General features: G+C 31.1%; 2 protein-coding genes across 14 annotated transcripts; one reads left to right on the top strand and one right to left on the bottom strand.

The window, feature by feature from the left end:
• Window positions 1-3,200: 3,200 nt before the first annotated feature.
• On the top strand, window positions 3,201-9,805 carry LOC133335039 (electron transfer flavoprotein-ubiquinone oxidoreductase, mitochondrial). The gene is made up of 6 exons (XM_061543330.1): window positions 3,201-3,261; window positions 6,963-7,076; window positions 7,149-7,833; window positions 8,700-9,061; window positions 9,115-9,202; window positions 9,261-9,805. Exons 1-6 carry the CDS (start codon window positions 3,234-3,236, stop codon window positions 9,796-9,798), a joined length of 1,815 nt encoding a protein of 604 aa, XP_061399314.1. The 5' UTR covers window positions 3,201-3,233; the 3' UTR covers window positions 9,799-9,805.
• Window positions 9,806-26,203: 16,398 nt separating this feature from the next.
• On the bottom strand, window positions 26,204-42,239 carry LOC133335040 (myocyte-specific enhancer factor 2). 13 transcript variants are annotated; one of them, XM_061543331.1, is made up of 9 exons: window positions 42,163-42,239; window positions 41,694-41,897; window positions 38,118-38,454; window positions 35,456-35,554; window positions 32,030-32,163; window positions 31,806-31,960; window positions 31,226-31,740; window positions 30,861-30,929; window positions 26,204-26,399 (listed from the first exon to the last, which is right to left on the bottom strand). In XM_061543331.1, exons 1-9 carry the CDS (start codon window positions 42,214-42,216, stop codon window positions 26,239-26,241), a joined length of 1,728 nt encoding a protein of 575 aa, XP_061399315.1. In that variant the 5' UTR covers window positions 42,217-42,239; the 3' UTR covers window positions 26,204-26,238. The 13 variants fall into 13 exon arrangements, with proteins under 13 accessions (XP_061399315.1, XP_061399316.1, XP_061399317.1 ...); XM_061543332.1 differs by having other exon boundaries at window positions 38,136-38,454; XM_061543333.1 differs by having other exon boundaries at window positions 38,118-38,433.
• Between the last annotated feature and the right edge of the window lie 29,850 nt (window positions 42,240-72,089).

Raw genomic sequence — 72,089 nt, 5'->3', positions numbered from 1 at the left:
CAACTGAGGCGTGGATTTATTAAAGAATATTTTTCAAGGGCCAACTGAGGCGTGGATTTATTAAAGAATATTTTTCAAGGGCCAACTGAGGCGTGGATTTATTAAAGAATATTTTTCAAGGGCCAACTGAGGCGTGGATTTATTAAAGAATATTTTTCAAGGGCCAACTGAGGCGTGGATTTATTAAAGAATATTTTTCAAGGGCCAACTGAGGCGTGGATTTATTAAAGAATATTTTTCAAGGGCCAACTGAGGCGTGGATTTATTAAAGAATATTTTTCAAGGGCCAACTGAGGCGTGGATTTATTAAAGAATATTTTTCAAGGGCCAACTGAGGCGTGGATTTATTAAAGAATATTTTTCAAGGGCCAACTGAGGCGTGGATTTATTAAAGAATATTTTTCAAGGGCCAACTGAGGCGTGGATTTATTAAAGAATATTTTTCAAGGGCCAACTGAGGCGTGGATTTATTAAAGAATATTTTTCAAGGGCCAACTGAGGCGTGGATTTATTAAAGAATATTTTTCAAGGGCCAACTGAGGCGTGGATTTATTAAAGAATATTTTTCAAGGGCCAACTGAGGCGTGGATTTATTAAAGAATATTTTTCAAGGGCCAACTGAGGCGTGGATTTATTAAAGAATATTTTTCAAGGGCCAACTGAGGCGTGGATTTATTAAAGAATATTTTTCAAGGGCCAACTGAGGCGTGGATTTATTAAAGAATATTTTTCAAGGGCCAACTGAGGCGTGGATTTATTAAAGAATATTTTTCAAGGGCCAACTGAGGCGTGGATTTATTAAAGAATATTTTTCAAGGGCCAACTGAGGCGTGGATTTATTAAAGAATATTTTTCAAGGGCCAACTGAGGCGTGGATTTATTAAAGAATATTTTTCAAGGGCCAACTGAGGCGTGGATTTATTAAAGAATATTTTTCAAGGGCCAACTGAGGCGTGGATTTATTAAAGAATATTTTTCAAGGGCCAACTGAGGCGTGGATTTATTAAAGAATATTTTTCAAGGGCCAACTGAGGCGTGGATTTATTAAAGAATATTTTTCAAGGGCCAACTGAGGCAACTGAGGCGTGGATTTATTAAAGAATATTTTTCAAGGGCCAACTGAGGCGTGGATTTATTAAAGAATATTTTTCAAGGGCCAACTGAGGCGTGGATTTATTAAAGAATATTTTTCAAGGGCCAACTGAGGCGTGGATTTATTAAAGAATATTTTTCAAGGGCCAACTGAGGCGTGGATTTATTAAAGAATATTTTTCAAGGGCCAACTGAGGCGTGGATTTATTAAAGAATATTTTTCAAGGGCCAACTGAGGCGTGGATTTATTAAAGAATATTTTTCAAGGGCCAACTGAGGCGTGGATTTATTAAAGAATATTTTTCAAGGGCCAACTGAGGCGTGGATTTATTAAAGAATATTTTTCAAGGGCCAACTGAGGCGTGGATTTATTAAAGAATATTTTTCAAGGGCCAACTGAGGCGTGGATTTATTAAAGAATATTTTTCAAGGGCCAACTGAGGCGTGGATTTATTAAAGAATATTTTTCAAGGGCCAACTGAGGCGTGGATTTATTAAAGAATATTTTTCAAGGGCCAACTGAGGCGTGGATTTATTAAAGAATATTTTTCAAGGGCCAACTGAGGCGTGGATTTATTAAAGAATATTTTTCAAGGGCCAACTGAGGCGTGGATTTATTAAAGAATATTTTTCAAGGGCCAACTGAGGCGTGGATTTATTAAAGAATATTTTTCAAGGGCCAACTGAGGCGTGGATTTATTAAAGAATATTTTTCAAGGGCCAACTGAGGCGTGGATTTATTAAAGAATATTTTTCAAGGGCCAACTGAGGCGTGGATTTATTAAAGAATATTTTTCAAGGGCCAACTGAGGCGTGGATTTATTAAAGAATATTTTTCAAGGGCCAACTGAGGCGTGGATTTATTAAAGAATATTTTTCAAGGGCCAACTGAGGCGTGGATTTATTAAAGAATATTTTTCAAGGGCCAACTGAGGCGTGGATTATTTTCAAGGGCCAACTGAGGCGTGGATTTATTAAAGAATATTTTTCAAGGGCCAACTGAGGCGTGGATTTATTAAAGAATATTTTTCAAGGGCCAACTGAGGCGTGGATTTATTAAAGAATATTTTTCAAGGGCCAACTGAGGCGTGGATTTATTAAAGAATATTTTTCAAGGGCCAACTGAGGCGTGGATTTATTAAAGAATATTTTTCAAGGGCCAACTGAGGCGTGGATTTATTAAAGAATATTTTTCAAGGGCCAACTGAGGCGTGGATTTATTAAAGAATATTTTTCAAGGGCCAACTGAGGCGTGGATTTATTAAAGAATATTTTTCAAGGGCCAACTGAGGCGTGGATTTTTTTAAAGAATATTTTTCAAGGGCCAACTGAGGCGTGGATTTATTAAAGAATATTTTTCAAGGGCCAACTGAGGCGTGGATTTATTAATGAATATTTTTCAAGGGCCAACTGAGGCGTGGATTTATTAATGAATATTTTTCAAGGAAAAAAACAACAACAAATACAATTTGTTGTTGTTCATCGAGAATCATTTGTTAACGTGTCGAATTGTTATAAATAAATTCTCATTATTTGTGCAAATTCTAATAAAAGTAAGACAATGTAAATAAAGATGTAAACAAAGAACATGTAATAGCTAGCTGGGGAAGAAGGGGAAGACAATTGTAACAAATAGAAGAGGAAAACAATCAACAGTCTAAAGTTCAATTATCTCTTTTTCGTTTGCCAATCATTTATTATTAATTTTTTTATTGTTTTTTTATTTTCTTAATGGGAGAGCAGCCATCGGCAATTGTTCATGTGTGTCCGTTTGTGTGCGTCGCATTTGAAAGTACGCAACGTTTAGTTTATCTCAGAACGGTACGGTGGCGGACTCTTTTTGCAGGCTCGAGCAGAGCAAAGTCGGTCAGTCGCCAGTCAGTGTAGCGTAGAGTGGGCGAGAGAAAGAACAAATATTCGTGTTTAAATTGTAACTTAATTTATTTCTATTATTATTACTTTTTATTTAATATTGTTAATTGTGCATTCAAAGAAGGTGCTTTTGTTGTTGTTGCTAAACTATTTGTTACACTTTCTCCCACACCACAGTTTTTATATTTTGTATGTGCTAAAGTGCCTTCGAAGGAAGATCAATTGATTTGTTGCTGGCGATATTCCTAGACTCTAAGTAGCCCCTCAAGATGTCGGCTCTGTTAAAATTGGCCAGAGGTAAGTAGTGGCGGATCATTGAGTGGAAAATTTTATCAGTTTTATAATTTATGCATGTTTTTTTTATTATTGTATTGCCCCGCTTTTGCGACACTACATTCTTCATATGTTGTCGTCCGGCATTACATAATAATTTAATTAAAAAAAATCTTAAAAATATTAGAAAAAATAATAGACACCAAAAATGATTGATAATAGAAAAACAACACAACGAATGTGCTAAGTGAAGTGTAGGCGTGTGCTCGCCGTTTTTTGTTTTGCAAATGAAAAAAAAACTATTTTTATATTTAATTCAATAAATGCAAATTTATTGATTCTCTCTCTTATCATTCGGCCAAACATTCAATTAGCACAAGTTAAAAGATGTTTTAGCAAGTGATTGAGTTTGGGCAAACAATCTACAAATTGGATGCACGTTTCCAGTATGCCAATGGATAGTGTTTGTGGAGTCAGGTTGCCCTAGAAAATTTATTGATATTGTCTGCAAAATAAAATATTTATATTATCTAATATGAAACAAATACTGCAATTGAAAACAGGGGTTATCTTGATAGGTGCTGGTCGTGCGAACAAACAATTTCTACAGCTGTGTGGATTCCAAAGGTCTGTGGATAGTTAAAAAAGTATAATTCATAAATGAAGCCTTTTTAAAATTTAAACTTAGATTTCCTAATTAATTTTTGTTTCTCCTTTTAGAATTATAAGAAAAAAGTGTCTGTCCCGACAACATACCTATGTTCGTTCCGTTGTTATCTACATATTGTATAACCAAACAACTGGATCGGTTTCAAAGAAGGTTTATATTCTCTCGAAGAAATGTTTCTCATACAATATGTTTGATCCCAAAAATTACCCAAATATTTTGGAGAGGTTCGCATCCTCAACTTCATAAATCAAGGAATCTGTTGTATACAATTAGCTTGATTGAGAGCAAAAAAACGTCTCATATTTTAGATTGATCTAGACGTCTTCAATGTGTCGTCTCGTTGGCCTACACTATTGCTTTCAAATACAAAAACAACAAAACATAAGCGCCAGCGTGTTTTGTAGTATAACCGTATGATTTTTATATTTTTATATTTTTTTATATTAAGCTTATAGCTCAAGATATATCAAAATGTAAATCAATTTCCAGTAGCCAACAAACATAAACCCATATCCCACTTCACATTTGCAAGGATCAATAATTATTAGGATTTTTAAATGATATTTTTTTTCAAAATTGAATCTTGACCTTTAAAGATTATTTGATTGTTTTTTTTTAAGAACCAACAAAAACCCTTATATTTTTATAGCAGATCCTCAAAGGCATATTTTCTTAAGGGAACCCACCTCATTTTCGGTTTCAAAAATTCGATTTTTATTTATTATGAACCTATTCTCAAGAATGTCTACTTAAAATAACAAGTTATTATGTCTACTTAAAATATCTTGAAGTATATCTTCAAGGTTTACTTAAAAGCTTAACAGGGAGGCGAATTCGAAGTCTTCGTTGACTGTCAAATGTGTTATTTGAAAAATGAATCATGGTACAATTATACAAAGTTACTGAGTAAATAAACCAAAAAGTATGTTGATGATATAGACGATTTATTGTCAGCATAAAACTTTAAACACTTTTTTTATGGAAACAGTGTTCTTACGAGTAGCGGGCACCATAACTCAAAAACCATTAACTCAATCGGTTCGGAATTGTAACAAGTTATTATGTACCTACATAGCTATCGTATAAACTAGGATAAACCCAATGGGTAAAAATCTTTCTATATACCAGTTTGTTTTTTTTTTTCTAAAAAAAAAGAATTTTGCTATGTCCGCCATTTTGATAATTTTCAAGCGAAGTCAATAATTCTAGTTCATATCGGATACAGATATGTAGTCTTTCTAAAATACATCCATAAGCACGGATTTTTAAGAAATATTTTCTAACAATTCGCCAAGTCTCCGATCCTTTAGAAATAATAACCTGCCGTGAGCGTATATTTTGAAAAGAATATTTTTATACCCTCATCTTTATGGCTACGGTAAAATGTACATCATCGAAATATTGGTTTTAGAACCCATGTTTCTTTGTGCCAAATACGTTTCAGACAATTTGGAGTCGATTTACAAATGTCCGTCTGGCTGATTCGCACGATAACCCTTGAAGGGAGTAACCGATTTCGTCCAAATCTAGCAGTTTGCTAGGTTTGTACCTACCTACAAAATTGTCAAAATTTTGCTGAAAATTTATTTTATAATATCATGTGAAACAAACTTTGCAATGCCTGTTATCTTTACCAAGCCTATATCGTGGGACCCAATGATCCATTACTTTTTAATATTAAAAAAAATGAAAACTTGTAAATCTCACATAAAACTAACGTAATATCCTATATGACATCCAAAGTTTGCACGTGGTAATATATTTACCTTACAAATATCAAGACTGAATATAGAACCCGTTGGTCAATTCCTTCAGGTACCTCGACCACAAGGTGTCAAATTTTAGAAAATTGTATTTTTTTCAAAATCTACTTTAAATTATAAGGGGGGGGGGTCTATAGGGCAACCTCACCTGGAACCTCTTCAACGAAGGCTGGGATTATATTTCTGTCGGCAAACCCGATTGATAATTTTTTACTTTTTCGAAATTCGTAGTTAATGACCGATGTCTGCATAGAAAAAGGTCAAGAACTTATGAATCGATAATGACAGCATGTGAAATTTAAGGGTGGGGAAAAGTCGAACATAGGTATTGATAAATGTCGGTTGGTGCACAAATCTCGGATGAAGCAGAAATAGTATTCCAAGTTAGGTTAGTTAATATACATTATGTGATCCTGTTCAACCGTCCATTAACGCCGTGACATTTAAAACTATATGGATAATTAAATAAAGAAGCCCCTTTCCTGATTTCAGAACATTATAATGTTAAAAGGATAATTTTTTATATTAAGTTATAACTTTTTTCAGAACATTATTAAGGATTATTTTTTTTATTTAATTTATGCCATCCTTATGGAAATAAATTGTATGTTTCCATTGGCCCACTTCTAAATTTATATTTGTTCTTGAATTAAATAAGGTGACTTCTCCTCCCAGTATCTTAACCGATTGGCACCCGCAATTCTGTCATTTCTCTTATCAAATCTCCTGTTATCAGCCACAAGTTTTAATTTCGTCCGTCTCAGTTTATCTTTCGTCTAATTTTATCAGCCATAGGAAAATTTAGAAGCTACAACAACAAAATCCACAACAAATATCATAAGTAAACAAAATAAAAATTGGCAAGAAAAAGCAACACATCTTGGAAAAAAACACAACAATTAACATAATGTCTGGGGCCATCGTTGATGATCAATATCAGTAGTAGGCAAATAAAAGTTGTAAGAATTATTGATAGCTTGTGGTTCAAGTGGATTGGATTTGTTATCAAAAATCAATTATTTTCAATCACAGCCGAATATTAATTTTACTTTCGTAATGTTTATTATGATTTAAGATTAAATTTTACGCCCTCGGACATAGAGATATTTTTCTATATGCGTATACTTTAAGATCTTCTAAATATAGATTAAACCTTTTTAGGATTTCAATACATTCTAACATTGTTTTCTAAATTATAATTTTATTGCTGCTGTATCAATCCACTTTGTTATTATATATTTATCAGTTTTTTCTTAATTTTGTATAAACATTTCTCTTTTATATCTTTTCAGTTCATAAACTCATAACACCTACCTCAATTCGCAGCATTTCCGATGCCGTGAAATATCCCAAAATCACCACTCACTACACTGTTTGTCCCAGAGACAAGGATGAACGTTGGAAGGGTAAGTATTTTATTTTGAAATTTGACTCAAACGTTTACTAAATATCTTCTTAATCTCCCGTATCTCTAACAGATGTCGATATGGAACGTTATGTCGATGAAGTCGACATTGTCATAGTCGGTGGTGGTCCAGCCGGTATGTCAGCGGCTATTCGTGCCAAACAATTGGCTGCCGAACAGGAAAAGGAAATTCGTGTCTGTGTTGTGGAGAAATCCGCTGAAGTTGGTGGTCACATTCTGTCGGGTGCTGTTATGGATCCCGTTTCATTGAATGAACTTTTCCCCGATTGGAAAGAAATGGGTGCTCCATTGAACACTCCAGTTAGCACTGATAAATTCTCCTTCCTCACCGAAACTGGCCGTTTCTCTATTCCAATTTTCAAGGGATGGCCCATGGATAATCATGGCAATTATGTTGTACGTTTGGGACATTTAGTCAAGTGGTTGGGTGAACAAGCTGAAGCTTTGGGTGTTGAAATCTATCCTGGATGTGCCGCCTCCGAAGTATTGTTCCATGAAGATGGCAGTGTTAAGGGTGTTGCCACCAATGATGTTGGTATTGCCAAGGATGGTTCACCAAAGGATACCTTTGCTCGTGGTATGGAATTGCATGCTAAGACTACCATTTTTGCCGAAGGTTGTCGTGGTCATTTGAGCAAACAATTGATGCAACAATTCAAACTCAATGAGGGTAGTCAGCCGCAGACCTATGGTATTGGTTTGAAGGAAATCTGGGAAATTCAACCGGAGAAGCATCAGTGAGTATTTGAGAGAATTTAGGAAAAGATGGAGTTCATGTCAGAAGACTCTAAAATCTTTCATAGATGGAAGACCACTAGGAAGTCGTTCTTTGATAGATCTTCTATTGTATATAATGTATTTTATAGATAGAAGGCCTTCCAAGTCACTTTTTTAGGCAGTAAAAATTTTAAGGTCGTCTATAAATATCTAGACGACTATAGAATACCTTAGAAATTCTTCTATCTGTAGAAGACGTCAGAAAGTCTTCTATCCATATAAGGTTTTCTATCTTAGAAGGTAGTCTATTCACAGAAGGCCTTATAAGGATTTCAATAGATAGAATACCTTTTAAAATCGCCTGTGAATAGACCACCATCTAAGATAGAAAGCCTTCTATGGATAGAAAACTATCTAAGGTCTTCTATAGATAGAAGACTTTCTAAGGTCTTCGATGAATAGAAGATATTCTATCTTAGAAGGTACTCTGTTCACAGAAGTCTTTATAAGTTCTTCTGTCAGTAGAGAACTTATTAAGGTCTGCTATATATAGACGACCATAAAAGTTATTTAAAAAAATCTTTTCGCGGTTTTCCATTTCTGGAAGATTTTATATCAGCACTTTTCATGCAAGACCTTTTAAGGTCTTCAATGGTAGATTTTTTGGAAATGCATACTATAAATAGAAGAAATGAGGATTATATATAGAAAACATTCTACACATAGACTTCTATATATAGAAAACATTCTACACATAGACGACTTTTTAAGATCTCTAGAAGTTTAGCTCTTCTATGGATAGAAAATATTCTACAGTCTCCTATAGATAGTTCAAACAGCGACGCTATAATTAATTCATTTTCTCTTCTCTTCCTCTTCTTTCTAGACCCGGTTTGGTTGAACACACCATTGGCTGGCCCTTGGATAAATTCACCTATGGCGGTTCCTTCTTGTATCATTTGAATGAACCAACACCCACAATTGCTGTAGGCTTTGTGGTAGGTTTAGATTATCAAAATCCCTGGATTAGTCCCTTCCAGGAATTCCAACGTTTCAAGACCCATCCTAAAGTGAGAAGTGTCTTTGAGGGTGCCACTCGCATCGCTTATGGTGCTCGTGCCATCAATGAAGGTGGCATTCAGAGTATACCCAGTAAATTAACATTCCCCGGTGGTTGCTTGATCGGTTGCAGTGCCGGTTTCCTTAATGTGCCAAAGATTAAGGGTTCCCATTATGCCATGAAGAGTGGTAAGTAGAAATACATTTTTTTAATTGAGCAAATTCTAATGAAATCATCATAGGTATGTTGGCTGCCGAAAGTGCCTTTGAATCCATTATGGGTGAATCTCAAGAAACTGCTGGTTTTACACCAAAATCGTATCCTGAAAAGTAGGTTTCACCTTGATAATTTCAACTGAATATTTCTTAATCAAAATCTCGTTTTTAGGATCAAAAACTCCTTCATTTGGAGCGATTTGAACAAAGTCCGTAATGTCCGCCCCTCCTTCCACAACCCCTTGGGCTTGTATGGTGGCCTTGTGCTTAGCGGTTTCTCCATCTTCATGGGTGGCCGTGAACCATGGACCTTGAAACATGCTGGCCCTGACAATGAATCCTTGAAACCTGCCACACAATGTAAACAAATTGTCTATCCCAAACCTGATGGTAAAATCTCCTTCGATCTTTTATCTTCGGTGGCATTGACCGGTACCAATCATGAAGGCGACCAACCTGCCCATTTAACATTGAAAGATGACCGTGTACCTGTCGATCATAACTTGGCCGTCTACGAGGGACCCGAACAACGTTTCTGCCCAGCCGGTGTTTACGAATATGTACCCAACGAAGAGGGTGGTAATATGAAGTTGCAAATTAATGCCCAAAATTGCATTCACTGCAAGACCTGTGATATTAAAGATCCTAAGCAAAATATTAACTGGGTTGTCCCAGAGGGTGGCGGTGGCCCAGCTTACAATGGCATGTAAAGCGTTTTTTCTGTTGAGCAGAGGGAGATTTATTTTGTGTAAACAAAATTTTTGGAGGCTTTGAAAGTTTTCCATGAACATTGCGAAGAGAAAAATACACAACAACCAGATGCATTTCATTAGTTTAACTAGAACACAAACAAAAAAAGTTGTCAATTTTTTTGAGAGCGAGATTTTTTTATAATTTTTGGAAATTACATTATTGTAAATTTTTGTTGTAATACTAATTAAGTTGAAAATAAAGTTTTATTAATCGAAAAAATACATATAAAAGAATATTAGTAAAAGAATAAGGGCTTTGATGAGGTATACAAATGCCTTGCAGAAGACATTTGTCGGAAGAAACACCTTTCTTATGGAGACTTATACATTGTTTAACCGCTTTTAACAATAATTTTTAAAAAATTGTATTTTATAAAAGACTAATGCTAACAAGGTTGGATTAAAAAATTGTGTTTCAAAGACAAACAACAAGTGCGAATTTGAAAAAAATTTAAAAAAGAAAATATTTTTTCAAAATTAAAAAAAATTTTCAATGACTAACAACAAATTTTTTAAAACTATTTTTAGTGAAATATATACGTTTTAAAAAATATGTTAAAAAGTCTAATACCAAGAAGGTTGTATTAAAAAATTGCGTTTCACAGATTAACAACAAGTGCGAATTAAAAAAAAATCTCAAGGATTTTAAGAAAATATTTTTTCAATGACAAACAACAGACGTGGTTAAAAAAATATTTTTCAATGACTAACAACAAGCTTTACATTTTTAAAACTTCTTTTAGTGACAATATATACGTGTATTAAAAAATATTTCCAGGGATATCGACAAAAACAAATTTTTGTTATTAATTTTTACCTCCCATCTATTTAAAAATGAACATCATTTCACAAAAACAATTTTTGTTTTAAAATTTCTCAATACATTTATTTCATTATTTGTTTATTTTTTATGTTCATTATTTTCTTTTTTGTTTAATTTATTTTCTCTCATAGAATTTGTATAGAATAATAATTAAAACATAAAACTTATACATTACAATTGAATATCATTTCATTTGTTTTTTTATAATTATATTTTTTGTTTTAAAATTCAGTGCTTTCAACAGTTAAAAATTAAATTAGTTTTGAATTCAATTTACATAAAATCTTATAGAATCATAATACAATATACAATTAAAGTTATACATAATACACAGGGGTTTTTTTTGGATAATTATATTATTTTTTATTTGTTTTTGTAAATTTCATTTATTTTTTGGTTTAAAGAAACAATGTTTCAGAACACTGTGCCATCAGCTATCAGAGATTGTTTTTTGTTTGTTAAAACAACTAAACAAATTAATTTGTGCACATTTAATAATAGATTTTTTTTATAATAATAATTATTTTATATATAACAACAATTATATATAACATATACATAAATGTATGCTTATTATTAACATAAAACAATTATAGATTAATTTCACAGTTATATTTTTTTCTTTTGTATGTCAATTAAAATAATATTTATTTTTTATGATTTTTTTATTTTATTTTTTTTTAATATTTATTTTCTTCTTCTTGTTGTCTGTAGCATTAGGAAGAAGAAGAAACAATTGGACCTAATTAAAATTAGCTATGTAATGATGACACATTGTGGAATATTCTTACAGCCAGGTGATGACAGGTGAAAAAAGAGGAAAGCTTATATGGGTAAGATTTCTTTTAGTCCAACTAATAAGTCTCAACTTCAATTGCACGGTACTATTGATATTTATAAAAAAGTTAGGTTATGTCGTTAATAATATGTTATTAATAAAATTGAATATAATGAGAAAAAAATCAGAAGTATGAACAAAATTATAATACTGTGGTATGGATGATGTATTCATATTTTAAGAACCCAGGAGGGCAAATTCGCCATGACAATTTGAAAATAAAATTCAATCATTTGTTTCGATATAACCTTACTTCTTAAAGTGTTTTTTTCCTGCTAACTAAAATCCTGCCTATAAGAATTAAATTAAATTTGGACTGGAGTGGACCACAATGCAATTAAATGTTGATCGTAGCACCGTGTTTTATTTATACTAAAAATTTTAAAATATTTTTTTTCATTTTAAGATTATGTGCAAAATATGAATTTATATTTTTTTATTCAATAATATATTTATTTTTATTTCCTCTTATTTTAATTTAAAATTTATTGTATACATATGTAAATTATTACTCTCTGTTTTCTTTATCCAGCTTAACTAACAATATGTATATATATATATATATATTTATATTTCAATATATGTAAATAAATATACTTTTATTTGTTTGTTTGTTTTTGTTGTATATTTCATCTATCTATGTATATATACTTTGTCATGTGTGTATATAAAGTATGTGAATTTTTTTCTTATTAAAATATTTTCATTAAATATCTATTTCCCATTTAATAACTAGGTTTTTTTCTAGGTTAAAAGTTTTTTTTATTGTGGGTTCTTTTATGTTGTCCAAGTTCCATGTGTTTTTTTTTTTTTTTGGTTGTGTGGTCCCCTTTGACCTTAATGTGGCAAATCTTTATTTCATTTAAGATTAAGATTTACTTAACAATAGTTGTTTAAAATAAAACAATTACAAGAGTTTTAACATAAATATTTTAAGATTTTGCTAATTAAAACAGATAACTTAAATGTATATTTTATAATTACTATTATTATTTATTTTTTTGTATAACAATTAACATTTATATTATTTTTTTATATTTTCATTAACATTAAAATATTGTTGTTTGAGGGACTGATTTTTAATTTTTTGTTCGTGAGGATTGACTGATGGATTTTTTTTATTGAGTAAAGCTGACAGATATAGCCAATATCGATTATTTGGTATAACACATTTCTATAGACACAAAATCTGACACAACAACAAAGAATTGTATGTAGCAAAAAATCTGACCTCATAAAGGTAATTTATTTTAGAGGAAAACACCTCTTCTTAAATAAAAACAAAAAATAAATATCTATTTTGAGATTTCAGACCTAAGGTCTTAAACTTTCAGGCTTTCTATACAAAAAAAAAAAAAAAATACTATTGATATCTCAGACACTGAAATCAAATTTTATTTCTATAATAAAAAAGGGTTCAGTTTTGAAGTATTATTTTTTTTCTATAGAATAAATAAAATAAAAATCTAGCTAATTTTGATAGAAAGAATCAGACCTATTTTAAAGTTATTTTCATATTCATAGAAAATATATATAACAAGTAAAAAAGTGTCAGTCGGTGTTGCCGAAAAATAGATATGCATTCAGCCTATGGTTTGTGGAGATTTACGTAATTATACACAGGTTATATTGTTCGTTTCGCTTCTTGACAACCCTGACAATGGTCCATCGCCAGCGCCATCTATTGTTCCACATGATTCAAATATGCAATTGCAAAATATGCAATTTTGGAATAACTTTTAAACCACAAATGAATTTTTTTTTTATATTGGTGTCATATGAAAGTTAAAAAGACGATATTTCTTTTAATCAGAATCAAACATTCTAAGCAAAAAAAAAAAAAAAATTTAAAAATGTAATTTTTTATTTTTCAACTATTTTTTTTTTAATTTGTTTGAGTTCTAAAAAAGATTGGCTTTCTACCTTTCACATGATACCCATATCATTAAATGTTTTTAATTGGCCGTGTAAATTAATAGATGGCGCTGATATACACCATTGCCCGCGATGCCAAGCTGTGAAAAAATCATATAAAATTTATTCCGAATTTACGGGCATTTCAAAATGATCATGAAATAAATGTAATTACATGATTATAAACACCTGAATATATTCTCAATGACCCACATGGTAATATTCCAAGCTATATCAATCGCGTTTTAATTTTCAATATATCCCAAGGAGTCCAAAGTATATATGATATTTTTGCAAATTTCCAACCCTGGAAAAGGTTCATCGTCATCTGTTGACGGACATGATTCAAATATGCCAGTGCAAACATTAAATGCTGAATTTGTATCATATCAATCAATAGATGGCGCTGACAACAGACCACTGCAAGGGTTGCACGAAACTCACACATTTTTTAGATTGTTCATAACTCTGGAACGCCTTGGAATATTATGCATCAAACTGGGATGCTTAGCTCATAATATTCTTTTTCTTTTCGGGTCATTGGGAATATATTAAGTGGTTTATAACTATATTAATTTCATCATTATGTTTATTTGTTCCTAGCATCGAAATAAATAATAGAAAGTAATATCCCATACGAAAGCTTGAATTGCCTATTTTTCGCCAAAGATTTAATGTTTAATATTTGCAACAAAAAATTAGCTTAACAAATAGAACAGTTTTCAAAAAACGAGATTTATTATTCTTAAGAAATAATATTCATTCAAAATCAGTTTCCAAATATTTGTCGTCAGCGCCATCTATTGTTTGACACCATCTAAAATATGCTATAACTTTTGAACTATTTGAGATATTTGAATGATATGGGTGTCATATGAAAGGTAGAAAAATAACTTTTCTTGCAATCTGAACAAATATTAATTTTTTTTTACAAAAATATTTTATTTATTAGGGAACATCGTCAAGTCAAAAGTAGGCGAATTTCCAAAATAACATTTTCAAAGGTCCGCCATTTTGTTTATTTTTGAGTGAAGTCAATAATCCTATTCATACGATAGCCAGACATGTACTCTTTCTAAAACCCTTGTAATATCCGGATTCCGATGTTCAGTGAGGAGTATTTATGTCCGCCATAAAAAATAAGGGGGTTACTCTGTATTGCGATGCGTGAGAAAAATTGTAACGCATCGCGTAATTGGTACTCTCTAATTCGTTTTCGTATCTCCTTCGCATCTACTTTACGCAAATGTGGCATCATCGCACTCTGTAATACGAAAACGCATGTCAAACTCGCTCGTTAAGCGCAAATATCTTGCATTAACAAAATAGCAAACGCAAAGGAAGCGAAACATATAAGTAAGCTCAATTAAAGGTTTTATTGATATATACATTCTAAATTATTTTAAGTAAAAGGCAAAAAGTCACAGTTGACGATTTAGCAACGTCAGTTCCTAACTTCAGTAGATTTTATGGGGCAACACAGGGATTTGGCAAAGGGACAGTTGCAGAGTTCAAATGCGAAACAACGCGCCAACAATTTGTGGACAAAACTGTCTGATGACCTCAATTCAAATTGACCTCCTGTAAAAGATGTCGGTGGTTGGAAAAAGTAATGTATTATATTTTTTATATAAAATGTGAAACTATGCGTGCATATTTACAGGTTGGTGTTGATAGCCATCTTGTCCAAGCAATTTCATAGCAGCGACCTCTTTTATTGGAGTTGGAATTGTTGTGGATATATTTGGAACGACGAGCGTTTAATAAATACATAAGCCAATCTTTATTAAGACGAACATTTTGTATAAATCTATAAAAATTAAATTTTTGAAAACGTTTGTCACATAATTCGTACTTCTATTTTCATATCCGTGGTCACTTAGGGAGAGTATATTTGATCGATCTCATAAATTTTTTTTATTCGTTCATCATTTTTGTTTAAAAAAAATACTCATACCACACAAAAATATGTTTTCATTTAAAATTTTTAGACGTTTTCTTTTGTCATTTTTCGTTATTGTTTACTTTGTGGCGACAGTGTTGCCCTATTTTCGATTTAGTTTGCGAATACGTTTGCGTGAGCGTTACAGAGTACCAAATTGTAATCTTAACGCATTTAGCTTTCGCATCGCACTTGCTTTCGCAACGCAATACAGAGTAACCACCAAGGACTTTTCTTTGTTCGATTTACACGAAATTTTGTATAGCATATTAAATTGAGTTTATAGACTGAGGATATACATAACTCAATTTCGAAGGTTTTTTGATAGAAAATATAGAAAAAATCGAGATCAGATTTGAGGTGATTTTTTTCTATAGGACCCTTAATTTTTCCCTTAGTAAAGAAAATTCTGTCTGTTTTGAAGAAAAAATCCCAGTTACATCTTGATTATTGCCCCATGTTAAATATCAGCTTCAGGATTTTTTTCTTATATAAAAATATAAAAACCTTTGTTTATTAGTCCTTTAATTTCCTCCGTCACTGATTTTTTCTGTTGAATAAAAATTCCACCGCATCATCTGAGTTTTTTCAATAAATCTGTACATTAAAAAAAAAACAATTTCCTCTTCGATAAAATTGTTCTCTGTGACCCTCATTGTTTTTTTCCATAGTAAAAAAAATTCCTTTTCATCCCAATAATATCATCTTCATATTCTGCATTTGGATGTTTATATGTAATAGGTGTGTTCCTTGTTATTTTCAGTTTTATTTGAACAACTTTTTTTCAATTTACGTGATTTTTTTTTAATACGTTTATCATTTTTTTATTTTAAAATTATCTACCAATGTTTGTATCAATTGTCTCTTTTTGTTTAAAATCCTATAACAATTCTTTTTATATCTTTTTTTATCTAATTTCTCTTTTTCAATTTGCAACAGCCTATAGTTTTTTTTATTTCATTTTCAGGGATTTGTATAACGATCATTTATATGCTCACAGAAAAAGTACATGTATTTCAATTTTTTAATATTATTATTAGTTCTATATGTGTATATATGTATGTAATTTCCATTAAAAAGGTTTCGGTAATATGGGAGGAGGTTTTTCCTATTTCTTATACACAGCTTTACTTTTGCATTAAATTTGTACGTTCCAATCTTATTTAATTATTTTTTTATTATTTGTTGAGAATATTTTTAAAGCCATTATTTCATATTTCCTGTGTGTATTGTTTTTTGGTAATAGTATTTGTTGATAAGGATAAGGTTTCAAGTATGAGTTTTTATATATCAATTTACAATCTAAGCCACCTTTAATTTTTACCACCTGCTTTTGGAATTGATGTTTAATTTTTAATTTATTTGTTGTGTTTTTTTATTTATATATTTTATTTTTTTTGTTTTGTATTTATTTGTTTCATATTGTTGTATTATTATTATTTCTTTTTTTTGTTTTTCTATATAAAAAGAGGCACTGTCTTTAAGGCATCTACAAAGTGGAGTGTGTTTGTATTGTATTGAATAGGATTTAATTTTAAATTAAAATTGGATTATAAGTGAAAATTATTTAATATGACGCCATCAAACAGTTTTTCAATATCGAACAGCGAAAAATCTGAACAAAGAAACTCCTTAATTTAAAATGGAGGTATTTTTCCCCATTTGAGATTGAAAAACTGACTCTCAATTTTGCTGAGAAAAAATATATAAGTTATAGGTTCCGAATAGATAGAATTCGTAAAAACTAGACGTATATTGTGTTCCCATATTCCTCTAAATAATAATTATGGACATACAACATTTATAAATAGTCGTATTCGTCCGATTCTTGTAATCACGTATATTCCAAAAAAAAAGTCAGTTTAAAAGTTGAAGCCGGCTTTCGATCTTTTAGGAAATTGCAAAGTCGACTTTTCAAAATCGACTGTCGATTTTTTCACAAATACTTGGCTAAATATCACAAACCCCAAATTGCAAAAAAAAAAAAAAAAAAAAATTATAACAATTCATATAAAAACCAGTGAGTGGAGCAGTATAATCGGACGGGCCGACCATTTTATACCCTACACAACTTCCACGAAAATCTAAAATTATGTGATGTTATATTCTGAGCTTGGACAATATATCGCGATATTTGCACCCTCTTGACCGACTAGAGCTCAACAATTCCATTCACCGTGTGTTGTGCTGTGATGTTCGGCTTTCAATTTTGGCCTATAGATGACTCCAAAAAACACGGTCCACTTCAATTCAATATTACTACCGAAAGTTACGTTTTCTTTGACCACACCTGGATCCTCATGAAAAATTTCAAAGCGATCAGCGCTATATTGGTGCAAAATGTAATAATTTTTAGACTTAAAAAATCTGTTCAATTACCAATAATGGTTTTTTACTGCCTAATACTAAAGTTACCTCAAATTTGTCCCGCAAAAATATTTTTCTCAACAAAATTCGGTGTCTTTTCTGTGGAAATTTGCCTTTACTTTAAGGGATATTTGGGAAATATTTTTGGATGGTTGGTTTTGTGTTTTTATTTATGCAACTTATATAATAATAAAATGATGGGGAAATAAAACTCAATATTTTTAAAAGGATTTGGTTAGGGAAGAAGGAAGCAGGAGGAACTTTTGTTTGTTTTTTTTCTACATTTATACCATTTAAATTTTACAAATATATGCGTGTATATGTGTGCAGGCATTTACAAGAAACCAATGTGATACTTATACATATCGATGTACATACATACTAGTATATACACTATTTACATACTATACATAATTTTTTTAAATGTCAAGAAACAAATAAAAAAATATATTTAAAAAATAAATAAATTTAAATTAATTCAATTAAAAAATATATATTACAAAAACTATTTTGCTTATGTAGTATTTTTTAATACCAATATTTTTTGGAATTTAAAAACTTCACTCAGAACTGTATTTATACCTTTTGGGATGAAATGGGCCGAGTCGATCTGTAGGCCTCAATTACAAGCCGAACATCACATTACAACCCACGGTGAAGGGAATATGGACATGTAATTAGAAGGACTGTACTGAATGTTAGTAATATTCGGAAAATATGCCAGTGTAAGGAAGATATGCTGTTGACCTCTAATCGGGCAAGAGGGTGGAACTATTACGAAATACTGCCCAGGCTCGGAATAAAAATTCGTTAAAAGCTAGTGTTCCGTGGTAGTTGAGTAGGGTATCGTATGATCGACTCCGTCCGACTATACTGCGCTACGCTCACTGTATTTTTGTTAAAATCAAAATTTTGACTTTGTTAATTCATGGTTTTTGTAAATGGTGTAATTAAAATCATCTATATAATTTTGGCGAAAAGGGTTCTACAAATTCCCTTGCACTACATCGGAAATGAACTTTAAAAAAATAAATTAATTAAGGGACTGCAAAGTGCAAAAACAGAAAATGCACCATAGATTGTTTTCGCCTAAAAGTATGCTCATAATTTCGCAAACTAACATGGCAATAGCAAAGCTAACAATCTGGCAACACATCCTGTTTGTTTTCTGTACATTTGTGGAATTGCAATTTCAGTTCAGTTTTCACATTTGCCATACCAGGCAAACAGAATCGAGTAGCAGCTATATTTTGACACTTGGTCAATTTCAATAACTCGGCAATGAATGGAGATATTTCAATGAAACATTAACTATTGGATGGGAGGAATAATGTAGTTTTTAGGTGTATCAGTAAATTACGAGAAAATATTTTTCCAACTGTGTCATTTTTAAGAACGTTTTTCAAGTACCAATAGATGTTGGCAGAAAGTGTTTTTGAGTAAAATACTTTCTTCAAGTTCATATAGGACATCGATTATATTTTTTCAAGTATTAATTGAGTGGGGATTTTTTTAAATATCATTTGTTCAAGTGCTTATAGAGCTTAGAATATGAAAGAATATTTCTTTAAGGCCTAATATGAGGCATGGATTCTTAAAAAAAAATATTTTTTTAAACCTGAATATAATACGGGGACTTTTTGATGAGTCCCGTCTTTGGATTCAACATAGGCTAGGTAAAAATAGATTTAGATATTCCGTTCGTTTCATATTAGATTTAAAAGTTTTACAAATTTTAACCATTTGTGGGAGAGGTACTTGAAGGTACTTGAAAATTTCAAGTAATAGATGCCCAGCACCGAACAGTAGGTATATTTCGGAACGTCGTTGAACTACATTTAACTCAGCAACTACTTAACCGATTTTCACAAATGGTTTGAGGGAATTCTAGGGCTTTATTAAATATTGACTTATGTTACATAAGAGAAAATCAGCATTATGCGAAAGCTTAAAAACTATTTAAAATATCGACGTTTTTCCACATAGCCGTCATATAATTATCCCGATCGATTTTTTTTTTTTTTAATTTTGAAAGCTTAATCCTTCGTAAATTGCGATTTTAGCTTATCCAAACAGAAAAGACCTCCTGTCGGCCTCATTTGAGAACCATATATTGAAGATCCTAGCCTCATTTTCTAATTGAAGTTGCTGACTTTCGTTTTCTGAAAGGATAAAATACATCTTGGTCGCATATTTTCAATTCTGGTACATGTTCCGATTTTTGAAATTTAGAAAGCAAAAACCTAATTTTTTGAGGCTAACTATGTTGCCTTTTAGGTTCTCGCTTCCCGCAAGAGAAAATACTTCCTACCTGAGAATCTACTAACTATAGGTTTTGGCAAATTCGCCAATTTAATGGTACTCCAGAGCTGACAACATTTTTAGACGTTTTTTTAATGAACAAACGAAATCGGTATTCGGTTCAAAGTAATCAGTATTTGGTTCATAGTAACCAATACTCGTTTCAAAGTATCCGGTATAAATTTAAAATTTTACAAACAATCGATTTCAAATACACAATCAAAAAAGAAATAATTAAATAAAACAAATATGTAATTATTTTTTTTTCAAATTAAAAATTATTTTATTTATTAAAATAAAAATCATAATTTTTTCTTCGACTAAAAAATTATAGAGAATTTATTGAATTAATAAGGATAACTTAAGGAAACAAAAAATTTGTAAACAAATAAAAAAACAGAAAAAAATTATATTGAAATAATTAAACTTAAGTAGTAAGGTTTTCTTGTATATATATATTTATTTATATATTCATAAAAAATAGAGGAGAACTAAAAATGTATAGTTCCATTGATAATTGTATTTTAATAATTTGACACACATTTTGTTTGTTGTTGTTGTTGTTGATTTTTTTCTTCCTTATATACCCAATGTGCATAATTTGTATTGGGAAAATATTTATTTTTAACAACATATTTTTTTTTGGGAGAGTCATTGAGCAATTCTAGATCATTATTGTATATATATAATAATTTAAAATTATTATAAATTAAATGATAAACTAAAATTTAATATGTAATTAATTAAATTATAAAAATAAAGTCTTGAGATGTTTGATTTAAAAACAAAAAAAAAAATATAATATATTAAAATTATGACTTGAAGGCAAAACAATTTATTATGATTAAAATAAAATATAATTTATAAAAAATATATAGGCAAAAAAATAATAAGACTAAGGAGCAAGATTTTTTATTTTCAAAAAAATATTTGGAAAAACTGATTTTTTTTATCCAGCTTAAATTTTCATTATTTAATTCATATTTATTTTTTTTTTTTGTAAAATTATTGCCTTTGAAAAAATTGCACAGAATAATGACTTTCTTTTTTTTTAAATAGAAAATGGCTTCTTTTATATTTTTTTAATTATATAAAAAAAAAATTGTCCCCCTTTATTTTCAGCTAGACTAGAAAATCTTAATGGCTCTTAAAGAGTAATATGGGGATTTTCACTTTAAAAAGGGGTCTTATTAAGGAGTTTATCTTTTTTTTTGTAATTTTTTTACACATTTCTGTTTTGGGGAATTGACTTATAAAAAAAAATAATTAAACAATAAAAATAATTTCATGTAATGACTATTTTTGTTTCATTATTTGTTGTTGTAATTTACGTATTGTGATTTTTTTTTGTTTTACTTAAAAATTATTTTTTTTTTGTTTTAATAAAATTTATAATTTTTTATTATTTACAATTTTAATTAATTTATATATATATATATATATATATATATTTCTCTCTCATTTTTCGTATAGAGTAATGTGTGTGTTTTTAAGGGATTTTGTTTTGTAATTTCTTTTAAAGAAACTTGATTTTTTCATTACTTATATGACTATGATATTAACTAAATTAATTATAAGGTTTTTTGTTTTGTTTTTCTACATTCTCTTTTATTTGCTTTAGAAACTAATAAGGAATTTATGCCGGTTGATTTTTTTTCTTCAAAATCAATACCAATTTTTTATATTTTTAATTTTTTTTTATTTAATAACTACATGTGTCCGGCAATCTTTGTGCCATTATTGTTTCATAAAAATGGGCGGGTTTTTTTGCACATTTATTATTTTTTTAGTTTTTCCTTTACACTACTTATTTATTTTTATTTGTATTTTCTTGGTCTTAAAAGTTAAAACTTAATTTAGCTAATAATGTGGCTTTTGAAATTAGTTTTCAATTATTTTTCTTTTGTATGAGTTATGACACTGTGTTTTTTTAGAAAAGAAATGGTTGATTTTATTGTTGTCGGTTCAGTTATGGTAAATCTTGTTACACTGGTCTAATATTTTTGGTAGGGAATTTCAATTTCAAAATGTAACATCTTCAATATATGCGGAATTTCATTCAAAGTAACCGGTATTTGGTTCAAGTAGCCATCAACTGGTTGTATTTAACAATTGGCTCTACGTAATTCCCGGAAACAGGCTGATATTCGAATCGATGTAATCGGTATTCGGTTCAAAGTAACCAGTATTCGGTTCATAGTAACCAATACTTATTTCGAAGTAGCCGGTATTCATTTAAATATTACAAATAATCAATTTCAAATACAGTTTTAAAAATTCTCAACATAATGTAATATGCCGAAATTATTTGATGTACCAAATTTTTATCATGATCATGATAGTATTCGGTACAAAGAAATCGGTAACGGTATGGTGTGGTTAATTTTGGATTTCATCCAATTGAATATGTATCAGTAGTCCATACAAAAGCATCGGATTTGTTGTATTTAAATTGATCACAATATAAGTCAGTATTTGAAGATATCAATGTTCAAGTAATGTACCCAGTATTCCTTCCTATGTATTGGTAAACGGTTTTGATTTTCAATTCCAAATAGTTGGTATTCGGATCGGGAAATTATAATTATTTAAGCTAAGATTTCTATTTTTACTTCTTGAGTCCAATATGTTCGGTATTTGGATCAAGACTTGCAGTATCCAGTTTTCGATTGATTAAATATCCAGTGAAAACAATTTTAATAAAAATTTAATTAATATCAATATTTTAAATTCAAATTGACATTCGGAAAAAGGCAGCTTTATATTGTTGGTGTGCTCAAGAAATATGACAGTAATTCGGTCATATTCAAACTTAATGTAAATAAAATCAATGCTAATAATAAAAAAATATGGAAAACTAGATTCCAATTCTATATTTTCTGAGCCATAAAGATATCTTTTAACCAGGTTTCGTGCAATAATTTTCGATCCCAGATAATATATTTGTGCAATCTCCCTTTTTCGATCGCTCTCAAAAAATTAACTAGTTCCATAGTTCATTTAGTTCTATTTTAGTTCAATCTTTCGGTGGTATTCGATCTTCCAGTTGATTCGATCATTGAAGAGGTAAAAATCTAGCTGAACGATTAGACCCAAAGTAACTAGGTGAACGAGAGGAATATGATGAAAATGAAACAACTGGATCTAGTACCGATCGTTCCTTTTGCGGAATAGTAAAGCGCGACATAAAGTCAATTCAAAGCACTTGATGTTTATTGTTCGTCATTTTGCGTTCATTGCTTTTGGAAATACTTCAGAACATACATAATACTGCTGAGCAATTTCGTTTCAGAAGCGGTTCGTTCTTTTTCGATTCACTGCACAAATGGAACTAATTCCATAGCTTATTAAGTTTCACAATTCCTTTTAGCTCAATCGTTCAGTTAATTCAGCCAATGAACGGTACGATCAAGATGATCGATTGTATTCAAAAGAACTAGGTGAACGAGAACGACTTCAGAAAAAGGAACGACTTGAGCAAAAGAAACTTGATGAGTAAAATAACCAAACCTAGTACCGATCGTTCCTTTTGCAGAATAGTAAAATCCGATTTAAAATTAATCCAAAGCACTTGACCTTCATGGTTCGTTATAACGGATTCTCATACAACTAGGCTTCAGAACTCATATAATAGAGTCGGACAATCTCGTTACAGAAGCGGCTCTATCTTCTTAGGTTTGCTTCTCAAAAAGGAACTAAGTCCATAGTTCCTTTTAGTTCAATCGTTGAGTTAATTCAGTCAATAGACGAGAGTAAAAAGGAACGACTGGGGCAAAAAAAAATCAACGGAAGAACCGGACCTGGTACCAATGAAAGCACTCGAAGTTTTCTGTTTGTCATTTTGGTATGTAGGCTTCTTGAAAATAATTCAGAGTGCATATAGAGTAGACAAATCGCTTTTCTGAACTAGGTCATTCAGTTAGTTCCATTTTTTGTTTAATCGTTCATTGTTCGTTCATCACGTCAGTTAATTCGGTGTAAAAGGAGCTAGATTACCGAAATAATCCTAACTAGTACCACTTGTTCCTTTTGCGGAATAATTTCGTTTGAACTAGTTCGTAACGGAACGACACAATTCGATCACATAATCAGATCTTGAGGAAGGAAGAGTACCTCTTTTCTATGTCATTCATTTGTGGGAAATTTGGTTGAAGACCTCAAAAACTCTCAAAATACCCAAAAAAAGGTAAGGTTATACGGGGGCAATATCTAAAAGTGGAATAATACTTTTTTGATGTGGAAATTTGATATCTAAATCGAATTCATAAATTCAAATTACAGCCAATTTGTTTAGGCACATGAAACACATAAAATATCGAACCGAAAATTGCAGGGTTTCTAATTCTTTGGGGTGATACCGATGAACCGATATTTATTATTTTTTGTCGAGGATTTCTCCACCTAATGACACTGAAAATATTAAATTACAGCCAATTTAGTTGGAAAGCGTGCCCGAAATACTTCAAATACCGAAAACTGGAAGGTCAATACCTAAAAGTGAGCTGATATTGATAGTTTTTAGTAGGGAGATTTTCTATCCAATGGTAACCTAAAATCATTAATAATAGCAAATTTGATGATAATTTTTGAAAAGCAAGTAACGGAAATCGGAAGGTTGTGGATTATATTTTTTTTAGCAACGATGATTGCTATTGTCAGGGATCTATGTCAGGGATCAAATGTAAAAATTGTTCGCGATTTGAAAATGTGTCCAAAAGTACCGGAAATGGGGAACTTTAAATATGTAAACAATTCTTAAATTAAATATAGCTCACATCTTTGAATTTGACCTGATTGCGGAGAAAACAATAATGCCGGTCGAAAAAAAATTGAGGGACCAAAATCGACGTTAATGGATTGGAAAAATTATTAGTTTTTTTTTTTTTAATCCGAAGTGCCCAATACGGCAGGACCTTATATAGGTTCTAAAATGATTATTTCAGAGGGTTACAACGGATGGTATACAAATATTGCAGAGCAAAATTGTTGCCAAATTATCCAACAAATCTGCGGATTTTTTCTAGACCTTTTCTAGACATTGTTGTGTAGGGTTTAGAAATCTTGACTCTTAGCCGTTACAATTTTGAAATGAACCTCAAAAAATTGCCAAGTAAAAAATTCCCCAACAAATCGGTTGATATTTTCTTGACCAGTGTAAAGACCTATGTGTTTGTGTGTGAGCGTGTATATACGGACTGTATAGATTTATATTTTTGTTATTTATTGCAATGTAATTAGAAAAAAAATCCGACTTAAAGAAGTAACAAAAAAAAAATTAACTGACTTGCTAAAAATTTATTTGATGTTTGTATGTATGAGTATGTTTGCTGTTATTGTTGTTGCTATTATTATTTTTATGTAATTGTAATATACATTTACAAACATTCCAAAAAACCGTATATATCGTATGCGTGAATATATACAAATTAAAAACTGTGTATGCGGATTCTATATACGTATTATTTTTCCTACGTACACATATGTTTGTCTGTATGTGTGTATTTGTAACTTTTATTGTTCCTCTTAGAATTGTTTTAATTGTTGCTGAAACATTAAAACATTATCCATACCCATTGAGCTGATGCTGTTGTTGTTGTGGAGGCCATGACTTGGTCCTTCTCTTGTTGAGGTTGTTGTTGTTGCTGCTGCAGGTGGTTGTGGCGATGTTGAAGGTGTTGTTGTTGTACTTAAGACTTGTAAATTATTTTTATTTTTATCCGTTTCGCAGGCGAGAGATTGTTGACTGTGCGAATGTTGTTGTTGTTGGAGATGATGATGGTGTGATTGTTGTTGTGGCTGTGGCATCATTTGGTGGGTAGTTGTATTGTTGTTATTATTATTGTTGTTGCTGTTGTTATTGTTATTATTTAAACTATTTAGGTGGTTTTGCATTAATTGTTTTGCATGATGACGAGCCATTGCAATGGATGTGGGGCAATTGCCACTATCCCTTCCGGATGCTGATGTTGCAGCAATACTCAAATAGGTGTTGTACAAGTCATGTTGCTGATGATGATGGGATGATGCTGATGATGACATTGATTGTTGCTGCTGCTGCTGCTGATGATGATATTGACTAAATTGTGACGTTGCATGTCGTTGATTTGTGATGTTGTTGCTGCTAGCATTATTAAATTGTTGTTGCTGCTGCTGATGATGATAATTGTCTAATTTATTATTACTGTTGTTGTTGTTGCTATGATTTCCATTTGGCTATGTTGTCCAACCGCCGGATATTCTGGGCCGCTTATGCGCCTGATTTGGCCCATCGTAATCATTCAAATGCTGTTGTTGCTGCTGCTGGTGTTGCTGTTGTTGTTGCTGCTGCTGCTGGCGCATATCCGGCGATGGTATATTGCTCGGCGTCACAGAACCTGCATTAATAAATATAAAATCTGCATTACAGAAAAGAAAAAGAGATGTGTAATTAGGATGGTGTGATTCTCTCTATACATTTTATCTTTTTCGATCGAAGAGACATTTTTTAATTTGGCATTTTTTGCATTCGCAGTGGTAGTTGTTGTTGCTTTTAGTTGGTAGCGAGTTAAGACCGGTTAAGAGAGTTGAAGAAAGATTTTCATTAGTTGTAAGGGAAATATTGTCATGATTTCATGAAAATGAAAGCAAAGCGTATTTTTAGAGGAACAGAGGGAAGGAAGAGGGGGTTATGGAGAGGTGGATCAAGGACTCGAAGACTCCTCAAAAGTGTCAATTAAGTTTGGGTAGAAACATAACCAAAATTCGACTCTTAAGGAAGGCTACGATTCTTTGCCAATGAGTTGAGGGACTTCCTTTTATTGTCCCAAAAAAATTAAAAAAATATGTTTTAAGAGAAAAAAAAAAAATAGCCGGCATGCATAAAGAAGACGCTTTTTAGTTAGTAATGGTAAAATGTGCTGATTTTTGTTTTTATAATTGAAATCTCATTTTCCTAGTATTTATAAAAAATTGTCTTCATTTAAAAAAAATTAAGAACAAATATATATATATATATATATATATATATAAAAGAAAAGATTTTAAGTTTTTCCAATAAAAATTTTTCTTAATTTAAAAAAAAAAAATCCTAATATTTTTCGAAGAAAAAAATTTAGATATTATTTCTTAAGAAAAATTTTTAATTTTAATTACTAATTTTCATATTCTTAATTAAAAGCCAGTGAGCGGAGCAGTATAGAGGACGCGGCCGACCATACGATACCCTACACAACTACCACAGAACTCTAACTTTCTGCGGATTTTTATTCCGAGGCTGGGTTATATTTCGTGATAGTTGCACCCTCTTGCCCGATTAGTGGTCAACAGCACCTCTTCCTTTTATTTCTCGTGTAATACTAATATTCAGTACAGCCCTTCTAATTACTTGTCTATATTCCCTTCACCGTGGGTTGTGTTGTGATGTTCGGCTTATAATTGTAGCCTATAGATTGAATCGAAAAAAAAACACAAAGAATAAGTTTTCGGTCCACTTCATCCCAAAATTATTATCTGATCATGACCGAAAATTATAGGCGTTGTACTTGACCGTAACTGGAACCTCATGGATCATTTCAAAACGATCAGCGCTATATTTTCGCCCTCTAGTGGGGTAATGGTTTATTAAATAATATGTGAATACGTAAGCACCTGTAACTCCCACATCCGAGTACATACGACAATATAATTGGTAAAAATTTAAAGGCCAACGGCTCCTCTTGGATATACTATCAACTTTTCATTTTCACACAAAAGTCAGGGTCCATTTGACCATCTAAATATTGGTCGATTATTAAAACAGGCATGCTTATTCTTTGGCCCAACCCGTTTCTTCATGTAACAATTCGAGATGTTTGGGCCATAATTGCGGCCTCTGAAGCGACCCGAAAAAACGACAAAAATTAAGTTTCTGGTCCATTTCATTTCCTAGATATTAACCGATCTTTACAAAAAAATAATGGGGGTCTTCATTGGCCAGAACCCACCCTATATACAAAATTTCCTGAAGATTGGTCCATAATCTACATTGACCAAATCCCCTTCTCCATGTAATTGCGGCCTCTGGAGCGACCCGAAAACCCGACAAAAATTAAGTATATGGTCCATTTCAGTTCCTAAATTTTAACCGATCTTTACCAAATACAATGGGGTTTTCATTGGGCCGAAACCATCCTACATGCAAAATTTCGTGAAGATTGGTCCATTGGTCCATCGTGTTTACAAATTATAATGGACAGAGGGACGGACGGACACACATGTCTAGATCGACTCAGCTAGTCGAGATATGACAATCGGTATACTTAAAGGTGCGACTAGGACCAACATTTTTTGGCGTTACAAACTCTTGGGGCTGCACAAAGCTATAATACCCTTACAGCATAGTTGTGTAGGGTATAAAAATCAACGCTCTGATATTTTTAGGAAAAATATTTTTATTTTAATCTACGCTCTGATATTTTTTGAGGAAAAATATTTTTTTAAAAATCTACGCTCTGATAGTTTTAGGAAAAATATTTTTTAAAAATCTACGCTCTGATATTTTTAGTAAAAATATTTTTTAAAAAGTCTACGCTCTGATATTTTTAGGAAAAATATTTTTTTTTAAAAATCTACGCTTTGATATTTATAGGAAAAATAATTTTTTATTTAAATCTACGCACTGATATTTTTAGGAAAAATATTTTTTTAAAAATCTACGCTCTGATATTTTTAGGAAAAATATATTTTTTTTAAAATCTACGCTCTGATATTTTTAGGAAAAATATTTTTTTTTTAAATCTACGCTCTGATATTTTTAGGAAAAATATTTTTTAAAAAGTCTACGCTCTGATTTTTTTAGGAAAAATATTTTTTTAAAAATCTACGCTCAGATATTTTTAGGAAAAATATTTTTTTAAAAATCTACGCTCTGATATTTTTTGGAAAAATAAAAATTTGTAAAGCCACATAGCCCAATATGCCTGATGAGCCGCTTAACCAACGGCGAAACGCGTCGCATAAGGGTGGGTACGAAGGTTCTTCTCCTGGCTTTCCTTTTCATTGCAAAACTTAGATCATCAAGCTCGACTCGAAAGAGTATAAATAATCACTGAAAAATAATTTTTTTTAAAATCAACTCTCTGTTATTTTTAGGAAAAATAATTTTTTTTAAATCTACGTTCTGATATTTGTAGAAAAATATTTTTTAAAAAATCTACGCTCTGATATTTTTAGGAAAAATATTTTTTTGAAAATCTACGCTCTGATATTTTTAGGAAAAATATTTTTTTAAAAATCTACGCTCTGATATTTTTAGGAAAAATATTTTTTTAAAAATCTACGCTCTGATATTTTTAGGAAAAATATTTTTTTTTAATCTACGCTCTGATATTTTTAGGAAAAATATTTTTTTAAAAATCTACGCTCTGATATTTTTAGGAAAAATATTTTATAATGACCTATGCCCTGAGAGTCTTAGGAATAATATTCTATGTACTGTGATTTTTTAAAAAAATATATAAAACCGACGCAATGTGAGCTTTTAGGAATATGTTAATAAAAAATCTATTCTCTGAAGATTTTAGGAAAGCATTTATTTAAAAATGCTTTGATAACGACGGAAAATATTATTTATAAAAATATATGCTCTGAGAGTCTCAAGAAAAAATTTCCTAAGAAATCGACATTCAAATCATTTTAGAAAAAAAATTGTCAACAATGAATATGAAAATCTTAGAAAAATATTATTTAAAAATTCGAAAATAGCCTGAAGAAATGATTCTTAATTCTAAGGAATTTTTTTCTTTAAAAACCTACGTTCTTATAACTTATGAACAATATTCGTATTTCTGAGAGACTAAGGAAAATGCTATTTTTAGGAAAAATATTTTTTTTAAATCTACGCTCTGATATTTTTAGGAAAAATATTCTTTAAAAATCTACGCTGTGCTCCCATAATCTTGGGGAAAATATTCCTAATTCTACAAACTGCATATATAGGAAATAAAATTCTTTAAAAATTGTATCTGTTCTAAAATCTACTTTCATGATAGTCTTACTAAAAAGGTGCTTTAAACATCTTCGCTTTGGTAGTTTTAGGAAAATTATTCTTAAAAAACAGATTCTCCCAAAAAATTTGTTCTCTCGATAGTTTTATGAAAATCATTCATAAAAAATACTCTCTCGAATGTTTTAAGAAAAATGTTCATAAAAGAATGTACGCTCTAATACTTATAGGAATAATATTCGTAAAATTTGTAGGAAAAATAGACGCTGGTTATAGTAATAAGAAAAATATTCTTAAAAAGCAATGCGATAGTTTTAGGAAAAATATTTTTTTTTAAATCAAAATGGATTTTGTGCAGGTTGTTTTATGAATTCAATGCATTTTTGTGATAGGTCAACATGTACTGGGTCAATTTAGATTATTTGAATCAATTTGGGTCAATTTTGATTATTGCAACAAAATAACAATTAAATTCTAACCAAATATATAAAGAATGAAAAATGAAAAAAATAATAAAATGATATGACAAATGAAGAGATGAAATGAAGAAAAACAAAGTATTGGAAATTTTGGTTTTTTGAGAATGGAAATTTTGTTATGAAACAACAAATATTAGAATATATGGAAAACAATGAAGTGAACAGGGGATTTGGGTAGGGGAAGAGAATGCTAATTACGATAACGTATATAAAAAATGAGAAATGAGAAGAACTTCATATATATCTAAAATGCCATAATATTTCGAAGATTTGACATTAGTGACTTCATTAATTTCACTTCAAAACTCTTCTTTTCTTTTTTCAAAAGTTTAAATGTATAGAGAGTTGGTCGGGGTGGTGGTGTGTGGTGGGAAACAAATGTGAAGCCAATTTACCAAAATTCCATATTCTAGGATTCTGACCCAGTTGTGACCGATATGTATAACCTTCGTATTTATCTAGGCCTATAAAAAAGTTGGGATTATTTTTGTGTTAAAGAGAGAGAAAAAACAAGGTTAATATTTTTTTAGCAAAGCCACACATATATAAATATTTTTAATGGTTTTTAAATAAATTATAATTAAAATTTGGAAATAAAGAGGATGTTAAAAAATGATGGCAAGTGTAAGCGTTATATTAGCATTGCCAGCCACAATCCATCATTTGAAAATTTTGAAAAAATAAGTCATATTTTGAGCCAAATTAGTAATGGAAAATTAAAAAAAATAATAATTAAATGTTGAAAAAAAAAAACACTTACCCGGTGTCGGTGTTAAATGACCCGTCGATGATGGTCTTGAACCAGCCATGACCAAATGCTGTTGTTGGCTATGATTTAAAACGCTTAAATTTGTTGCCTGATCATTTGCCGAGCCATTGGACGTTGAGGAAGAATTTGATGCATTACCACTGCCGGCGATGCCGCCACCACCTCCACCATTGCCACCGCCGCCACTACCAGCGCCTAAAGGACTAGAACCAGCTATAACTCCAGCTCCACTGTTGAGACTTAGGCCGCCGGTATTAATCGATAAGGAGTTATTTAAATTATTGGCATTGATATTGGAGTGACTAGAAGAAGAGCCCGGACCGCCATTGCCCCCACCACCATTGCCGCCGCCGCCGCCATTGGTGGTATTTGTAGAACCATTGCTACTGTGCTGATGGCCACCGGAGAGATCACGTGGAGGAGATTGAGGCTCGGATTTGACTTTGATGCTGACGGGTGATGTGGCGGGTGGTGGTGTACTATTGGAAACACTTAGATGGGAGAGCCTGCAAATAAAAAAAACACATTTTTTTAATATAAAAAAATTAGAATTTTCTGCCATTTCACTTACCCCGTTTGATGTACCAAACCCTGATGTGTACTCCAGGTGGGTAAACTCATCACATCCGGGGTGTTCATGGAAAAGTCTTGCGGTACAAATGGATAGCCCTGCAGCGCAGTTATGGATGTCATAACGGGAGTATTTAATGTTGATTGATTGTGGCGCTAAAGGAAAATTGATGAAACAATTATTATTATTATGAGATTATAAAATTTTGAATCTCTGGAACTTACATCATTATAATTTAATTCATCGGCAGCACTGGACATATTTTGAGCAATTGTGGGTGTCGGTATAACTACTCGCAAATTGGAAGATCGTCCATTTTGACTGCCTGGCGATTGTTGTTTATGTGTTAATTGATGAGCTGTGTGTGTGAGAACAATAAGAAGAAGAAAATAAAAATTAAAAAAAGTTATTAACGGTTGTATAAATCACACAAGGAAAATGGGGTGTTAAAATTGAGGAAAGTATTTAGGAGGGTTATTAGAGAAGAAATTTTAAATACTAAAACTTGTTTATTTTTAAGTTATTGTTTTTATGGGTTAAATGAAAGCATGCAGTTGTATTATTGTTTATTTGAAACATTTTTCTTTAAATAAATAATTGTTAGAGATTAATATAAATAAATAAAAATAAAAAAATTGTGTATTTTTTGAAAAAGTTATACAAAGACCTTGTATTGGGTGCCAATACAGAAAATGTATTAAATTTCAATAGTATTGAATTCTGTGGTTGAAGGTAATACTTAAATTCATATTTTCCATAAATTATATTTTATTTTTTCCATAATTATATTTAATACTTAAGTATATACATAGGCTTTGCATTGGGCGCCAATACAGAATTTTTATTTTATTTCTATTGATTTGAGATCTGTGGATGAAGGCAATACTAAAATTCATATTTTTGCATTAATAATATTAATTTACATTAATTATCTCCATAAAAAAATAAGTAAAAATATTGGAATTGAAAAATCTGCATTCGCTGGGCGCCAATATAATTCTTTTGTGATTTTGAACCTTTATTTGGGGAAATTACTAATTTGGATATAAATAAATAAAAATACTAACACTGAATAGTTGGCTTGACGTTGGGCGCCATTATTTTGAGATTTCTAAGTTTTAATTAGGCAATTACTGAACTTGGGAAAGGGAAAATAGATTCACAGCATATTGAAAATTTAAGCTAAAAAATAATAAATCTTAATATGCCAGTTGGGCGCCATAATTCTTTTGTAAGCTTTTTATTTCTATTATATTTTCTCTTTTAAAATAAAAAAAAATACAAAAAATACGTTGGTCCCCAATATAACTCGTATGCGATTTTAAACCTTTATTTGGGGGAAATTACTTTGAATGTTAATTTAGCTAATTTGGATATTAAATTAATTTAATGAAATAAAAAAATAATATACTGGCATTGAAAAATAAAGTTGACGTAGGGCGCCAATATCATTCTTTTGAGATGTACATGTTTCATTTTTTATTTAATTTTTATTTTTATTTTTTATTTCTGAAATTTTAAATTAAGTCCTATAGTTCATATAAAAATAATAATAATTTAAATCATAAATTGAAAACGACAAAATATGTTGTAGGAGGCTTATATTTATTTTTCAAAATTAAAACCCAAAATAAAACCAGTGAGCGGAGCAGAATAGTCGGACGGGACCGACCGTACGATACCCTACACAACTACCACGGAACTCTAACTTTCTGCGGATGTTTATTGGGCAATAAATCGTGATATTTGCACCCTCTTGTCGGTTAGAGGTTAACAGTACCTCTTCCTTACACTGACTTAAATTCTGAATATTACTAATATTCGGTACAGCGCTTCTAATTATTTGTCCAGATTCCCTTCACTGTGAGTTGTGTTGTGATGTTCGGCTTATAATTGTGGCCTATAGATCGACTCGAAGAAAAAATTATAGGTGATGATCAGATAATAATAATAATATAGGCGTTGTCCTTGACCACAACTGGAATCTCATGGAAAATGTCACAGCGATCAGCGCTATATTTCCGCCTTCTGGTGTGGTAATGGGTTACTAATCAATATCTCCTGTTAGTATTTAAGTGTAACCCCCACATCTTAGTACATACGACCATATAATTGGTATCAATTTAAAGCCCAACCACTCCTCTTGAACATACTATCAACTTCTCGGGTCTATGTCCTTCTTGGGTCTATGTCCGCCATAGAATACACATTTTGTAATTTTTTACACAAAAGTCAGGGTCAATGTGACCAATCTTTATCAAAACATGCATGCTTATTCTTTGGCCCGATTCCCTTCCCCATGTAAAAATTCGCGATGTTTGGGTCATAATTGCTACCTCTGGAGTGACCAGGAAACCGACAAAAATTTAGTGGTTGGTCCATTTCATCCCCTAAATATTAACCGATCTTTAACAAAAACAACATTCGTGAAGATTGGTTCATAACTGTGGCCTGTTTTGCGTTTACAAATTATAATGGACAGACGGACGGACACATGTCTAGATCGACTCAGCTAGTCGAAATATGACGATCGGTATACTTAAAGGAGGGTCTAGGATCAATATTTCGCGGCGTTACAAATTCTTGGGGCTGTACAAAGCTATAATACCCTGACAACATAGTTGTGTAGGGTATACAAAATTTAGATTAAGTTTAAATACTATTTAACTCAATATTAATACATTTTCAAAGTATAAAAAATCTGGAAAACTCTAATTGGACGCCAAAAATTATTTTCCTTTTCTAATTTGGATTTTAGAAAATAATTTTCTTAAATCAAAAGAAATTATTTTATTTCAAATGGAGACTATCATACATTAAAAAAAAACATTAACAGTATTAAGCACCGTATTCCGTTACCCAGCTTGGGCGCCAATAATATTTATTAAAAATTTGCTTTAAAAAATGAAAAATGAATAAGAAGAAATCGATTTTTTTTAAAATTAGACTTAAAATTGAATTGAAAATTGAATTGAAAACACGTTGGGCGCCATATTCCTCATAATTAATGTATTTGTAGAATTCAAAGTTTTTGAAAAGAATTGAAATATATTATTGGGCGCAGTTTATGCCTTAAGAAAATTTTCAAATTGCATATTTGCGCCAATGAACATGACATTTCATAATAAAGTGGATTACAATTATTCGTTTTCTACCGGGAATTGGAGTGATTTTTGGTGAATCAAAACAAATCCCGTTTTTTTTCAAATGTGACCTTACGTTGTTCGCCATTATTATTTTTAAGCTATTTTCGGAAATAAATTTAAATGTAATCTAAAGCTCATACTCAAATCAAATACTATTTTAAATATTGTTTTATCATATTTCATCGCCACGTTGGGCGCCAAAAGCATTAATAATATTAGTATAAAATATTATTTATCTACATATAATATTATTTAAATATTTGGATTAATACATATGGAAAATTTACAAGTTTATAAAATATATATTATGAATGAAAAAAAAAAAAATTATTTCAAAAACATGCCATTCTAAAAAAAAACATTCTAATTATTGTTTTGTTATAAAAAAAAGCTAATGTTAAGCTATTTTTTTTAATTATTAATTTAGCTAATATTGGAATATTAAATTAAATAATTTAAAGAAAAATTAGAAAAAAATGTGGTAATAATTATATAAACGCCCACCTATGCCAGGACTTGGCCCCGGACTGGGAGAACCAACAAGCGGCGAATGTGAATGAGGATAACCATTAGACATCTCCAACATAGAACCAGATGGATATACTATTTTTTGTTGTTGTTGTAATTGTTGTGTTGCATATTAAAGATGATGGTGATGATGAGTTAAAAAAAATTATCCACCAGAAAACAAATAGGATGTAAATGATGATGATTTTTGTTGTTGTATTTTGTAATGATGATGAAACATATGATTGGTTTTGTTTTAATGTTGTTGTTGCATTAAATTGATGTTGTAGTTGTTGTTTTTTGTTGTTGTTGTAATTGAAAGAAATAGAAAAAGAAACATATTTTTTATAAAAATAAAATTCAATTCAATTTAAAAAAAATAATTATATAGAAGAGAGATATTTGTAGAGGTATTTTTGAAATGAAACAAAACAATCGTGCATAAGAGAGAGAGAGAGAGAGAGAGGGGAGGAGGGCGCACGAGAAGAAGTTGAGGAAGTGTTTTTGGAGGGGAAAGACAAAGGTTGGGAGTTTAAGGCAAGATCTTCATTTGGAGGAGAGTGTTGTAATTTTTTTTTTGAATTTTGTAAGAGTAAATAAAAACGCATTTCAAAACAATTCATGCACAGTGGGTTAATATCGAAAATTAAAAATAAAATGAAAACAAAAGATGATTGAAGTTTGTAGTTAAATTATAAAAAAATTAGGTGTTGCAAAAGTGAAAAAATCCGCATTTGGCATAAGACTTATAAATGTTACGTTGGGCGCCACTGCATAAATTTAGCTTGAATTTATAGTTTTTTTTTTCAATATTTTATCAGGATTCTCACTTAAATGCTACGTTGGGCACCAATATACTTTTAGGCAATGTAACCCAAGACAGACATTTGGTGCATAATTTAGCTTGCATTTATAGTTTTTTTTTAATTTTTTCAGGATTTTCTCTTAAATACTACGTTGGGCGCCAATATATTTTTTACGATGTAACCCAAGATAAAAATTTTATGTTGGTCTCCAAAATTTGTATTTATGATTATTTTCAGATCAACGATGTAATTAAGGATAGGATTTTCCTCTACGTTTCACATTGGGCGCCAATTATATTTCTTTGTGATTTTTGAAAAAAAGTTGGTCTAAGATTAGGTCGAATTTATTTATTGAATAGCAGTTTGAATTTTGGCCCACGATTCACCTTTGGGCGCCAAATTACATAATTTATCAGCAGGCTGTTAGCTAAGACTTGAAGGATCAATGCGAAGGCCAACATTTTGCATAATAAATTGAATATTAGTTTCAACCTTTTTGTCACTATTGGCGACATCACGTTGGACGTGGCGTGGATTTTTTTAGCCGTTTTTCACTAAAATTATTCTGAACAGCTAAGATTTTGTTCTGAGCTAAGGACCTTGAGCGCCAAAAATATGTTTTTTCACAAGCACGGTGATTCCTAAGATTTGTGGGGGTTCAGAAAATGTAATTATTTGCATAACTACGTTCTACAGAACTATAGTCTGAGTAAAGGAAGGTGATTTTTCTGGCATTATACCTGACATAACGTTGGGCGCCACTTACTTTTTTTTTGGTGTATTTACTAAGATTGTTCTATACAATCCAGTATTTTGGAACATAAGGTTCCAGATTCCAAGCTGAGTGAAGCTCATTTTTTTGTGATTTTGTATTAAACTCCTTGTTGGGCGCCACTTTACTTTTTAGGCATTTTTAACCAATCTTAATTGAGGAAAAATATTTTTAACTTATTTTCCATACATTGATTTCAAAACTAGCTTGGGAACCAATATTTCGTTTTTTTTTTGGTAACCAATGGAAATGTTTTACGTTGGGCGCCAAAATTTTTGTTTACATATTTTTATGGATGGGCTCGTAAAGAGTATTGGGCGCCGGAAATTATTTTTTAGGATGTGGTAAATTAGAACATATTTAAAAAGATCAAAGACATTTTTTGGCGATTTTAGTTTAAATTTTATGTTGAGCGCCACTATCCTTTATTGGCACTTTAAATGAATTACTAAATTTTATTATTATTTTGGAGAAGTATGTTTTGTAATCTGAGTGTGTTTTTATTCAATTATGGCCATACAATGAATTATGGACATAAAACCACGTTGGGCGCCAATAATTATTTCTTGCATATTATGTTTCTCCAAAACAAAAAATTTTGTATTTGCGATTTTTGGCATTTTTGTCAACACGATGTATATTTTTTGCAACGTTTTACATCTGCGTGAATTTTTTTCTGCATTTTGTGAAAATTTGCCGAGGTTGGGCGCTATTTATATGTTTTTCAGATGTAGTTTGCAGTAGAATAATTTTTTTCTGGAGTGACTGAAGACTTGTGGAGAAATTAAACATTTTCTGAGCAATTTGGGCCCCACGTTGGGCGCCATTATCAATTTTTTCATTTTTGCAACACTCAGGTGGTTAATGGTTAAATAAAAAATTAAGAAAAAGTTAAAAAGATTAATAAAAAAGTTTAAAAATAAAAAAATTAAATCAAATATAATAAATAATAATATAACAAAAAAATTAAAATAAATAAAAAAACAAATAACACAAAAAACAATTATATAAGAAAATGTGTGTTGTGCTGTTTTTCGTTTTCACGTTTTTCTTTTTGCGCAAACACCTCTGTTTTACTAACTTATCAATGACATCCCACCTGAATCCGTTTCCGAACTCGATGGTCGTGGACTAATATTTGTGTGGGACATTTGTGGACTTGTCTGTAGCATATTATCACCATAGGCCCCAGCAACTGGCACTGATACGGGTAGCATATAATTGGTATTTGACATATTCCGGCCGGATGTTGTACCGCCCGCCATATGATTGCGATTCATCACCAATTGAAATTCCTCATCGATTTTATTGTATTTGGCTTCGGTACGTGGCGTTAGGGTGTAATCGGCTTCCTGTTCGGGTGAATCGGGTGACATGACACCATTTTTGTTCTCCTTCTGAAATGGAGAAGAGAGAATCTATAAATTTTACATAAATGTTTAGTAAATGTTTTGATATGTTTTATTTGTTGGTGATCAATTACAATTAGAAAAAAGAGATTTTGGCAGCAGAGGATAGGGGAGAGGAAGTAGTATAAAAAATTGTTATTATTTTTTTGCTCTACTTCTCAGTTCTGTCTGAAATTTTGAATTTGTATGCTTAAATATTCATAGAGCTTGCATTAAAGTAACAAAACTTTTCGAAAAAAACTTGTCAAAATCAATTTCAAAGGCAAAGAGGAAGTCAATAACTAGAAAATAAATACAAAAACAAAAAAATAAATACAAAAAGAAAAAACAAAACAAAATCATCATGCAAATAATACCCAATTGGGTATAAGATTAAATATTAACAACAAATACACCATTATGTCCTTCCTTTGGTATTGAAATCTATAGTAAATTTTGTTTTCGACAGTACACAAGTTCAAGTTTTTTTTGTTGTGTGCAGGGCAATATTCTAAGGAATCGTTTATATGAATTACTTATAACCAATGAGAATAATAAAAACAAAAACAACTATAACTACAATAAAAGCATACTGGAACTTTGAACTAGAGAGTGAGAGAGAGAGAGTATCAGGAGGAGAGAACAGTAAACACACAAAAAATATTACTTCATAAATTATTCAAAAAGTCCCTTTAAACATTTGACGTACATAGTTGCTGTATTGAACAAATAAAAACTAAGGAAATGCTTCGGCACAGTGGTTTGAAATAGAAAATAAAACAAAAGTTTGGAAGACTATTTCTAGAAATAAAAAAAATCTTTGAAACAATTTGTTTAATATACTCCAAATAATTATATTAAGGATAAATTTTAAGCTTGCTATTTAAAAGAGATTGAAATTTAATTGCCCCATTTTGGGCGCCAAATGGTTTTTAATCATATTTTCGCAGACAAAATAACGTTAGGCGCCAATGTGTACATGTACTTAAGTATGAAGATCAAAGACTCCTGGACAATGATACATTTTTGAACATTCTGCCATACAAATGAAGTTGGGCGCCATTGCATGTTTTGGTCAGAGTGGTATTTTTGGGAAATTATTGACATAATTAATCATGGGACCCAATATAAATTTCTTTCTTTTGAGATTGTGTCAGCCAACAAAGTTTCATCGATCGCCAATTGATTTATCTTTGAGTTCTAAAATATCGATTTACCGAAGCAATGCCGAGAAATCCGATAGTTATTAAAATATTTTTCATAGATGAACTCTAAAATTAGCTCGGGCGCCAACATATAGAAATATGATTAAAATTTATTAATGATTCAACAATTTTCTATACATGAACTCTAAACTAATCATCTGAGCGAATTTTTCAAGACTTAACCACGAAAACATTTAAATGCCCAACATTGGGCGCCAATTTGAATGTTATATTATTTGGCAGAAATTTTTCGAAAAATTACTTTGGAAGCCAAGTTTTAATTTTGAAAAGAGAATGTTGGGCACCAAATTTAAAATTGTTTAGATAAATAACAATGAATTACTATTCTAGGGAAAACTGTCATTTAATTGCCACATGTTGGGCGCCTAAATAAATTTTAACCACATCTTCCATAGAGCTGTCCCCAAGTCATATTGTTTATCAATATGAGATGTGTTGTTTCAATAGGGTAAAGGTGCCGATCTGCGCGAAGTTCCGCATTTTTTGTTTTGTAAAATTTCATGTTTTAAATCATATCGTTTTAACGCCCATATGTTGACCTTGGTAAATTAGACCAAGAACAAGACTTCGATCTGAACCTAAGTCAGTTTTTTTTATAATTTTGGCATGAATTCCACGTTGGGCGCCAATATTGTTTTTAGACTTATCAAAATCAAAATGATCTTCTAAATAACTATACTCATATTGGGAGTGTGATGTTAAGTGAATTATTGACATACATTAAAAAAAACACGTTGGGCGCCAATATATACTTATTGAAGGGAAAGTTTGTTGGAAAACTAAAACCTCCAATGTTTGTGGGTCCCCAATATGTATATTTTATGTATTGGTGAATTATAGCCCGTTTCTAGCGACCATGGACTACGATATGAGCGATGAACCGTTTTTAGTGAGTTTAGCATGTTGGGCGCCACTTTAATTTTTATCGATTTTAATCACTATTATTTTTGTGGAGAAATATGTTTAGGCCTGAGTAAAAATTTGAGTCTAAGAGAAGGATACAAATTTACTTTTCCGATATTTTTAATTTACCACGATAGGCGCCTTTTTATATTTTAAACGCTAAAAGTGGAACTGATTGTTCTAGAGAACTGTGTTTGTGTGAGAGTGGATACAATGGAAGCCGAAATAGATTTCTTGAAGACAATGCAGTCTCCAGCAGTTTGGTCTGAGGAAAGAATTTTATTTATGGCATAAATTCCACGTTGGGCGCCACTATATGTTTTATTATATTATTAGGTGCAATGGAGGAAATTCGATTTTTGTCTAATTAATGTTAAAACATTGTATATTTTAGGGTTTGTTCGCTGAAAACACTATTTGAGAATTACTGACTGAAAAAACACGTTGGGCGCCAAAATAATATTTTAAGACCGCTTATCAACGGATTTGGTTGTGGAACAAATATTTTGTGCATTGAGAACCATCACTAAGCAATGCTATGCAAAAGTGACATTATTTAATATAACTGGAATTAATTTGTAAAATATGCCCCACGTTGGGCGCTATTTACATTTTTTTAATAAAGGTTATGTTTTTAACAAATATATAATCGTTCTTATTAGTTATTTTTTCAGAATATAATTAATTTTGAACTCAAAAACACAAATATTCGAATGAGTCCCACGTTGTTCGCCAATATTTTTTCATGTTAAGGTTTATAAAGGATGACGTTTTCGAATATACAATTTCTTGCTTTGGAAGCTATTTATTTTGAATTTAGAAAAATGTATCGTTCGAATGAGTCTCAGAAAAGGATTTCGAATGAGGGCCACGTTGGGCGCCATTTATATTTTTTCAAATGAGGGACACTTTAGTCGCCATTTATATTTTTTACAGTCATGTCATGGCTGTATTAAAAATGAACGTTGGGCGCCATTTTTTTTTTAATACATTACATAGTATTTGATGTAAATTTGTATTACTCTTTCATCTAGGAAGGACAAAGTTGTTGTATTTGTGTGCATATTTTTTCTAAATTTTGAAAATGTGTGAAAGCTTTTTGAAAATTTCATTAGCCAATAGCAAAAAATTAAAACTTACCTCGATTATGTTTTTATTGGTTAGCGATTCATGTGGTTCATTGTATTCTGTGTATTTGAGTAGGACTTTGTCCATATCTGTGCTGGCATATTGATAGAGTTTATTGCTCGATGAGAAGATGATCAATGCTATTTCGCAATCGCATAATACCGATAATTCGTAGGCCTTTTTCATGACGCCAAATTTGCGTTTGTTAAAGGTAACCTGAAAAAAAATAAATAAATGGAGATAATGAATTATTATAAAATATGAAAATATGAAATAATTTAAAAATAAAAAATTGGATCGGTTGGTGACCTATATAAAATAAAATATATTAATTTTAGATGCAGCAAAAATCAATTTTTTTTAAGATCTAGGAAAGGCTTGTATTTAAAAAATCATATTTTTTTAACATGGAATGTATTTTTATAAAAATATTTTTACCCAATGAGGGTTGCATTTTTTAGAAACTATTTTTTTAGCTTACCTGTCGGTTCCTTTCATCTGTTATGCGGGATATTTGAATCTTTTTTCTGCCCATTGTTACTGTTGTGTGTTTGTTGTTATAAAAACCGTTAAAAATCCGTGGTAAAAAAGTTTTCCTTTTTCTATCTTATTCTGAATGTCTTGGGTGGTGAGTATTTATTGTATTTTCCTAAAACCTAGTCTCTAGGTTTTTAATTTTCTTTTGTTATATGGAATTATATTCTTTACAGAAAATTAAAACACACACGCACTGACACAAAAAGTCGAATGTGATGGTGTGTGTTTGATATTTTCAAAAGAAAATTGTGTATTTAAAGCTTCTTGGTTGCTGCGGATCCTGGGTCCTGGGCAAGAAGTTAATGAGACTTCTTGGCACGACTCGATGCGTTAATGTCTTTTCTTTAAAAATATGTGTTGAATATTTTTCTGCTTCTTTTTTTTTTAAATATACAAAATAGCCGTAATTGCCTTGATGCTACGTCAAAGTTGTTTGGTTGGAAAAATTTAAATCTCTTTGCGGCATCATTTAATGGCTGGCTGTTGAGTTGGGTTTCCGAGAAGCAATTATGTTCATATTTTATATGTTTTCAGGAGCAGTAGCATAAAGTTTGCTTCTGGTTCTTGTTGTTCTTCTTGTTGTTGTTTTGTTTCTTATAAAATGTTGCCTGTGGACGGTATAAGTTGTATGTGTTCTACTTAGGCGTTCAATAAAATAAAGAAAACAAGTTTCCTGGAAAGATAGAAAAAAATAGACGAAGTGTTATTAGTTTTATGTATTGAAAATATTTTAAATTTGTTGTATAAATAATTCATTTATATACTTAAAAAATTAAATTAAAAAAAATATATTTTTTAAAGACTATCTATACTGATAAAGGAGTAAAGTGATTGACTGACTGATTTAACTATTCATCAACGCCCAGGCGAAACGGCTTAAGCTAGAATCTTGAAATTTTGGGTGAGGGCCACACTTGGTCCAAAGGTGGCAGATAAGGCTGGGTTTTTAGAAATTCGTACTAGAACGGTACGAAAAGTACTAATGCGATACCATTTGGCGAACCGGTAGAGCTAGAACTCTGAAATTTGGATTGGTGGTCGGTGATGGAGTGCAGGATAGATGTAGGAAAGGGTTTTTGGAAATTCGAACTATAACTATCCGAAAAGTACTAAAATGTACTTAATTTGGTACAAATTCGTAGCATGTGAATGGATAGAGCTAAAAACTTGAAATGTGGAATGCGAATTAGGATTGAAATGTAGAGTATGTTTAAGGAGATGGTTTTAAAAGCGTGTACTCATGTGTACGAAAAATACTATATGGTACTATATTTGGTACACATTTGATTTGGAGGTACAAATCGAGCTGGTATCCTGAAAATTGAAAATAACATTACCGTCGGATTGTAGGATTGGGATATGTAAGTAGTTTTGGAAATTTTTTACTTATGTGTACGAAAAGTACTGAATCGTACTATAATTGGTACAATTTGGATTTGAGTGAACCGATAGAGCTGGAACAATGAAATTTGGAGTTAGGATCATTGTAGGGATGTAGGATTAGGGTCAGGATTCAGTTTAACAAATGTATACTTATGGGTACTAAATTTGGTACAATTTGAATTTTAGGTGAACCAATAGAGCAAGAATCATGAAATTTTGAGTCAGGATCACAGTGAAGATGTAAGATTGAAATATGTGGGAAATTTTAGAAATGTGTACTAATGTGTACTAAATTTGGTACAATTTGAATTGTGCGTGAACTGATAGTGTTGGAATCCTGAAATTTGGATTTGGGATACATTTTGGTACAATTTAAATTGTGGGTGAAGCGGTAGAGTTGAGTTCATGAAATTTTAATTTAGGATCACTGTGGAGGTGTAGGATTGGGGTATGTATGAAGTTTTGGAAATTGGTACTACTGTGTACTAAATTTGGTACAATTTGAATTGTGAGTGAACCGATGGAGTTAAAATCCTGAACTTGGCTTTAGGATCACTGTGGGAGTGTAGGAATGCGTTATGTAGGAAGTTTTGGAAATTCGTACTACTGTGTACTAAATTTGGTACAAATTAAATTGTGCGTGAACCAATAGAGTTGGAATCCTGAAACTTGGATTTAGGATCACTGTGGGGATGTAGAATTGGGGTATATAAAATTTTTGATTTGTGGGTGAACCAATTTGGTACTTGGATTTGTGGGGATGTAGGATTGGGGTATATAAAATTTTTGGAATTGGTACTACTGCGTACCAAATAAGGTACAATTTGATTTGTGGGTGAACCTATGGAGTTGGAATCCTGAAACTTGGGTTTAGAATCACTGCCTGGGTGTAGGATTGGGGTATATAGGACGTTTTGGAAATTCGTACTACTGTGTACTAAATTTGGTACAATTTAAATTGTGGGTAAACCAATAGTATTGTAATCCTGAAATTTGAATTTGGAATCATTGTTGGGGTGTAGGATCGGGGTATGCATGAAGTTTTGTTGGATGGTTGAAGAGAGTACGTATGGAAATGATGTGTGCTAAATGGAAATTTTGGATTTGGGCGAACCTTTAGATCTCGAACCATGAAATTTGGTACTAAATGGTACTCAAATTTAATTTATGGTCGATATTAATATGTTGATTGTTTTTTTCTGACATATGCAGTTTGCTGTGAAAATAAAATAACATGTTAATACATGTTTATGTATTTCCTACATTCGATAACGAAGTTAAGGGCATATGCTACTTCTATATAAAATTTAAATGTCAAAATTTAAAGCATACTTTTAGGCTCTTTAAAAGAAATTAATAAATATTACTCATACGCATAATTATTATTAATCATACGTTACATATTTCGCCCCCTAAGATAAATAAACTCGAAATTAAATTATTAAAATCAATTTTACTTTTTTAAACTATTTCTTTTAAACTCGTTTTTTTCAGAAAAGTTAACTTCAACATCTATGTGTGTGTCACTGTTATCCTTTTTTTCACTTCATGCCTTGTTGGAAACCATGTCCTCAAAGGATATGTATGTCGGATATATATGTGTGTATTTTCAAGGTTTATGGTTGAATGAACAAGTTCAATGAACTTTATTTTTCCCGTTGCCTCCCCACCTCCTTTCTTTCTCTTTCATGAAGTCGGGGAAAAAACATATTGAGTATTACTGTTCACTTTCTTTGTTGAAACACCCCCAACTCTCAAAATTGTTGTCCTACTTCTCCTCCTCCCCTTTTGATATGCCTTGATTGTCAATAGAAAGAAAATATTATTTATTTATATATGGAAAGCCATTGGCTTTGGAGTAGAACTTGGGAAACGGGAACATACAATGTAATTGACCTAAATAGCTCATTCGTATAATTCGGTGTGCTTCCCGTTCAACTGATTATACATGAATGGGGTTTTCTGTGGAGTTTCCTTTCCTTTCACAGGAGTGATATATATATATTTTCTTTTGCAGTAATGTGTTTAAAGTTTAATGAAATAGGCAAAGGGAAATAAAGGGTTGTCCTTTGGAGAGGTTTTGAATTAAAGTAATTTAAAGTAAAGTAATTTAATATTAAGAAAATTGAAAATGGAAATATTGAAAAAAAAAATTAGTGGGATGATTTGGGTCAAAAAGGCTTGAAAATTATTTTTTAATTCAAATCCCTTTGAAATACAATATCGATACATTTCTTTTAACCCTTTCAGTGTCAAAAAAAAAAAAAAAAATGTTGTTGGAATTAAAATCTAAAATTTTGCATTTAAAAACATATAAAGGCACATAGTTTAGAAAAAATTGCAATTGACATTTTAACCCTCGGACAGTTTCGTCTGTCTTTCAGAAAAAACAAAAACATTAATAGTAACGGTACAGAGGATAACCGAAAAATAGCAAAGAAAGAGAGTACTTTTAAATGTCGAATATATTCGACAAAAACACTGAAAGGGTTAATTCTAACAGTGTTCTACTGTCTTATTGAAAATGCTCCTGTAGGGCGCACACACACAACCTCAGTCAGCGTATGAACACATTTATTTGATTTTCTGCACAATAGAACTCCTGTTGCGAATAATTTCCTTAACACGTGCTTGAATGGTGGTGAAGGCTTTTTTTGGCAGAGTACAAACCAAACACAAACGCACACAATCATACACACACACAAAAATTCGAGTAAATACACATACAAACAAAAAAGTTCCTCCACCCAAAAATATTGACAATGAAAAAAAAAAACACTTTAAGGAATTCCCCTGTATTAACTTAGACTTTCCTATGGCGAATTCTCTCTTCATCTCAAACAAACTCAACCCTCCCCAAAAATTCGAAAACCCGAAAGAAAAACAGGCAAGGTTTCTTTTGCAAAAATGGGCCGAAGTAAAAGAACTTTGTCAAGCTTCCGTTCCGTTTTGTTCCATTTCATTTTTTTGTGTTTTGCAATTTTTTGTTGTTGCCATTTTTTCCGCATTGTATGTCTTCAGTGAAATTTTTTGGAAATTTTGTTGTTTACTTCGAACTTCGTCCTTTTTTGCTAAGGGTTACTCACAGGGAAATTTGTATGAGTGTTCCCTGTTGCTGGCTGGGTTTTTTTGCCTATGGCGGTGCCAGGATACAAGAAGGATATCAATGCCATGGTAAATATACAACAACAACAAAATGCTACAAAAGTATTTGCAAGGTTTTTTTGCTCTACCTCTCTCACTCCAAGTCTTTAGAGAGAGCAGAGACGCTCTATAGTTACGACCTATGGAAATATGTTTTTTATTAAACAGTCTAAAGGACTGCCTCAATTTCATTGCGTTGTTAGCAACATTTGGTGAGATGTTAATTTCGGAAATTAGGAAAATTGAAAATTATAGAAAATTAAAAATATATATATTCTTTAAAAATCTACGCCTTTTGTGGATCATAAAAAAATATGAATTTTTTTAATCCATGTCTTATGTGGATCCTTAAAAAATATATGTTTTTTTATCCACGTCCTGCGTGGATCCTTTTAAAAATCCACGCCTTGTGTGGATGGATCCTTGAAAAAATATTCTTTAAAAAATCCAAGCCTCTTTCAGGCCTTGAAAAAATATTCTCTAAAAAATCCACGTCTTATTTAGATCTTTACACCTTAAAAATATTCTTTAACAAATCCAGGCCTCTTTCAAACCTTGAAAAAATATTCTTTAAAAAATCCAGGCCACTTTCAAACCTTGAAAAAATATTCTTTAAAAAATCCAGGCCTCTTTCAACCCTTGAAAAAATATTCTTTAAAAAATCCAGGCATCTTTCAAGCCTTGAAAAATATTCTTTAAAAAATCCACGTCTTATTTAGATCTTTACACCTTAAAAATATTCTTTAAAAAATCCATGCCTCTTTCAAGCCTTTAAAAAATATTATTTAAAAAATCCATGCCTCTTTCAAGCCTTTAAAAAATATTATTTAAAAAATCCATGCCTCTTTCAAGCCTTGAAAAAATATTCTTTAAAAAAACCACGCCTCTTTCAAGCCTTGAAGAAATATTCTTTAAAAAATCCATGCCTCTTTCAAGCCTTGAAAAAATATTCTTTAAAAAATCCATGCCTCTTTCAAGCCTTGAAAAAATATTCTTTAAAAAATCCACGCCTCTTTCAAGCCTTGAAAAAATATTCTTTAAAAAATCCACGCCTCTTTCAAGCCTTGCAAAAATATTCTTTAAAAAATCCACGCCTCTTTCAAGCCTTGAAAAAATATTCTTTAAAAAATCCACGCCTCTTTCAAGCCTTGAAAAAATATTCTTTAAAAAATCCATGCCTCTTTCAAGCCTTGAAAAAATATTCGTTAAAAAATCCATGCCTCTTTCAAGCCTTGAAAATATATTCTTTAAAAAATCCACGTCTCTTTCAAGCCTTGAAAAAATATTCGTTAAAAAATCCACGCCTCATTCAAGCCTTGAACAAATATTCGTTAAAAAATCCACGCCCCTTTCAAGCCTTGAAAAATTATTCTTTAAAAAATCCACGCCTCTTTCAAGCCTTGAAAAAATATTCTTTAAAAAATCCACGCCTCTTTCAAGCCTTGAAAAAATATTCTTTAAAAAATCCACGCCTTGTGTAGATCCTGGAAGACATATTCTTTAAAAAATCCACGCCTTGTGTAGATCCTGGAAGACATATTCTTTAAAAAATCCACGCCTTGTGTAGATCCTGGAAGACATATTCTTTAAAAAAATCCACGCCTTGTGTAGATCCTGGAAGACATATTCTTTAAAAAATCCACGCCTTGTGTAAAATAGGGAACATGTCAAACAAACATAAATACCAAAAACAAGACTAAACATGTGTAAAACCAAAACGTGTCGTAAAACTAAATGATTATTAGACTATCTAAACTACAAATGGACAAGGTATTTAAATTCTGGAACAAGAAGTAGAAAAAAAAACGATAACATTTATTGATTTTAGGTAATTTATTTTCCATTAAAAGGGCTCTTTACCAAACACACAATTCCCTCCCCTCAAACAATGGAAATGTTCAGTTGACGTTTTATATGCCTATCCATAGCCAAGCAGATTCCCTGGGGGATAGGGAGGATAGCCAATGTCCTTTCTGGTGTTTACATAAATACAATTTCTGAATGACATTACAATTTCCGGAAAGTCACCAAACAATAACTTGGCCTCCTAAGGAGAATTTCATATAAAAATCTAATCCTTAAAGGACAATAATTTCTTGTAGTTTTCTCCTTGCCCCACCAAGTCCTATTCCTCTACTACGACTACAAATTAGTGCCTATCTCTTTCATTTCTCTTCCCTCTCTTCTTAGGCCGTACCAACTGAAGCAGATGACTTTGTTAGTTCCTTTCCTCGTAACTTTAAGGATAAATGTTGAAAGTCTAAGAGGTGGTTGTTGAATAAATTATCGTAGACATATGGCTATATGCTAGGGAATTCACATTCAAACACAAGTACACACACTTTTATATATATGTAAATGTAAACGCATTTTCCTTACTACAAAGTTATAATACATTAATTTACGTCAAGGTGAAGGTTGTTGCATGTTTGCTGGTATTGTCGGTTTTAGAGCACAGTGTTTTATATATATATATATATATTGTAAGGATATATGTTCAAGGACCCACACAAGGTGTGGATTTTTTATACAAGAAAATATTTTTTCGAGGCCTAACACAAGGCGTGGATTTTTTAAAAAAATATTTTTCGAGACCTAACACAAGGCGTGGATTTTTTAAATTATGTTTTTCGAGGCCTAACACAAGGCGTGGATTTTTTAAAAAAATATTTTTCGAGGCCTAACACAAGGCGTGGATTTTTAAAAAAATATTTTTCGAGGCCTAACACAAGGCGTGGATTTTTTAAAAAATATTTTTCAAACCTTTGACGTAAATAGTTGCTGTATTGAGAAAATAAAAACTAAGGAAATGTTTTGGCACAGTGTTTTGAAATAAGAAAAAAATAGAAGCTTGAAATAATGTTTCTAGAAATTGAAAAAAATATCTTTAAAACAATTTTTAAGAAAACAAACTTCTTCGGGTGACAATTTATTTATTAAACGACAAATAATTGAGAATACATTTTAAGCTTAATATTTAAAAAAGAGATTGAAACTTAATTGCCCCATTTTGGGCGCCAAATAGTTTTTAATCTACTTTTCACAGACAAAATTGCGTTAGGCGCCAATATGTATATGCATGTAAGTATGGAGATCAAAGACTCCTGAACACCGATACATTTTTGATCATTCCGCTATACAAATGAAGTTGGGCGCCAGTGTATGTTTTGGTTGGAGTGATACTTTTCGGGGAATTATTGACATAATTAATCTGAGACCTCAATATACATTTCATTCTTTGGCGGTTGTGTAAGTCAACAAAGGCTCATCGATCGCCAATAAATTTATCTTTGAGTTCAAAAATATTGATTTTTCATAGATGAATTCTAAAATCAACTCGGGCGCCAACATATAGAAATATTATTGAAATTTAACAACCACATGTACTCTAAATTAACACGAATGGTGCTGTAATTATTTTTTTTTTTTACGAATTGTGGGACGAAACTTTCATCGTCTCTAGATTGTAGGACACGGAATTCAAAAATTTGATTTGTATCCTTTTTTCATATCAGGATAATCGACATGATCAATTTTTTGGCTGTGGCCGTATGTTCACACTAGCACTGCTCGGGTATAGGTTTTTTAGATGATTTATTGATCGTATTATGAGTGTGACCATATGGTCACGCTAGCACAGATCGGATTAACCATGTGAGCGAATTTTTCAAGACGTAACCACGAAAACATTTAATAGCCCAACATTGGGCGCCAATTTGAATCTTATATTATTTCGCAGAAGATGTAACAAAAATTGATTTTTTTAATATTGAAAAGAACTGTGGAGAATGAGGATTGATAGTTATCATTCAGACGTTGGGCGCCAAATCAAATTTGTTTGGATTTTTTTCATGGACGAATTTCAAAAATTCGATATGGTGCCAATGAATTACTTTTCTAGAGGGGACGACTCAAATTCAATTGCCCCATGTTGGGCGCCTAAATAAGTTGTAAACATATCATTCATAGAGCTGTATATTTGTATGCATTTTACGCTTAGCTAGATGCGTAGTTTCTATAGGCTAAAGTTGGGCGCCACTTTATTTTTAGGATTTTTAAATCAAGATTATTTTTTCTGAATGTTTAAATCTCTTTCTATACATGAACTCTATATTAACCATGTGAGCGAAATTTGCAAGACGTAACTACGAAAATATTTAAATACCCAACATTGGGCGCCAATCGTTCATAGTGCTGTCCCCGAATCGTATATTCGTATGTATTTTTTAACTTTGTTAGATGCGTAGTTTCTATAGGCTTAAGGTGCCGTTAAGTGCGAAGTTCCATGTTGGGCGCCACTTTATTTCTAGGAGTTTTAAATCAAGGTTTTTTCCTTAATGATCTCAAAATCGTTTTGGCGCCAGTATGATGATCTTGGTAAATTAGAACATAAACCAGACTTCGATCTGAGCCTATGTCAGCCTTTTTTTGTCATTTTGGCATAAATTCCACATTGGGCGCCAATATTTTTTTAGGATTTTTTAATCAAAATTATCTTCTAAATAACTATACATATCCTGGGAGTGTGATTTTAAGTGAATTATGGACGTACATTCAAAAACCATGTTGGGCGCCAAAATATATTCCTTTTGAAGAGAATGTTGCAGGAAAACTAAAACGTCCAATGCTTGTGGGTTGCCAATATGTTGTTGAATTATAGCATGTTTCTAGCGACCATACACTACGATTAGAGCGAAGATTTGTTTTTAGTGAATGTGACAGGTTGGGCGCCACTTTATTTTTTTTATCGATTTTAATCAGGGTTATTTTTGCGGAGAGATATGATTTCAAAATCTTTTTGGTGCCAGTGTGTTGATCTTGGTAAATTAGAACATGAACACGACTTCGACCTGGGCCTAAGTTAGCTTTTTTTTTGTCATTTTTGGCATAAATTCCACGTTGGGCGCCAAAATAGATTTTAAGCTTTTTTAATTAAAAGTATCTTCTAAATAGCTATAGTTATCCTGGGAGTGCGATTTCAAGTGAATTATGGACATACATTAAAAAACCATGTTGGGCGCCAAAATATATTCCTTTTAAAGAGAATGTTGCAGGAAAACTAAAACGTCCAATGGTGGTGAAGCATGTTTCTAGCGACCATAGACAACGATATGAGCGAAGATTCGTTTTTAGTGATTGTGGCATGTTGGGCGCCACTTTGTTTCTTTTAACGATTTAAATTAGGATTATTTGTATGGAGAGACATGATGTGGGTCTAAGCGAAGGATATTTTTAACGACTATTAAAGCCGTGGATTTATAACTATACTTATCCTGGGAGTGCGATTTTAAGTGAATTATGGACATAAATTAAAAAACCACGTTGGGCGCCAATATATACTTCTTCAAGAGAATGTTGCTGGAAAAATAAAACCTCCAATGTTTATGGTCGCCAATATGTATTGTGTTGGTGAATTGGTGAAGCACGTTTCTAGCGACCATAAAGTGGCGCCCAACTACAGGTTGGGCGCCACTTTATTTCTTTTATCGATTTAAATCAGGATTATTTGTGCGGAGAAATATGTTTAGGTCCGATTAAAAATTTGGGTCTAAGCGACGGACAGTTTTAAACGATTATTAAATGCGTGGATTTATAAAAAAATATTTTTTCAAGAATTAATAAAGGCGTAATTTTTTTAAATAATATTTTTCCAGGAATATTAAGGGCTTGGATTTGTAAAAAATATTTTTTTTCAAGGATTTTTAAAGACATTATTAAAGGCATGGACTTATAAAAATTATATTTTTTCAAGGATTATTAAAGGCGTGGATTTATAAAATATTTTCTTTAAGGACTATTAAAGGCGTGGTTTTATAATTTTTTTCAAGGATTATTAAAAGCGTGGTTTTATAATTTTTTTCGTGAATTTTAAAAAATATTTTTTAAAGGATTATTAAAAGATTTTTTCAAGGGTTATTAAAGGCGTGGATTTATAAAAAAAAATATTTTTTCGAATCCACTTTTTGTAAACATTTTTTTAAACCTTAAATACTGTGTCAATTTTTGCAAAAAATATTTTTCAACACAAAAAAGGAAAAGTAAAATATTTTTAACCACATTACAGGTGAGTTGTTCCGTTCTGCCTCCCTTTTTACTTTCTACTTCCGTTTGTTTTAAGCCATAAATTTCAATATTATTACATTTACGTATTTGTTGCTTTCGCTGTTATTGTTGTTGGTATTGGTTATTGCTGTTGTTGCATTAAGGTAATTTCCATACATACTGCCTGTTTGTTGCTCAATTTCTAGTTGGTTTTTCCTGTCTACAGCAACAATATTTGTGTGTTTGTTGGGTTGGATTGTTTGATTGTATTGTGTGGTGAGTGTGAGTGTGTTTGTGTATGATAACAAATATTTGTTGTGGTTATTATATTGATTTTTGTTTTATTTTTTTGGTAATATCACATGAAAACCAACAATTTCCGATAATATCGATAAACGCATTTTCGGGGACACGTGTAGTTGAAGGGTAAGGGGGAGGGGGAGGGTTAAAGGAGTTTGAAAACAAAAATGGGATGGGGGAAACATGACAATGCAAATATTATAATGAAGGGCAACAACAAATTATTGACCCCTAAAAGTAGACTTTGATCGGACCAAAAATAACTATTTGAACTTTATACCTAAAAGTAGACTTTAGTTGAACTAAAACTAGACCATATGAAGTACATGAAGCTAAAAATATACTTTATTTGTGCTATGAAAATAATTTGATTAATAATGTGTGGTTGAGGATAATCAGGTAATCAGGATAAATTAGGATTTACAAAACATATGTTTGAAATTAAAAAATATATTTATACCCTACACAACTATGTTGTCAGGGTATTATAGCTCTGTGCAGCTCCAATAGTTTGTAACGCCGCGAAATATTGGTCCTATGACCCCGATCATATCTCGACCGCCTGTCCATTATAATTTGTAAATACGATACAAGCCACAGTTATGGACCAATCTTCACGAAATTTTGTATGTAGTTTTTGGTAAAGATCGGTTATTAATTAGGGGATGAAATGGACAAAAAAACTTTATTTTTGTCTGATTTTCTCGTCGCTCCAGAGGCCGCAATTATGGCCAAACATAGCGAATTTTTACATGGAGAAGAGGATCGGGTCAAAGATTAAGTATGCCTGTTTTGATAAAGATCGATCAATATTTAGCGGGTCAAGTGGACCCTTACTTGTGAAAAATTACAAACTTGTGAAAAATTACAAACTTGTGAAAAATTACAAAATTTGTATTCTATGGTATATATACTTAGTCCTGAAAAGTTAATAGTATTTCCAAGACGAGTGGTTGACCTTTAAATTGACACCAATTATATTGTCGTATGTACTCGGATGCGGGAGTTACTCTTAAATATTTACAGGTTCTTACGTATTCAGATATTATTGTGTAACCCATTACCACACTAGACGGCGGAAATATAGCGCTGATCGCTTTGAAATTTTGCATGGGGTTCCACTTATGGTCAAGGACAACGCCTATAATTTTCGATGATGATCAGATAATAATTTTTTGATGAAGTGGACCGAAAACTTTTTTTTTTTTTTGTATTTTTTGAGTCGATTTATAGGCCACAATTGTAAGCCCAACTTCACCATACAACCCACAGTGAAGGGAATCTGGACAAGTAATTAGAAGGACTCTACTGAATATTAGTAATATTCGGAAAATATGTCAGTGTAAGGAAGAGGTGTTGTTGACCTGGAATCGGGCAAGAGGGTTCAAATATTACGAAATATTGCCCAGGTTCAGAGTAAACAAACGCAGAAAGTTAGAATTCCGTGTTAGTTGTGTAGGTTATCGTATGGTCGGCCCCGTCCGACTATACTGCTCCGCTCATTGGTTTTTTATTATTTTTATCAAGTCTTTCTCAGGGGCCTTTTTGGATTCCTGAAAGTATGTGCTCTAAATAATTTATATAGATATTCTAAATTTATATCATATTTAGATTTGGTTTCGGTTATTTTAGTGACGATCCTTTTGGCAATTTCTACACAATTATTTGATTAAAAAAACCGCGGCATACTTTTAGGCAAAAAATTCAGAACACTTATATTTCTCAAAGAACCCAAAAGTCTTTTATCATTGCAAAGCATTGGAATTGTCCAATTAGTTGCAAATTTCACACAACTACATTGGGTTTCAAATAGGATTTTTCTGCTACTCCTAAAAGTATGCAATACACAAGAAAAAGAACAAAGCTATGAAAAATGCGTCACAAAACATGGGTTTTCAACACAATTACAAAAAAATAACATTTGTTTCCTTTACCTAAATTTCTGTTTTTTTTTTTTATTTTGCTGTAAAATATTTCAAAAAGGATACAATCAAAACATATCCTTTGGCAATAAACCCACTAAAGCTCAACAGCCAAAGTCTCTTTCAGTTAACACACACACGGCGGCTTACTAACACACTAACGTAGAAAAAAACAATAGGTGATGAAGAATAATGGTATAAAGGCAAACAAGATGAATCGTGCATGGTAAGCCATAAGAATCCTTTTGGGGTGTTATGTTTGAAATTGTAATTGTCGTTGCTACTGGTGCATATGTAAGTGCATTTGTCACAAGGGATTTAGTCGAGAGAAAGATAAATGAAAAGAGATACAAGAAAATCATAACGACGACAACAACAGCGGAATCAGTTTTCCTTCCGTTATATTGCAGGCTTTATGAATTGGTATGATTGTTGTTGTTGTTGTTGCTGTTAGACAATTGTGTTGAGACATTTGTGCTTAAGTGGCCAACAGACGACAAACCACTACGACATAGATATCGCGCGGCAGTGTGTGTTAGTGTGGCATGTGTTTGGGCTAACAAGTCGCGTTTTTAAGCTGCTATTTTCCTAGCTATTGTTGTCGTCACAAGACAAGTCTCCGCGTGTGTAATACGGCTAAAGGTGTGTTCACACTTTTCGAGCTTATCACACACTCATGGGGTTTGTCAAGCGTTCGTTTTGGATTTTTCGGTTTCAAGTAGAGGATATTGTATTGTGTGTGTGTGTGTGTGGTTAATAAGTTGACACATGGAAACCAAGTCAAGTTTTGACCCTAAGCCATAAACAACGCTCAGCATTATATTTGGGTGAACAATGCTCCGGTTCAGCAAAGAAGGGAAATAATAATTAGAGGAAACACTCTCTTGGCAATTGGAAAATAAAACAGGGGAAACCAAGTGGTTTTATTTGTAAAAGTTAGGGGAAGGTGGAAATATTTTATATTCATATCCTGAAAATATGCTTTAGAAAAAAAATTAGGGAATGCCTTGAAGTATGCACCAATTTAACATATTATTTAAAAAAGTAATAAATTTTAAGGAAAAATATATGAGGACTGGATATTTTAAAGAAAAATGATTCAAGGAATATTGTAGTAGTTGATCTTTAAAAATTGTTTTTGAAGGACTGCAGGAGGCGTGAGTTTATAAAAAAAATGTTTTCAAAGGACTATAAGAGACGAGGATTAAAAAGATATTTTTTCAATGACTATAAGAGGCCAGGATTTAAAATATAATGTATATTTTAAAGGACTATAAGAGGTTGGGATTTAAAAAAATATTTTTTCAAGCGCTAAAAATTGGGCTACAGAGGCGATGATTTAAAAACAAGTGAAACATATGAAAAAGTGAACCTATACCTATAATTCTACAAACGGATTTATGTAAACCATTATAAAATAAAAATTTCAACAATTTATAATGGGGATTTTTCCTAAAATCTGAAACACCCCCAAAGCGTGGACTGATACTAATAATGTATGGTAAGTTGTAAAATCCTCAAACTACTGCAATTCAGATTGCAAAGTTATATAAGGATATGCCTTAAAGGCGGACCAATATTGATTACATAGTGTAGGAATTACTGAATATTTGGGGTTATCATTATATGAGGGCTATGGCTAATTAATGACCGATATTTGTCAATTTCTAACTCAATATTTTAGTTATGTATATCAATTCTTCCCTTCAGGAATTATCATTATTTGTAGGAGATGCCTGAATGCCTGCGATATACATGAAATATAAATTTCAGAAATGTTTATGCATATTTTTCCCAAAAACCTCAAAAAGTGGACCGATATTGACGACGCATGGTAGGATGGAACATTCCCAAAATACTGCAATTTAAAGGTTACAGTTATATAAGGCCATCACCAGAGGTTTTATATAGTTCATTCTTGAACCTCATCTTCTAATACAAAGTCTTAGAACCTAACCCAAAACGCGGAACAAATCAGATAACTATTTTAATATAAAAAAGGCGGTTATATGGGGACTACCCCTAAATGGGGGTGAATATTAAAAATTCTTGGTAGGGAAATTTTTTATCATATTGGGGGTTATCCTTATATGGGGTCTGCCCGAAAAAATTGGCCTATATTAGTAATTTTTACTGAAGAGATTTGCTACCCAATAAGAACTCGAAGTACTAAATTGCCGCCAATTCGTTGGAAAAATACGATCAAAACCCCTAAAATACCGAAAATTTGGGGGTACCGTTATATGGGGATTACCAGACAAAAATTGGACCTATTTTTAGTTCAGTAATTTGGTACCCAATAATAACCCAATATACGAAATTTCAGCGAATTAAGTTATAAAAGCGCCCAAGAACCCCAAAATACCGAAAATTGGGGGTATCCATATATGGGGGTTACTAGGAAAAATGGACCTATATTTATAAATTTTAGTAGGGAGATTTGCTACCCAATAAGAACTCAAAATACCCAATTTCAGGGAATTCGGTGGAAAAATGCGGTCATAACCCCCAAAATACCGCAAAATTGGTGGTAACCTTATATGGGGGCTATCCGAAAAAATGGACCCATATTTATAATTTTTAGTGAAGAGAATTGCTACCCAAAAATAACTCAAATTACCAAATTTCAGCAAAATCAATTGAAAAATGCGCTAAGAAACCTCAAAATACCGAGAATTGGGCGATACTCTTATATGTGAGCTATGCCTAAACGTGGACCAATGTAGCTCATCTTCGAACTTGACCTGCCTTCACACAAAAGCCTCTATGGAACATTTTGGCGATCTATCTCAATTCGTTTAGACGCTAGAGTGATTACAACAGACAGACGGACATGCTTAAATCGTCATAGTCGATAAGGGTCGGAAATGATTATTTCGATGCATTACAAACGGAAAAACAAAACTAATATACCCTCCATACCATAGTGGAGGGTATAAAAATACAGACACAAATGGTCAAAATATGTATATTTATAAATGCAATTGAATGTCAGATTTTAACCAAACCTTGCACAACCTATTATCTTTACCAACCCTATATCCAGTCCGATGATGAGAACCATTGGTCCACTCCTTCCACAACTGGTCAAAATTTTCAATGTTGTAAATCCAATATCAGGCGAATGGAATGTCCGATATGAAACAAACTTTGCACAACCCATTATCTTTACGAAGTATGGATTAAGTCCAAAGATGCGACTTATTGGTCCACTCCTTCTGGTACCTCCCCCACGGATGGTTAAAATTTTCAATATTAATAAATGGAATGTCAGGCGAATGGAATGTCATATTTCAACCAAACTTTGCACAACCTATTATCTTTATCAATTCTGAAGATGGGACCCAGTAGTGCCTCCCTCACAAATGATCAATATTTTAAAAAAATTTTATCAACATTAAATCCGAAACCTATTTGATAAAAACATATTTCTTATATAAAGCTAATAATAAAATCTGTGCGTCATTCCGAAGACCTCGGCAAACCATAGGTTGGCGGTATATATCTGTCGGCAACACCGACTGACACTTTTTTACTTGTTTAGTAATAAAAACATTTGAAATAACTCACCTTGTTTCCTTTTTAAAATTTGTTTATAAAAATTATTTTTCCTTTGTATGGGAAATTAATCTGGAAAGAAAAAAATAAATAAAAATTGATTATTATTAAAAAAATTATAATTTAATAATACAAAAAGTGCTTAAAAATCCATAAAAATCCGTTGTTTTTGTGACTAATGCTAAAATTACAAAATTTTTCAAATTCCAAAAAATTGTGAAACCTGTTTGTCAAAGAAGGAACACCACACCTGGGAAGTGTGTAACTCATAATCAGTTTTTAATAAAATGTTAATGTGATTTTTTTGTTTGAACAAAAAAATTTAAATTAATTGTGTTTATTGGCAAGTGTTTAAACTAAATTCCAAACAGCAATAAAAAACAACAATCAACCAAGTCAGACAGACAGACATATCAAATGATTATACGATATGCAATAAGGAAGACACTTTTTGTGGGGATATCTCTTTTTTTTTGCATATTTTTTGGGTGGGTGCAGCTGTGGAAAAATTCTTCTTTATCCAAATCCAGAAATGCGTTTTAAAATCAATACGATTTGTTGTTGGCATCATAAATTAATTATTTGGATATGGTTTGTTGTTTCCTTGCAGTTTTATTAAACGCAAATTGCTAAGGTGGTGACATTTTTTGTCAGGGACTGAAATCGAATCTCCCGGCAATTCTAATTAAAGACACCTGTATGGACTTTTCCCACTGGAGATCATGAAGTTTCGATTGGGTAAAAAAGGTTTTGAAGACTCATTAAAATAATTAAGGGAAATATTTTTAAACTTTTGGGCTTGACATTGTAATAAAATATGTCAAGTTTATGGTGGCTTTAATGGCGAGATGGGTTGGAGATACTTTAAAACTGGTTGCGTTAATAAAAGTGGTCTTCAATAATTAATTTTTATGGAAATTAAGAATCATTTAAGAAATCCCAGAGCCTAAGAGAAAAATAGTGATGGCGTGAGTTTTTAAAAAAAAATATTTTCTCAAGGACGGAAATTTGTTCCAAATTCCATAATTGGTGTGGATTTAAAAAAAAAATGTCAAGGCGTATACATTAATATATATATATATATATATATTTAGGTATGGTTTTTTTAAATTTTCATAAAAGGTTCCCCTCTGATCAACCTCAAAATAATTTTTTTTTAATTATTTTAATTTTTATCTTTGTAGTTGTAGAAATGCTAGTAAATATTTTTGTTGTTTTTTTTTTAATCACACTCAACCCCAACAAGAATTTCATTCATCACTCATAAAAAATAAAAATAATAATCTCAAATCAAACACTCACACACCCTCGCTCTCGCACACCCCACCATTCGTGGCCAAACACTTAAATATTCAAATTTATCTAATAAATGAAAGTGAGCGAAATAAACAAACAACAATTTCACTTATCATTTGCCATAACCGATTAAAATTGTTATTGTTGTTTTTTTTGCGAACTACTCGAAGTTCTCGTGTAGTTGTTATTGTTTAAAATCTTAAGTACTTGTTTATTTTGCATTTCAATTCACCTGTACCATGATGGCTAGCTAGATAACATCGTACAGTCCATAGGTATTTCGAAATCAATTAGCAAAAAAATTTGCATTTTTTTTGCAGCAAACATAAAAAAATATAATTTACGATTTTTTTTTGGGTTCAGGGCTTTTTGGAGATTAGCATAGAACCCCATAGTTTTTTGTTTGTGTGTGATATGATATGGTTTATCATTGTATACAATCACAAACGTAGAAACTTGTTGAGCGATAAGTGCAAGAAATTTTTCCGAAGTTCAATAAAGGAGAAATTCTTTTTTTTTGTTGGAAATATTTTGAAAACGTTAAAAAAATATTTGATACTCCACAAAATAGGCAACAATTTCTGTTTACACTCCGAAAAGTAGGCACCACTTTCTTAGCACAACCAAAAGTGATTTTTTTAAGGGACATTTTTCAAGCCTGGGAATTTTTTATTGAGTATGTTTTCAAAGTCTAAAAGATGCGTGAAACTTTTAAAGAATATTTTTCAATGTCTAAAGAAAGCGTGGATTTAAAAAAAATCTTTCAATGCCTAAAGAAGGTTTGCATTTTCTAAAAAAAAAAAAAAAATATTTTTTAATGGGCTAAAGAAGGCGTAGATTTAAAAAAATATATATTTTTGTTTGGAATAATGACGACGAGGATTAAAAACAACCAGTTAGGAAAGTAGTAAAGTCGGACGGAGCCTACTATATGATACCCTTCACCGCTTTGGGTAAATTCAACAGATGAATCCTAACAGACGTTGAAGGACCATAAACACGAAAATGGATCCATAAACATGTCATTCTGCAATCTATACTAAATTTTTCATTTGGTCAGATATAGAGTTGCTATAGATATCGTATATATATATAATGTGAACCGATTTCAATGAGACTTGCCAGAGATTAACTTATGTTAACTACAGCTCATTGTAAAAAATTGTGTGATAATCGAACAAGCTTTTAGTCTTTAGTGCACAATTTACATAAAATCGGAAGATATATATATATATATATAGGAGATATATTTAAATCTGAACCGATTTTCACATCATCATTCTAGACCTAATTCATTACGCTATGCCACATTTCGTGCAAATCGAAACACATATTGGGACTTTGGTACCCCATTTACCTTAAATCGGACAAAAATATATATATGGGAGCTATAACTAAATCTGGACCAATTTTCTGGAAACTTGACACACATCAGTCTAGACCTAATTCATTACGCTATGCCAAATTTCGTGCAAATCGAAAGTTATATAGTTACTTTGGTACACCATTTACTTTAAATCGGACGAAAATGTAATGTGGGAGCTATATCTAAATCTGAACCGATTTTTCTCAATTTCAGTAGGGTTCGTCCTTGGGCCAAATAAGAGACCTATGCCAATTTTCATCCAATTCGGATCATATATGCGATCTGTACTTTGTTTAAAATTTAACATGGACAGACGGTCGGACAGACGAACATGCGTAAATCGACTCAGAAAGTGATTTTATGCATATTCTCAAAAGGAACCATGTCTCTATCTTGTTTCCTTTTGCCTGTTGCAAACATATGCACAAAGACATAATACCCTGTACCACAGTGTGGTAAAGGGTATACAAATTGTTTAAGGCCAAAAGTAGTTGTGGATTTTTATTAACATTTCTTAAGATGGCCTGTATTTTTTTTAAATATTTTTTTCATCGCTTATAGATGACGTGGATTAAAAAAAAGAAAAAAAAAACTATTTTCTCAATGTCTATAGAGAGCGTGGATTTTAGGGAATATTTTCTCAAGACCTACAGAAAGCCTAATAGAGGTGTGTGGATTTTTAAGGGTAATTTGTAAGGCATTTTTTTTAAATCCATGCCATCTATGGATTTTAAAAAATATATTTTTTCTTGGCATTTATCATTTATATTTAAAGAAGACTTTGGAAAAAAATTTAACGCCGAAGGTGTCTAAATGTGCCATGGAATTTTTAAAGAAAAAAATGTTCAGTTTCTAAAAGGTGCATACATTTTTTAAAAATATTTTGCCAACTCCGAACTGCTAAAATTTGTTAAAGACTATTTTTTAAGCGTCTAAAACAGCCATGGCTTTTTAGAGAATATTTTTTCAAAAATTAAAAATTTTAATAAAAACAAAAAAATAAAAAACATTGAATTTTTCACACTAATGACGTCAAATATATAAAATATTTTTTGTAAATATGTATTATACAGGGGTGGAGAATCTGATATCCTATAAATTTGGCAAACTAAATACAACAAAATCAATTTGTAAACAAAACAAATTCAAACATTGAATTCATGTATTTTAAACAAATTTAAAAAAGAGAAATAAAAATATTATCTCTCTCATTCACATAGATAAGATCACAATCTGGTTCTCTCTCCCCCACTTCATTATAGATTAAATAATCAATAGTTACAAAAAAAAAGAATAAAAATTAAAAAAAAACAAATATTTAAAAGAAAATGCAAAGACCTTGGCTTTGCCAATAATAAATGATAGGGCTGGCTTTTGCCTGAAGATGATTGGACTTGGACTTCGCCGGTAAACCTTTTCGAGTATCAGGCAATAAATATTCCTCTTTTTGTGGAAAGAAGTGTTTTTTTTTTTTATAAAAAATAATATGTAGTAGTACATATGTACTAGTATGTATGTGTTTTTGTTATTATTTGGTTTTTATTGTATACTGGCATTGTTATCAAGGGGAGTGAGAGGTTATTTGTTTGTATTTTATTTTCATGAAACAAAAAATATTTAAGGCATTGTTCGTTTTTTTATTTTCTTCTTCTGACTCCAATCATACTCCACATATTTGCATAATATTTGTGTTTTGTTTTTATTTGTGTCTTATTTTTAATTCCGCCAAAAAATAAATGTTTAATCACACCTGTTGATATTCACAGGTTAGCCAAAAACAAATTACCGCAAAAAATCCAGTTCTGATTTTTTTTTTTGATTCTTCATCTTCACAAAGATGTGAACAAACTTGAAAACAGTAATCTGTTTTTTTTTTGTTTTTTTTTTGATTTGTTATCATATTAACACTTCCAATATGGTTAAATAATATTTAGAATTGAAATGTGCAACACGATGAGAAGCAGAAGAAAAAAATAAAAAGAGAAAACTTTGAAATAACAACATAAGTTTATTCAACTCCATGACTTGCTGATAATCTACTATTTGTTTGTGCAAATTATAAATTATATAAATATTCATATCAAATTTATAACGCATGTTGTTTTCGTTTTTTGTCATTCTCTCCCTGCAATAAAACTGCACCCGCTATGGAATTTTCTTATAACACGTGCCGTCCGGATACTTTTTTTATTATTATTTTATAAAATTTTTGTGGGAACTTGTTAACCGATTTCTTAAATAAAAAAACAGCTGGTCACAAGATCAGGCCTTATGTGTGAAGAACTTTCTTTATCTGACTGCATCTTCCGCTAAATAATTTAGGCAAACAGTGACACAACCAAAAAATATATATATATTTAATTTTGACGTTATTTAAAAAGTGTTTTGCATACTTTTAGGCTGCCAACCATTGAGAGAGATGATCTATTTATTAAGGCGTTCAAGTCCTACCCATGGAGTGGATTTAAATATATATTTTTAAGAACCTACCCATGGCGTGGATTTAAAAAAATATTTTTTTATAATCTACCCAAGGCTTTGATTTTTTTAAAACTATTTTTTAATTTTTAAAACTATTTTTTAAGGACCTAACAAATGCGTGGATTAAAAAAAATATTTTTAGTGATCTACCCTAAGCGTGGATTTTTAAACCATTTTTTTTAAGAATAAACCCAAGGCGTGGATAAAAAAAAATATTTTTAAAGGATGTACCCATGGCGTGCATTATAAAAAATTTAAAAAATATATATTTTTATTGTTAATTTTTTACTTTACAAATTCTTTTAGCATCACTACTAACATTTTGTTTTCTTCTAATAAGAAATGTCAACCTAGCCCGAGAAGCTGCTATCTGCAGATTTAATCTTTTGGAAACCTCAATCAAAACAGAACTTAAAAACCACTGTTTGACCACTTGTCAACAACCAAATTAGGTTTTGTTGCACAACACATAAAAAAAACACACATTTCTATTATGGACCACAAAATATGATGTACGAAAATATTGGGGTTTTTATATAGAAAGAGAAAAACAAAATAAAAATACCAGAAATAATTTTCCATGGAATTACCAAGCATTTTTGGTCAAAAATCAAAAAAAGGGAATTTTTTATTTTATTTTATTTTTTTTTTTTGCAACAATAATTCAATAACAAAACATCCAATTAACTCTACTTCAAAATTTTTAACATATAGGGTGAGACGAAAAAACTGCAACCAACTTCAGACTGCTGTCATTTCTAAGCCGCTTGTTCGGTGACAGCTCATTATATTGTTTACAAACGTACAAAAGCATTTTGGTAAGAATTTTCCGGAAAAAAGTTATTCGTGATGGAACTGAAAGGAAATAGACTGAAAAGAGCTAATGGCCGAAAGTGGTGAACTGCCGAATTTGGTTTTCTTCGATGAGAAAACATTCGTTGTCCAGCACTTTGTAAACAAACAAAGAGGTCAGCTGAAAATGTGTGGTTGGCCCCCGGAAATCAAGCGCCGGCCATGGTGATGGTGTGGGCCGCCATAACAGCCGATGGTAGCTCTTCGCTCGTATTAATCGAATATCATCAGGATAAATGCTGAATATTATGGCGAAAATATTCTGGAGGGTGTATTAAAGCCTTGGGTACGCAACCATTTTGGCCGCAGACATTGGACCATCCTGAGTGCGATGGTGGACGCGCCACCCAAGAATGGTTACAAAATGAGGTTCCCCCCTTCATTTCCAGCGTATAATGACCACCAACATCTCCTGAGTATTTTGGAAAGCAAGGTTGGCACTAAAAAATACCAAAGTGTCGATCACCTCAAGCAAGCGCTTCGCCGGGAATGGGCCAAAATACCGCAGAGCAACAATCGGGCAATGATGGTTTCATTGGCCATTTGAAGGCCATAATTCGCGCCAAAGGTGACCAATTCGAACAAATGTAAACTTATTCTAAAATTTGACGCTATTTCCGACATTTTTGCTTTTATTCAATAAAATTAAAAAAAAGTGTAAAAATTATGGCGCTTGACTTTGTGGCAGGGTTTTTATTTCACCCTGTAGAGCCACAGTATATTTTATTTTCAGGTTTTTATGAACATTGACTAAATTATGAACATTTTTCATACGTCAACTTATTTTCTTTTTTGAGCCTCTGTAAATATTAATATTTTCCCATTTTTTGTCATTTTTTTTATAAAGGGGACTTTTTTCATTACATTACTTTCCTAAATATTTTATTTAAATATTTTCGCAAAAAAAATTTTTCACTTTGAGCCAGTGTGAATATTAATATAAATATTTGGTACTATTTTTTTTAAGGGAAGGTATTTTTCATAACTTTATTTTCCTAAATATTTTTTTCAAATATTATTTTCCCAAAGTTTTTTACTTTGAGTCACTGTAAATATTATTATTTTCTCATTTGTTTGGCATTTTTTAAAGAGGAAGTATTTTGCATTTCATTATTTTCCTAATTTTTTTATTTAATAATGTTTTCACTCTGAAAATGTTTTCACTCTGAGTAAATATTAATATAAATATTTGGTACTATTTTTTTAAAGGGAAGATCTTTTTCATGGCTTTATTTTCCTAAATATTTTTTTTTTAATTTTATTTTTCCCCAACTTATTTTTTTTTTCTACTTTGAGTCACTGTAAATATATATTTTTTTTTTGATTTTATGCACCTTGCATAAATTATGTATTTATTTATGTATGGTCTACTGTGTAATTTTCTGCGGACAAACGATCGCTCATTAGATCGCCGCATATCATTTAGGTGTTTATCAGATGATACACGCCTTTGCTACGCCTGTCGCCGTTTCCGATGGGTGATGATGAGTTCGATTTGAATTCAATATCAATGACTTAACTAGGGTGTTTTGGAACACACACATAAAATAACGCAAAAACAAATTAAATACATACATATCTCCACATTAATGTTTATATTTCAAAAAGCAAAAAAAAAAAAAAAATATTGTTTTTGTTATTATAATGATTATAATTATTATTTGCAATGTTGTAGTAGTACCAGTTTTTTTGTTTTTGTTCATTTGGTGCTTCTGTCTCTCCTTCTACTTTGTATGTCGACCGTCTACTTCTTCTTCTTCAGAATTATTGCTATTGTTGTTGCTCTTTTCATAACTTATGATAAGATAAGAATGCCAGCAACAAACAACAACAACTACGAAAAAATGAAGTGATTATACCAGAGACGTTGGCAGTGGCGGCTGGGAAGGCCATCGCCAGCCAAAAGCAAAAAAAAATATATCAGCGACGCTAACGGCGGAAGCGCCGTCATCGCTGGTGGAGGTGTTGACACCGAGGTTCAATCGGTTTCTTTATGCAAAAAAAAAAAAAAAAAAAAAAAAATATACAAATATTAAAAAAAAATAAAACAAATAGATAATCTACGATTACGTCAAGGAGAAAGAAACGAACAAAATGCAACATAAAAAAGCCAAGCAGCAAAAAATAAAAATTAAAACAAAATATTAACAAATAATGTTTATATTAACAAATGTTTATAACAAAAACATTTTGTTGTGATATTTATTATTTATTTAATTGTATGTGTGTGTTTATATAGTTCCAGACGCACCTTCCTTCTTCGCAGATATTTGAGGTAATGGAAATGTTTTTTTCTAATGACTGATCATTTGTGTGTGTGTGTGTTTTTTTTTTTTTTGAATGACATAAAAGTTTAATGGTTTGTAGTAGTAAAAATTATTAGAATTTTCACTAATATTTTATAATATTTACTCTCACTTTCAATACATTTAGAAGGTGAGAGTAAATAATTTGTAATTATAAATTTATACAATTCTCTATTATTGTTAATTTTTTGTAAAAAACATCAAGTTAATTGCTCGAAACAAATATGTTATCAATTTAAAAACAGAGCCCGCCCGAATGCCAACAACAACAAAATTTAATGAATGGAGAAAAAGTCACAAAACAGTGCAAAATGATGACAACTTTATAAGAGGAAGAGTCTCTGCAGAGGGAAAACAAGATAAGTGCGTACGGGCTCATAAAATACAATTGCTATAAACAAGTAAAAACTTCGAGTCGAACTTTTTATATCCTCCAGCATAACTAAAAACGATCGAAATTGTTTTTATAGGGTGGCTTTTTCCTGGTCATATTTTTATAGGCAGATTTGACACTCAATAAGAACCAAATACATTATAGCCAATTCTATTAAAAATGTGTCCGAAAATGCGAATAATCGGTCCTTCGGGTCAGTTTTCATATGAGTCCTTATTTTGAAAGTGGTCTAAGTCCATTTTTATACCCTACACAACCATGTTGTCAGGGTATTATAGCATTGTGCAGCCCTTAAACGTCTGTATCGCCGCGAAATATTGGTCCTAGACCCACCTTCAAATATACCGATCGTAATAACTCGCCTAGCCGAGTCGATCTAGACATGTGTGTCCGTCCGTCCGTCCGCCCGTCTATCCATTATAATTTGTAAATACGATACAGGCCATCGTTATGGACCAATCTTCACGAAATTTTTCATGTAGGATGGGTTCTGGCCAATGAAGACCCATATTGTTTTTGGTAAAAATGGTTAATATTTAGGGGATGAAATAGTCCAAATACCTTATTTTTGTCCGTTTTTCTGGTCGCTCCAGTGATCGCAATTATAGCCCAAATATCGCGAATTTTTACATGGGGAAGGGGATCGGGCCAGTGAATAAGCCTGCCTGTTTTGATAAAGATCGGTCAATATTTAGCGGGTCAAATAGACCCTGACTTTTGTATGAAAAATTATAAATTTAAATTTGTATTCTATAGCGTTTATATTTACCCCTGAAGGACATAGGCCCGAGAAGTTGATAGTATATATGGTTGACCTTAAAATTGATACCAAATATATTGTCGTATGTACTCGGATTTGGCAGTTGCACTTAACGAGTTACATGTGCTTCCGTATTCAAATATTATTTAAAAACCCATTACCACACTGGAAGGCGGAAATGTAGCGCTGATCGCTTTGAAATGATCGCCATGAGGTACCAGTTATGGTCAAGGACAACGCATATAATTTTCGGTGATGATTAGATAATAATTTTGAGATGAAGTGGGCCGAAAACTATTTTTTGTATTTTTTTCGAGTCGTTTTATAGGCCACAATTATAAGCCGAACATCACAACACAACCCACGGTGAAAATCCGCAGAAAATTAGTGTTCCGTGGTAGTTGTGTGTGGTATCGTATGGTCGGTCCCGTCCGACTATACTGCTCCGCTCACTGGTTAAAAAATATATACAAAATTTAAATTTTTTTAATAATTCCTAAATTTCATTTTTGTTTTCCAAAAATATTTAGCTTTTGTTAATATTTTGTTCAATGAAAATACAATATTATCTTTACAACTCCTGTTTTGGTTTGTTTGCGTTTTCTTATAACAATAATTTTTGTCAAAAAAAAAAAAAAAAAAAAAAAACAAAGCTCAGATATTATGGAAATCACGTTATAAAGTACAGACGAAGAGAAATCACCATTTACATACAATAAAAAACAGAATGAAACGTTGTTGCTACATTGGACAATGAATGAACTCTCCTGATTGTCGTACAACAACTGATAAGACAGTACACATAGCATTTTTATTCCACCCGAAAAAAATGTGAACATATTAAAGGATAATATGACAATAATCCGCAAAAATAAAATGTTAAGGGTCATACCGAAATAAATGCCATGAAAATTGCATTAAGATGTATGCATAAAACATAAAAATCATAATGTGGATTATCGAAAATATTTATACATACATAGGAAACAACACGAGATGAAAATAAAACATTTCCATGTGGAAATAAAATGAAATCCCGAAAATAATACAAAAAAAGTAATCTCTACTTTTTTCTTATATTTGAAATATCAAAATTTTATATCAAAATAAGTGAAGCGATAGGTACTTATTGATATACAGGTAGAAAAATGGGGAAAAATAAAATAAACTCTATTGGATAACCAATAACCAATCTTAAAAATAATAGTTCATTACAGTTTTTATTAAATGAAATAATTTAAAAAAAAAAATTTACAATATTTTCCATACAAAAGTTTCCACGTAATGCCAATTTTATTCAGAATACCAAAATTAGCACATGAAAATAATTGTGCAAAATTTGTAATTGGACCGACGGCATTTTGTATGTCCAATGTAAATATTGCATTTGCTTAAAAAAATATCTACGCTTTATTTCATAAAAAAATTTTAAATTATACACATATACTATTAGGTGATTAGACTTCTTTTTTCCTCGCTATGGCAGGATTATGGAATTATTATTATTATATTATCAGATAAAAAAATGAATTAACAAAAATTAAGACACCACAGGGGAGGACTAAAAACTAATTTTGGAAATTTTGTACTTGAAATGAAAAACGGTCAAATGACCGCTTTTCATTTCAAGTACAAAAACAATTGTGTATATTATGACACAGCTTTTTAAAATTTGGTGACTTTTTGTACCACATAAAACTACGTTTATTAATACAGTTGCTGCTTCCCTCTCTCTTTCATTCCCCGTATTCACATGTGCTATACCTATATTGCCTAAAATCGGTCATTTTGACCTCTTGTGAAATATTAAATAATCAAACTATTTTTTTTATTGTATAAAGTAAATTTCTTAGATGACCAGATCAGTAAACAACATCGAAACCGTTTGCTACTCTAGAAACACAAATGAACACACAAATCGGGAAAAATAAATTTTATATTTCCAGTCGAGTGCACTCTAACAGCCTGTTTTTGTAAAATTCTAAACGAACGAATTCGAGTGACTTACGACCAAACCTTTGTTTATGTAAACAAATATTTTTTGATTCAAAACAAAAATAAATGACATATTTTTCAAAACCAAGGAGTTTGGTCGTAAGTCACTCGAATTCGTTCGTTTAGAATTTTACAAAAACAGGCTGTTAGAGTAAATATTTACTCATTTTCGAACATTTTATCCGCGCTCTTATTTTTCCAAAAAAAGGGAAACTCGAGAGCCCTCCAACCGAAAACAAATAAAAACAACGTTTTGTATGATTGTAAATAATGTAAAAAATATTAAAAAATAAATTTCAAAAAATTTCTTTACACAATAAATTTTTTTTCAGAATGAAGTAATTTTGAGCGATTTTAGGCAATATTGGTATATACAAAATTCCAGTCATTCTAGTGTTAATGAAAAAACAAATTGGAGGCTATTCAAAAGTGGATTTTATCAACCAATATTTTTTAAAGAAGCTCTAGGGTGAAATTTAAAAAATGCATTTCCAACGGTTTTCTACGGAACTATATTTAGAAGGAATTGTAAAGCAAAATAAAAAATATAATCTAGGGAAGGGTTTAATTTTTTAATATTCGAAACGTTGGTATTTAAAAAAAATAATTTTTTTTTTAAACAAGATTTTTTTCGATGTTATTAAAAAGTGAATTTGTATATAAAAAATATTTTTTTAAAGCTATTTAAGGCTTAGATTAATAAAAAAAAAACATTTTTTCGAGGATATTAAAGAACGAATTTTAAAAGCAACTTTTAAGTTCTCTAGGATCAAACATTTCAAAAAAAAAATCAAATGTATTGTACCGAAAAGATTTGTAAAAGAGACAAAAATGTAATGGTAAAGTAATGGATAAAATAATTAAAATAAAGATACTCTAGGGAAGGGTTTAAAAAAGGTGGATTTTGAAAAAATAAATATTTTTTCAAAGCCACTTTCTAGTCCACGATTGAAAACAAGTTTTTTGATTTTGCAAAAAAAAAAAATGATTTTTAGAAGAAACTAAATTGTAATGTTAAAAGAGTGGAATAAAAAAAAAAAACGAAATAAAGGAAGGATTAAAAATATTTTTTTCAATGATATTCAAGAGCTTTTCAAACCTACTCTAGATTTATATTAAAAATTCAAAATTTTCGAGTGTTTAAGCGAGTCTTTTTTAAAGAGCTTAAGGGGTTGAATTAAAAAGATATATACATTTTTCCAAAAGTACAAGTAAAGCTCTTCAAGATGTAGATTTTTTAAAAAATAAATACTCAATTTGGGATGATTAAAAAATATATGTTTTCAGAGTTAAAAAAAAAATAATATTTTTAAGGTCTATTGTAGACTTATATAAAAAAAATTCGAGGAGTGAATTATTAAAACACTTTAAGATTTGGGTTTTTATCTATTGTCAGGCGTGAAATTTTTGTAAAAAAAAAATTAGTTAAACATATTTTTTTGGGGTTTTTAGACATTTAGATTCCGCCTTTTTTATAACATTAGATGGAGGTAGTATTTAATCAAATTTAAAATACGAAATATATGTAATTTTTCTTTGGAATTCTCACTACTTAACTCTGTTGAAATAAGAACATCAATATATATTAAATTATTTTCATAAATTTTTTAATATTGGAGACAGATAAAAAGATCGATCCGGCAATGGTTGGTGGTAGATTATGACAATTATTATTTATTCCAAATTTTTAGTTTCGAAAATATTTGTATTTTTGTCTTTTGGGTCCGAAAAAATCTATATTTCACAAAAAATATTATTGTGTTAATTATCCGGCTAGACAACATGTAGAACATATTTGAGTCTAAGAGGATGCCGAAGATACCTCCTATATCCTCGTATTTTGGCACTATTTTTATAAATTTTAAATTATAAAAACAATGTTTTTTTTTAAATATTTTTACTATCGGCACAATTTTTTGAAAAAAATCTTGCTGCATTTCATGTTTTGATTTTAGTCACAATAGTTTAATTTTAAAAATACATTTTTAATTTTCTTTAATATTTTTTTATAAAAAAAATTATATTTCAACTTACATTTATTTTTTATATGTATTTGTTTTTTTTTAATCCAG

Source organism: Musca vetustissima, unplaced genomic scaffold (assembly GCF_032173495.1).
Source record: "Musca vetustissima isolate MV318-11 ecotype Yass unplaced genomic scaffold, APGP_CSIRO_Mvet_v1 utg15350, whole genome shotgun sequence".
Taxonomy (NCBI): domain Eukaryota; kingdom Metazoa; phylum Arthropoda; class Insecta; order Diptera; family Muscidae; genus Musca; species Musca vetustissima.
This window is presented reverse-complemented; position numbering and strand designations above follow the sequence as displayed.

What these genes read in the sequence shown, in the direction of transcription:
- LOC133335040 (XM_061543331.1), bottom strand. Translation starts at nt 42,216, where the DNA reads ATGGGCAGAAAAAAGATTCAAATATCCCGCATAACAGATGAAAGGAAC. An exon ending in ATGAATTAAATTATAATGAT is followed by an intron (nt 31,961 to 32,029) that starts GTAAGTTCCAGA and finishes ATTTTCCTTTAG; the next exon opens with CGCCACAATCAATCAACATT. An exon ending in TCATTTAACACCGACACCGG is followed by an intron (nt 30,930 to 31,225) that starts GTAAGTGTTTTT and finishes ACTTTTTTATAG; the next exon opens with GCCTAGATAAATACGAAGGT.
- LOC133335039 (XM_061543330.1), top strand. Translation starts at nt 3,234, where the DNA reads ATGTCGGCTCTGTTAAAATTGGCCAGAG. An exon ending in CAAGGATGAACGTTGGAAGG is followed by an intron (nt 7,077 to 7,148) that starts GTAAGTATTTTA and finishes TATCTCTAACAG; the next exon opens with ATGTCGATATGGAACGTTAT. An exon ending in CCAAAATCGTATCCTGAAAA is followed by an intron (nt 9,203 to 9,260) that starts GTAGGTTTCACC and finishes TCTCGTTTTTAG; the next exon opens with GATCAAAAACTCCTTCATTT.